Genomic DNA, 63,009 nt, shown 5'->3' with positions numbered 1-63,009 from the left:
AGATTGGGAATAGTTTACCTCTCTGAGTTCTAGGTGCAGCCCAACACTTTAACAGGTCAGGAGGGACCTTGTACCTTACGTGGGGCAATTGTCCATCCCCTCACAGTGGGGTGCTTGCTTACAGCTGTGATGTCCTATGAAACAAAGTCTTGGTCAGGACCAGTGAGGAGATGTCACTGATAAGATGCCAAGGCTAAGTTCTTGGGGGAAGTGTGGGGCAAGCATCTAGGTCCTCTTACCAAAGCCCAGGTGTAAGTAACAGGCCTTTCAGTATCATGCAGGCAGTCGGGTAAAGCTGTATTGTTGACTCTCAAAAGTTAAGTCAAATTGTGGTTGGCTGTCATGAAAAAATTTTAGTGAGTAAAACATGTTAGCCAAGTCTGTGCAGTAACTCCAAACCATTTGCCCATGTTGTTTTGAATGTCATCCATTAAGGTGACAATATTTAGTAGAGATGCTCTAATGAAGAGAATAGCATTGTTTAACTTTCTATAGTCTACAATAATAAGTCCAGTCATCAGTAACAACTCACCTTTAAGCAACTAAAAGGTGAGATGGTAGGAATCAGCACCCCTTCTTAACTAAGTCCCGACAGGCTGGCACCCTTCAGTGCCTTGTCTCAGCCAGAACAGTGGTGTATCTCCCACCTCAACTGGATAGTGTAAGGCTAACTGGTTTCCACAGGGAACCCACCTACCAACAGTGTAAAAGCCTTAGGCTTGTTCCCTGCTGACTGAGAAGGTCTATTCAATAACGGGAACAAGAACAGAAGTATTTCTTAGCAAAATGGGACTGTATTTATTTATTTAGAGATGCAGTCTCCCTCTGTCGCCCAGGCTGAAGTGCAGTGGCGCAATCTCAGCTCACTGCAACCTCTGCCTCCCAGGTTCAAGCAGTTCTCCTGCCTGAGCCTCCCAAGTAGCTGGGATTACAGGCGCACACCACCACACCTGGCTCATTTTTGTATTTTTAGTAGAGATGGGGTTTTGCTATGTTGGGCAAGTTGGTCTTGAACTCCTGATGTCAGGTGATTCACCCGCCTCGGCCTCCCAAAGTGCTGAGCCATTACAGGCATAAGCTACCACACCTGGCCGTAGGGACTAACTTTAATAGTTAAGTGGCTTATTAATCTTCCTTCCAAGCCTGTCATTTCCTTGAGGGGTCCTTTGAAAGCATGAGTGCTTTCTGGGATTAGGGAGACTTGAGCATCCACATCCAACAGAGTCAGCTTGTGGTGTTTATTTTTTGGAGCCCAAACCACAGTTAATGGAAGAGGGCGATGCGATTGTCTTCCAGGGGAACCTGATTCCACAATCACCAGATCCCTGTGTGGGATGGGTACCTGCCACTGGTGAAGATCAGGGGCAGGCACAGAAGGTGGGGATGGCTTGAAGGAGACACCATAATCTGACCCTAGTAAGAACTGTAACTGCCCCATGGGTTTCTGAGAGGTCATCCAATTTGGGATCCCCTTGTCCCTTAGGTTCTAGTGTAACCTCTCTTGTTCATCTTGGCAGGAACATAGTTGCAGGTGGTTTGTTTGGCTTGTGGGAGGGAAGCAGCCTTGTGGTCAATGGTAATTTTAAAAAGTCAGGCCCAGAGAGGGAAAGAATAAGACCCTGAGATGTAGGATTAGGACATTTGAGTGGGCAATCAGATAATTTTGATCTTTCTGCTCCAAATTTCCTTGAGGCCTCCCTGATGGCCTTACACGAAGTATATGAGAACCTTGGCTCTGTCTGGCCCTAGGCCCTACTGCAGCCTTTCCAAGGCGGAGGTAGGTCAGGCAGGTTGGACTGTGTGACCCTCTTCTCCCACCTGCTCCAGGGTGTCTGGTGCTTCTTGCGGACAACTCTGGGTGCCTGAAGAACAAGTGAGTCATATCAACAATTTATTGTCCATGAGGCGAGGGGAGCATCCCTTGTCCCTGGGAGGGAAGCTTTAAATGGTGAACTCAGACTGGGGACTCTGGTCCCCACCTTAGAGCCTCCTTGCTCTGAGTAAGGTCACATTTCCTGAGTTTTGGGGACCGTGGCCTGCCAAGGATGGCAGAAAGAGGGACCCAGCCTCCTGGGCCCAGGCCTGCCCAGCTTCCTCCAGTCCTACCACCTGGAGCAGGAGGGCCCAGCACCACTCTTGGCCTCAGGGATCTGTCTCATGGGTGACCAGCTGACCACTCAGGTCCTGGAGCCTGACCATCCCTGCCTCCTTGTATGAACAAAGGTGGTGGCCAACCTGCCTACTCATCGCCAAGATGACTAGTTGCTATTCGGGCCCCCTAAGGTCACTGACTTGGCCTTCTGGGGTTTGCACAGGTCCCAAGTAGCCATGCACTGCTCTGAGAGGGCTCGCCCTGCTTTGGGCTAGATTCCAGTACTGGTCAGAGCCACAGTTGGCTCAGTCCCTTTAGTGATCACCTTGGCTGCTGGAGGCCCCAGGCTCGGGTTGAGACCAGATCAGACCCCTCTGGGCCTGGGGCTTGTGCCATGTGAGGGGACTCTGTCCCACATCAGGTCAGCATGAGGACACAGGACATTGTGCTGGCTGGCCAGAGCTATGAGAATGCCACACAGACCCTCCCCTCCAGAGGCTTCCAAGTACCCAGCCTCCTTGTGGATGTTGGTCTCAGCTGGCTGAGGGACCATCTGGGGCTTCCAGGCAGCTTGCAGGGTAGGCTGCTGCCCTGGCTCCTTCCAGATCATGCAGGTCAGTGAACCTGACAGGGATAGGACATGGGCCACCACGAACGGGAGGTGACTTGGGCTCTGCCTGTGGGTCTTCAGAGGGCTGGGCAGGGGTTGATGATGGGCCCCAGTGAGGTTGCAGGGCCAGTTCTGTCCATGGTCCTGGGGATAGCCAGGGTGGATGTTGAAGGGATGGGGGCCCAGCATTCCTGCCTGAAGCAGTACTATGGGAGCCATGGGCCCTGAGACCAGGGTCCAAGGGAAGGTTTGGGAGTGAATAACCACCAAACTGGTGGTCTTTCCTGGACTGGGGACAGGCTGGCCAGACCCTGAGCTCCTGGAACCCCCAGAGAAAGGCCTGTGGCCCTAGGCTCTTTGGAGACCCTCATGCCACTGGAAGTCTCAGCCTTGGGAAGAACCTGGCCAGGCAAGGGTCAGGAAGGACCACGATCCTGTTTTGGGGGGACTATCCTTATGGGGAGGCATGGTCTCACTCTGTCATCCAGGCTGAGTGCAGTGGCATGATCATGGGTCACTGTTGCCTTGGCTTCCTAGTCTTGAGCAGTTCTCCCACCTCAGCCTCCCATGTAGCTGACACTACAGGCACATGCTACCATACCTGGCTAATTTTTAATTTTTTGTAGAGATGGGGTCTTGCCATATTGCCCAGGCTGGTCTCAAACTCCTAGACTAAAGTAGTCCTCCCACCTCAGCCTCCCAAAGTGTTGAGATTACAGGTGTGAGCCATCATGTCTAGCTGAGTTTTCCTTTATTTTTGAAAGATAATACAAGAATAATCATGTAATTTTCATTTTTCTAATGTCCTTGTTGAATTTTAGTATCAAAACTACTGCTGGTGTCACAAAATAAGCTGAGTAGGCTTTCTCTTATATTCTCTGAAATCTTGACACTTTCTCTTTATTGAGTGAGTCGTACGATTTAGCAGTGAAGCTATCTGGGCCTGGAGATGACATAATGAAAATATTTTAATTTGGAGGTTCAATTTCTTTGGTAGTTTAAGACACTTCAGGGGTTTGTTTTTGAGTACTGCAAGTTGAATTTTTCTATGAATTTGTCAATTTTACCAAAATTCACATTTATAAAGTTACTTGTGGCCGGGCGCAGTGGCTCATGCCTGTAATCCCAACACTTTGGGAGGCCGAGGTGGGCGGATCACCTGAGGTCAGGAGTTCAAGACCAGCCTGACCAACATGGAGAAACCCCATCTTTACTAAAGATACAAAATTAGCTGGGTGTGGTGGCACATGCCTGTAATCCCAGCTACTCAGGAGGCTGAGGCAGGAGAACTGTGATGAGCCGAGATCACGCCACTGCATTCCAGCCTGGGTAACAAGAGTGAAACTCTGTCTCAAAAAAAAAAAGTTACTTCTGATATCCTTAGTCTTTTGAATCCTATTCATTTATAATATTAATCATGTTTGAGAAGATATATATATATATATATGTGTGTGTACGTATGTATTTTTTTTTGAGATGGAGTCTCGCTCTTGTTGCCCAGGCTAGAGTGCAATGGCACGATCTTGGCTCACAGCAACCTCCGCCTCCCGGGTTCAAGTGATTCTCCTGCCTCAGCCTCCTGAGTAGCTGGGATTACAGGTGCCTGCCACCACGCCGGGCTAATTTTTTGTATTTTTTGTAGAGACGGGGTCTCACTATGTTGGTCAGGCTAGTCTTGAACTCCTGACCTCAGGTAATCCACCCACCTCAGCCTCCCAAAGTGCTAGGATTATAGGCATGAGCCACTGCACCCAGCCAAGACTATATTATTAGGTACATACAAATTTGGAAAATTTTGCCAATAAACTGAATATAATTAGAACTAAATGTGTTTACCCCTAGTAATGATTTTTGCCTTGAAATTGTATCTTATGTTAAATAACTGCTCTTTGCCTTAAAATCTGTTTTTGTTTTTTTTTTGAGACAGACTCTCACTCTGTTGCTCAGGCTGGAATGCAGTGGCACAATCTCTACTCATCACAACCTCTGTCTCCCAGGTTCAAGCGATTCTTCTGCCTCAGCCTCAGATTACAGGCATGCACCACCACAGCTGGCTAATTTTTGTATTTTTAGTAGAAATGGGATTTCACCATGTTGGCCAGGCTAGTCTTGAACTCCTGACCTCAGGTGATCTGCCCAGCTCAGCCTCCCAAAGTGTTGGGACTACAGGCATGAGCCACTGCACCCAGGCTCTATTGTTCGATATCAAATAACTACACCAGATTTTTGGTGTGTGTATGCATGGTAATCATTTTTTATCCTTTTACTTGCAAATGTTATATACATTTTTGAGTTCTCTTTGAAGTTCTCTTAGAAGCTTACAGTCTGTAGATGTGGCTGGAGAAATAAACAGAGGCTTATTTTATTCCTTATTTGTCCCCTAAATAAGGACCATCAGACTTTCCTGAAAGCAAGAATGGGGGTTTAATAGGTTTTATCTTTCCACTAAGTGCTTGGAGGCCAGCATCTGTAACAGTGTTAGTCACTCACCCTCAGTGCTCATAGAAGAGTTTATCTGCATGAAGCATAAAATAAACATTTTAAAAATAAAGGATTGCTAAGAATAAGTTTCTTGGCTGGGCGTGGTGGCTCACGCCTGTAATCCAAGCACTTTGGAGGCCAAGGTCAGCGGATCACCTGAGTTCGGGAGTTCAAGACCAGCCTGACCAACATGGTGAAACCCGTCTTTTTATAAAAAAAAATATAAAAAAAAAAGTAAAAAAAAAATAAGTTTCTCTAGTGTATCTGTCTTTATCCTTGAACCACAATCATGCTGTCTTACTTCTTACATAAACTTTTAAATATTGGTATCTGAGACCACAAGTCCCTCCATCATTTCCTCTTCTGCATGGTTCCACTTCCTTCTTTTGGCCCTTTGCACTTTAATGGATCTTTTACAATCACCTCTTCAGTCAAATTATTATAAGGAAAAAGAGCTGGCTGGTATATTATATTGAGATTTATTAAATTAAAAAATTCCAGGAATGCTTGTTTCCTTATATACACAGCTGCTTCTGGCTCACACTCATCCTGAGGGAGTAGATGTTGGTAAACCAGCCTCAGTGCGGAGGGTCTCCTGCTGGATCCCCAACTGCAGCCATCCCTGGGCCTAGACTTCCGTCTGCCTTACTTCCAAATGAGTGCTCAGTCGTATGAAGCATACAAGAGGCCCTAAGGGCAAAAGTGGCTGTGCCTGGTGCCACCTTCCCCAGGACCCCCCCGAAAAATGAGGGCCATGAGACAATGCCACTTTACTTCCCTTGAGAGAAATGGAGGAGGAACAGACATAACACAGAGACACCTGAGGTTTTTAGAATCTATGACCTCACCATACTGAACTAGTTAAATGTTTAATGTCTCTGAGAATAAAACCAAATCTTCCTTCCACTTGAGTTTCCAACATGAGGACGCCTTACTCTCTGCACTTCTCCTTGACCAGGAGGCAACATCTGGGGAAGCAGCACCAAGGCCGGCATTGCCATTCTGCACAGGCAGGCCTTGACTGGCAGTAGAGCTCACTGTTCTGATGGGTAATCACCAAGGCGGGCATCACCATTCTGCACAGGCAGGCCCTGACTGGCAGCAGAGCTCACTGTTCTGATGGGTAAGTCACAGCACACAGACTCACCAAGCACAGGCCGTGAATCTCCTCTGCGGGGCTGGATGCTGTCATGCTCTTGGCTGGGAGCATAACCTCTGCCTCAAGACCAACCCTGACAAGGGTTAAGGGGAAGGGTGTGGTGTGGAGTGGGCCCAGTGTGGCCATGGGGAGGCCTTGGAGGGTGGAGCCAGGCAGGTGGCAGAGGAACAAGTGGGCTGGGTGGTCCTTAGGCACAGGCAGACAGGACCAGGGCCAGCTTCTCACCCCTCCGGGATGAAGGGCCAAATCAGCTCCGGGTTCAACAGCGACTCCTCAAGAGGCCGGTTCACATGGAAGTCATGAATGTGGGGGGGTCCTGGATGGGCCTTGGGGGCAGGTCCCCCTGGACGCTGAGGAATCGGTAGCTCAGATGGATCGGCAGGCAGAGGAGCTGTGAAGAAGTACTGATGGAGGAGAGCCTGGGGGTGACAAGTAAGGAACAGCAGAAGGAAACCAGTCACCTCCCTGTCCTCAGCCTCAGGCAGATGTTCCTTCATCTATGCATTCAGCGGACTCAGTGTCTGGGTATTTTCTGAGTGTCTACTGTGTCTGAAGCACTATTCCAGAAGCTGGGGACATAGCCGTTAATAAAACAGACAAAAGCTCTGTCTTTCTGACGTAGGTGGGGGTGGGGAGTAATAAACAAGATAAAGTAAAATACACCGTATGTCAGATAATGATGAGTGCAGTGGGAAAGAGACAGCAAGAGAGAGGAATGAGGAATCGTGGAGAGAGGTTGCAGATCTGAAGCGTCACGAGGAAAGGCCATCTGAGAGGTGACATTTTAGCCAAGACTTGAGACATGAGCAAGTGGGACATGAGGTTCTAGGGCAGAGACAAAAGTGTACAGACCCCAGGGGATGCCCTGGTGTGTGGAGGAGGCCCTCGGGCTGGAAAGCAGTGAGCACAGGGCACAACAGCTGGCAGCGTCATGAGGTGATGGCACCCAAACATGTGACACCTGTGGGCCACAGAAAGGACCCTGGCTTTTCCCCTGAGATGGAGCCATAGGAGGGCACTGGCAGAGCAGGAATGTGTCCTGCTGTATTTGGATAAAGTTACTCTCTCTGCCAGGTGGAGAAGAGATTAAATGGGCTGAGGGGAGACCCAGATTCTGCGAGGCAATCAGGAGATAAGGGTCAGATGGCTGGGGTGCACTGTGGATGCAGAGCCCACAGGAGCTGCTGACAGTACAGACCAAGAGGGCGTGTATAAACACATGCTGCTGGTGCTGCGTGCAGAGAGGGGACAGGGACCCCTGGGAGACACACCCTGACACCTGTCAGCCCATGATCCTGTGGTCCTCATCATCCTCCCAGGCCTTCCAGCCATAACCAGCCTTCCTTGGTCCTCTCCTACAGGCCGCTGCCCACCATTTCTCTCTTCAGCAAACACCTCCTCAAACATCTCATGCTTAAACCTGCCCTCCACCAGAAAGCTTTGCTTGACCCCAAAGTCGGCCTCGCCTCTTGTCTGGGGCTCCCACACCAGGACACCACAATCTCTTGTGACCTTTTGGGCCTGGAGCTACCTTACCACTAGGAGTGCCCCATGGAGGCAGGTCTGATTGTTCACCATCTGTGTGGGGCCCAGGACAACCCCTGCCACATGAGGGTGTGCAGAAAATACTTGCTAAAGGAATGAAGGAATGAGTCCCCAGTGCTCCCCCTACAGGATCAGAGGCAGCCCAGAAGTCAGCACCCCCGGACATGTGCTCTCCTGTGAGGTGGGCATGACCCTCTTAGAGGCCACCCTCAGGAGAACTCTAGGGATGTCCAGTGGGGGGGTCTGCTCAGGAGAGACACACCTGCTCCAAGGTCCCTGTCCCCTGGGTTCCAGATGCCTGGTGCTGGTCCCTGCCCATCACAGGTTCTGAGAGCCGCTGACTTGATGGGGTCATGTGGCTACCAAGTACAGAGAACCAGGGTGATGGGGAGGGGAGCTGGAGGAGCAGAGACCCCAGCCTCTCGCCTTACCTTGGAGGCTGCGATGCGCCGGCGAGGAGGGTAGAGGAGGAACTGACCCAGCAAATCCAATGCCTGGGGAGAGGCGTCGGGCAGCACCTCCTCCAGGGGCACGGGTGCCTGTTCCTTAAAGGAGATCTTGTTGTAGTCCGGCAGTTCAACGAGCTCCTGGGCCAGGGAGAAGGAACAGGGTCCATGAGAGTAGTCCCCGACCCTCACCACACCCTCTGCTGTCAGCTCTCAGCCCCTAACACCCTCATGTGGGGGGTGCTCTCCCACCATGTGTCTCCCCAACCCACTCAACCACCCCTACATTCCTTCATCCATCCCCTTGCCCTCTCAGATGGCAGCTCTGTGCCCAGCTTGCTGAGACACTGCACATGTGTATACTGGGGTGAAAGGGGACAAAGGACAAGACCTACCCCCAAACCTGCATGACAGCAGGAAGGAGGAACCCCTGAGTTGGGACAGGACAGTAGTCCCTGTCCATCAAGAGGGGTTGGGGCCAGGAGAGAGAAGGTTCAGGGGAGGGAGTGGTCACTTGCTGTCGGGGAGTGGAGTAAACCTGCCCCACCCCCATCCCACCAAAGGGCCCTACGAACCGGCCAGACTTGAGGGCTGGGGGTGCCCAAGATGCGAAGCACACAGCAAAGCTGTTCAATGTCGTTCTCACCCGGAAAAAGGGGGGACCCATTCAACAGCTCCCCCATGATGCAGCCCACGGCCCTGTGGACAGAGTCCCAAGCAGCTCAGAGATCTCCCACCATGGACCACAGACCCACCCACAGAACAGCTCTAACACCGCACTCCAGGGCAAGGCCCCCACAAGCCAGCCCTGGAGCCTCATGTCCAGGAGCCCAGTTCCTGAACCCTCAAAGCCCTCAACCCTAGAACCCAGAGCAAAGCCCCAGCTGTTCCAAGACTTCTGAGACTCCTACTCTAGGACACACAGCTCCCCTGCACTTTCTGGGGCAGACCTGTAAACCTGCCCCAAATCTCAGACCCATGGACACTGCCAACTATCTTCTTGCAAAACAGCTCAGAGCTTTCATATCCAAGGATACAGGCCACTGACCAGCTCAGAGATACCATATCCTGGGATCTAACTCCAGCACATACCAGCTCAGACCACCTCCCCACTTAGCCCAGAAAGCTTCCCACCTGGGACCACCATTCTCATCCCACCTAGCTCAAAAACATCATAGTTAGGACCCCAACCCCAAAGTGTTCAGAATACCCCAACCAGGGAAGACACCCTTAAGGGAGCCTAAACTCCCACCACGGAAAAGACCACCAAACAGCTCAGAGACCTCAGAGCCTAGCAGAAATCCATGAGCCATGTTACCCTTTGACCACCCATGGGGGTCTTACCACAGATCAACGCCCTGGTCATACTGGCGGGCACCATACAGGAGCTCAGGGGCTCGGTACCACCTGCGAGGAAGAGAGCTGATGGGCATTGAGCTGAGAAAAGGATGCCTGGGGAGGTGACCCCAGCCCCACAAGCAATGTCTGAAGAAAAGGCCCTGAAGCATCTCTCCCCATGACGAGGGCTGGAAGGGATCTGGCCCTTCCTACCTGGTGGCCACCTGGTGTGTGTAGAGGCGGCTGCCATCTGGGGAAAAGACTCGGGCCAGGCCAAAGTCTGCTATCTTGAGCTGGCCTGAGGCACTGATGAGCAGGTTGGCAGGTTTCAGGTCCTGGGAATGCCAAAGGAAGGATCAGTCCCTCCAAATCCCCCACAGGACCTTGGGAAAAGAGGGCTTGGCAGTCTAACCACCCAGGTCAACCATGATCCCTGCCTCCTCCAGGGCTATGCCCTGGCTGCTCACCTGGAGGCCTTGACCAGCTCTGTCCCCACTTCTGGTCATGCTTTTTACAGGGGCTAGCCCCATCCCCAAGCCAAGTCAGCTCCCCAGATCCCACCCCCGGCCTATGCTGAGACTGACCCGATGCACAATGTTGTTGGCATGGCAGAAGGCGACACCCTTGAGCAGCATCTGCAGGTAGCTCTTGACCTGTGCCTGGGCTAGTGGCCTCTGGGCATGGCGCACCACCTCAGCCAGATTCGACAACATGAACTCGAAGGCCAGCACAAAGCCTGCACCATGTGGGAACACAGCCTTCAGCTGCACCACCTGTGGGCAGGACATCCTGTTAGCCCCTAGATTCCAATCACCAGACCCTCTCTGTGACTGAGACCCCAGCCTAGGCCCTGACAGAGAACCAGGTAGACAGAGAAGGTGACATGGGACCTGAGCTGAGAATCACAAAGCTCCGTGCTCGTGACTTGCTCTGCTCTCCTGAGATAAGGTGGGCTCCCACTCTAATTCTCCATGAACACTCAGGGAAAAGGTCTAAAGAAGGTCATTTAGTGGCAGCATCTGGTCCACCCACCCAGCCCACCTGCCTGAAAATCATCTAGATGGTCACACATGAGATGGACACACAGGTCTCCTCCTTTTTCCTCTAGAGCCATCAAATCCTAGCACCAAGGAAAGGACACCAGAAATCCCACCTTTCCCAGTGCTAGGACAGCTACAGACACATTACAAATACCGAGGCCACCACCGTCAGAGGGGTCAGGCTACACAGAGCTGAGACAGGACTCTTAAGGAACTCACAGCACAGAGGACTAACAAATAAATGAACAAATGGGATATATTCAAATTCTGTAAGCACAGGAACAGAAATAGAAGACCAGGCATGGCATCTCATGCCTGTAATCCCAACCCTCTGGGAGGCCAAGGTGGGTGGATGGCTTGAATCCAGGAGTTTGAGACGAGCCTGGGCAACATAGTGAAACCTTGTCTCTACAAAAAATTAGCCAGGCATGGTGGCACATGCCTGTAGTCCTAGCTACTTGAGAGACTGAGGTGGGAGGATCGCCTGAGCCCAGGAGATTGAGACCACACACAGCCAAGATCACAATACTACACTCCAGCTGGGTGAGAGTGAGACTCTGTATTTAAAAAAAAAAAAAAAAAAAAAAAAAAAACAGAAATAGAAGAGAGGATAGTGTGATTCTGTGTGAGTGGAGAAAAGGATACTTCTTTATTTAGATGGGGTGGGGCTAGATGAGGACCCAGTTTGTGGGGATCTGGGATGAAGCTCTGGGCAGGGGGAGAAGCAAGTGCAGGGAGACTAGAGGGATGTGAGAACATGAGGTTGTTTAAGGAAAGGATATGTCTGCCCTGTTCTGTGCTCCTAGATCCTAGATAGGTGCTGGTCCCCAAGAGATGCCTAAGAAGCATCCTCCTCTCTAGGGAGAGGCCAGCTGGAGGTGCCTAAGAAGTTAGGGAGAGGCCAGCTGGAGGTGGGCACATGGTGATCGTGCTCTAAGTGTAAAGAGAAGCCACCAGGGCTCTTTAAGCAGGGGAGCAGATGACTTGACTTACACTTTTGACAAAGCTCTCTAGACTGTGGCTATGGAGAGCAGTGGGGAGGCTGCTGCTGTTGTTCTGATGAGTGGTGGTGATGACTCGGGCAGGGAGCAAATCTGGAGTATGTTTTAAAGTTAGAACCTTCAGAATTACTGACCAACTGGATGCAGGGACCATATCACCATATCACCAGCTTCCTTATGTATCTCTTTCCACCTATCCCACACATGGCTGTCTGGAAGCCCTTTTATCTTCCTCAAAAAATCAAAATAAGGCCGGGCACAGTGGCTCACGCCTGTAATCCCAGCACTCTGGGAGGCCAAGGAGGGCGGATCACAAGGTCAGGAGTTCGAGACCAGCCTGGCCAACATGGTGAAATCCCATCTCTACTAAAAATACAAAAATTAGCCGGGTTTGGTGGCAGGTGCCTGTAATCCCAGCTACTCTGGAGGCTGAGGCAGGAGAATTGCTTGAACCCAGGAGGCAGAGGTTGTGGTGAGCAGAGATCATGCCATTGCACTCCAGCCTGGGCAACAGAGCAAGACTCTATCTCAAAAAAAAAAAAAAAAAGGCCGGGTGCGGTGGCTCAAGCCTGTAATCCCAGCACTTTGGGAGGCCGAGGCGGGTGGATCATGAGGTCAAGAGATCGAGACCATCCTGGTCAACATGATGAAACCCCGTCTCTACTAACACAAAAAATTAGCTGGGCATGGTGGCGCATGCCTGTAATCCCAGCTACTCAGGAGGCTGAGGCAGGAGAATTGCCTGAACCCAGGAGGTGGAGGTTGCGGTGAGCCAAGACCGCGCCATTGCACTCCAGCCTGGGTAACGAGCAAAACTCCGTCTCAAAAAAAAAAAAAAAAAAAAAAAGTTAAAAAAAAAAAAAAAAAACAAAAAACAAGAAAAGAAAAAAAAAATCAAGATCGCCTGATTGTGTTTTCTGATTTTTCAGGTAGTACACAACCATTTAACAGATCAAAACACATCCACACATTCAGGTAAGACACAAAATTAGAAAGAAAAAAAAAGAACAAAAGAGAAATCCTACAGTCAATCTTACAGTGCACTCTACCAGACTTTACAACAGATACGGCACATACAAATACACATTCACATATATAATATTTCCAAACAAAACCCAGATGACACAAAGTGTTGTAACATGCTTTTTTGTCATCCAATATATCACGAATATCTCCAGGGAACAGCAAAGATAAGTCAGATGATCACAGAGACCCAACTCTGTTACTCTCCAGGGAGTCAAATACATTCCCTGTTTCAACACAGATGAGAGAGAGCACCAAAAGAGTAATGACACTGGAGATGAAAGATGCCCCTGCTCGTGTTCCAGTAGCCCCTCCTCATACCCCATCACAGCACGAACCACACTAGGGGAGCCCTGCTGCCTCTGTCTGTCTCTTGCTAGCACACTTATATCCTCAGGAGCTGGCTTGGAGCTACTTTCTCTGTGTCACCACTGCCCAACACAGGGTAGGGCCTACAGGAGGCCCCAAGGAAAGAATGTCTGGACTGTCAATCAAACCTGGGCCAAACTCTCTACTGACCAACTGAGGGCCCACAAGCTGGTGACTTAACCTCCTCCCCTCACCTGAGAAACAAGAGGACCTGAAACCTGCCTTGTAGAGTAGTAAAGAGGTATCAAAATGACAATGTCTACAATGCCCACAGAACGCATTGGGAGCTCAACAGGTGCCAGTTATATTATAAATCACTAAATGTCTTGAGAAAAAAAGTAAGTCGGTGAATGAATGAATGCATTAAGAAGTGGATAAATGAGAGTGAATGTGTGAGAAATCAAAGAATGAGGTAAATGAGATGAACAAGTGAACAAAAAAGGGCAAAAAGGGGTAAGGAGGCAGATGAATGAGCAGTATGTGTGACTGACAGGGGGAGGAAATCCCTGAAAGCTGGTGAAGACGTAGCTGTGGGGAAAATGAAGGCACAAGGAAGTGAGAACAAGCGAAGGAGGGCGAGAATGCGATGCCCCCCATCCCCTACTCACATACTGATTGTCCTCCATCTCCTGCAGAGCCTTAATCTCCCGCAGGGCCTGGTTAGGGATACCGTCCTCCAACCGCCGTAGGGCTACCTTCTTGAGGGCAACTATCTCGCCAGTCTGCAGGATAGAAGGCAGACAATGCCAGCCCACCCTCGGCTGGGAAAGAGAGATGAAGGTGGGTTGGGGGAGGGTGGTTGAGAGAGACACGCGCTCCTGGGTAGGCCAGAGGCCCTTCTCAGGGGTCTAGGACTAGCCTGGCACCCAGCCGCTGGGGTAGGGGACCAAGACAGCTGTCGGGAGGGAAGCGCAACGGCCCAAAGGAGGTTTAGAATATGAGTAGGTTTTAAAAACTACTGGATGTAAAAAGGGAACCGAAGCGGCTTAGAGCATTAGCCGGAGGGAGGCGGGAGCACTACCCCCGCCAGGCTGCCAGCCGCGGTCCGGCCTCACCTCCACGTGCTTGGCCTTGAAGACGATGCCGTGGGCGCCCTCCCCGATGCGGCCCAGGATGCAGTACTGGTCCATCCCGGTGCAGTCGCTGGGCTTGTACCCCTAAGCTTCCAAATCCCACTTCTTCTCCGCCGAGCGCGCACGCTGTTGCCTAGCAATAGGGCTGCAGCCGACCACTGGGGCGGGTCCTGTGGGCCACGTCACCATGAGAACGGAAGCTGCGTCGAGTCGGGGATGACCGCTCCAGGCTCCACTGCGCCTTTTCCTAGCCCTCCGCTGTCACGCAGCAGCAAGCTTAATCCGGTATAAAAAAACAAAACAAAACAAAAACACACGCTGAGAGCACGCCGGCGACAGGGTCCACAGAACAATGGCGGCCGGCACCGCCCATCTGCCCCGCCCCGGCGTCACGTAACTAACTGCGCCTGAGCACGCAGCCGGGAGCGTGGCCGGGGCAGGGCTCCTATAGGAGGCAGAGCTAGGGCAGGCGAGGCAGGACCCCGACGTGCGCCACCTGCCTCTGTGACGGGCCGTGTGGGCAGCAACCGGAGCAAGGCTGCGTCTGAGCCCAGCGCGGCGTTTCCAGCAGCGGAGCCTCGTCCAGCGGCCTCAGCGTGTCTCACCTTCCTCCTGCCGGCTGGAGAGGCGAGTGGACTGACGCCTCGGGGCGTGGCTGCTGCGATGCGCTGTGCCTGGCGCCGGCGCGTACGTTCGTGCGTGCCGTCACCGCGTCCGGCGCCGGCGCGTACGTTCGTGCGTGCCGTCCCCGCGTCCGGCGCCGGCGCGTTCGTGCGTGCGTGCCGTCCCCCCGGCGCCGGCGCGTTCGTGCGTGCGTGCCGTCCCCGCGTCCGGCGCCGGCGCGTTCGTGCGTGCGTGCCGTCCCCCCGTCCGGCGCCGGCGCGTACGTGCGTCATACGTGCGTGCATGCCGTCACCGCGTGCACCTGTCTGCGATGATCTCGTGTGGGGCTTCTGTGATCCCCTAGGCCTGCGGGGAAGCATGCAGTTACTTAGCACAGTGCTGTGTGCGGCCCCTCACCAACGCCACAGCTGCGCATAGAATGGGGGGTCTTCCTGGAGGCGGCGATTACTGAGCTCACTCTTGAGGGGCAGATGTGTTTCAAGCCTGGATGGGAATAGGAAGGAGGGACCAGCACTGTGATCTTTAAACCTTGTGCTGGCTGGTAGCGTCACATCATCAAACACTGCCACCCCCACTCGTATCCAAGGACGTCCCAGAGGGGCGGGCTCCTTTCCCCCGCAGGCCGGAAGCTCCACACCTGTAAGTAAAGGTTCGGTCACGCGCAGGTGCTGTTCTCTAGCTCTGAGACACAGACACAATGGTGAAGACAGACAGGCTCGGGGCTGCGTTGTGGAGACAGGGTCTGTTAGGCCTCCTGTCTTAAAATGTCAGTTGGCTGCGTGTCCCCACAGCTTCTTAAAAGAGCATACTCTGACCCATACTGGACAAAGTAGGCCTTAAACTTCTGAAAGGATGCTCAACTTCACACACAATAAACAAATACAAACTAAAGCTACAGTTTTCCACATATTGGATGGCTAAAGATTTCAGGTCTAATAGTTCATTGACCAAGCTACGGGAAAACAAGCACTTTCATACATTGCTGGTGGCATTATAATTTGACGATGTTGATCAGATCACAAATGTATAGACTCAGAGTCAGCAAAGCCACTTCTAGTAATTTCCCCATAGACATGTTATACACATGTGAAATGACAGGTACAAAGTTATCCCATTGCAACATTGTTTCAATGGCAAACTATTGGAAACAACACAGCTGTTCATCAATAGATGACTAAATCGTGGTACAGCCTTCATATGAAATATTATGTCTTTTTATGTACAGCAATGGGAAGATTTCTAAAATAGGTTGTTAAATGAAAAAGGCGGCCGGGCGTGGTGGCTCACGCCTGTAATCCAAGCACTTTGAAGGCCAAGGCGGGCGGATCACCTGAGGTCGGGAGTTCAAGACCAGCCTGACTAACATGGTGAAACCCCGTCTTTATTTAAAAAATAAAGAAAAAGGCAAGATGCAGGACAGAGTGTATAGAGTACCACTGGCTGTGTAAACAAAAGGAGAAAATAATGTAAACAATGCTTGTTATCCTTACAAGATAGCTGGAAAGATACGCAAGATTTCCTGAGTGAGGTGACCTGGTGGAAGAGGAACTGGAAAGATAGGGGGACAGGATAGAAGGCAGTCTTTTCACTGGGCCTCTTTATATTCTTTGAGTTTTCAACTGTATAATTTATTGATTTTCCAAAAAAGCAAATATTTTTTAGCTTAGAAATTCTACTTCTGGGTTAATAATTGCAGAAGAATGACTTGATGTCCATACAAAGTATTCCTCCTGTTTGATGATAGCAGAGACTGAAAAGCAACCCAAATACCCAGATGGAAGAATGGCAAAGTTAAGGGAGTGCCATAGAATGGAGTAGTTTTAGCATTAAAAATAACGAAGATAGGCCAGGCTCTGTGACTCAGGCCTGTAATCCCAGCACCTTGAGAGGCCAAGGCCCATCGATCACTTGAGGTCAGGAGTTCGAGACCAGCCTGGCCAATATGGCAAAACCCTGTCTCTACTAGAAATACAAAAATTAGGTGGGCATGGTGGCGCTTACCTGTAGTCCCAGCTACTCAGGAGGCTGAGGCAGGAGAATCATTTGAACCAAGGAGTGGAGGTTGCAATAAGTCAAGGTTGCACCACTGCACCCCAAACTGGGTGACAGAGTGAGACTCTGACTCAAAAAAAGAAAAAAAGTGGTGAGGGTAGATACAGTAGTGCAGTAGGGAAAGATTGGTCTTCACAATATAGTGCTGGGTCATTTGAGAAGTCATAAGAAGAAAAAAATGTATATTGACCCCAGTCTCACGCCATTTACAAAATTGATTCCAGGTAGACTGCAATCTAAATATAAAAGGTAAATAATGAAGCTTTTAGAAGAAAACAATATCTTAATGACTTTGGATTAATTCAAGATCCTTAAGTTACAGAATATACTAAAAGAAAAACAAAAATGAGAAATTGGCCTTCATAAGTATGAATAACTGTTCCTCAAAAGATACTATTAGAGGCCAGGCATGGTGGCTCACACCTGTAACCCTATCACTTTGGGAAACCTAGGTGGGAGGATCACTTGAGGTCAGGAGTTCGAGACCAGCCTGGCCAACATGGCGAAACTCTGTCTCTGCTAAAAATACAAAAATTAGCCAGTCATGGTGGCATGCGCCTATAATCCCAGCTACTCATGCCACTGTACTCCAGCATGGGTGACAGAGTGAGACTCCATCTCAAAAAAAAAAAAAGAAAAAATAAAAGATACCATTAGAGAGTGAACAACAAAGCCACAGAAAGGCAAAAGAGGACTGTAATACATATATCTGACAAAGAACTCACATCTAGAATTGATAGAGAACTTTTATTATAACAGTAAAGAAGAAGCAGACAATCGCGAAAAAATTAGAAAGAAACTGACACAGATGCTTCGCAAAAGGGGATTCCTAAATGGTCAATAAACTTTTGCAAGATCTGTGTTTAACTTCCCTGACTAGAAGGGAATTTCAAATTAGAACCACAATACAGTATTATTGTTACCATCAGAATAGTTTAAATAAAAATGATCAATAGAGCAACTGGAACTCTCAGACGCTGCTGCTAAGACTGCAAGTCCATACAACCCCTTTGAAAAACTGGCACTTTTTTCCACAGGCACACACCACCATGCCCATAGAGGCGGGGTCTCTCTCTGTTGCCCACACTGGTCCTGGGCTCGAGGGATCCTCCCACCTTGGCCTCCCAAAGTGTTGTGGTCCGTGAGATCGGCACGTCTGCCGGGGGTCTCTTGACCAGCAAGAGGGTCCCAATACCTGGAAGAGAGAGTGCGCAGAAGAAAAGAACGACAGGAAAGTTTTGGGGTCTGGAGGGCTGACGAGGATTGCCCAAGTCAGCGATTTATTTTGTGCACAGGGTCTCATTATATACCCTTTAGCCTGTAGTGGCTGACATCAGGTTACTTAGTGAGGTAACTACAACAAAGGAGAAGAGAAAATCACAACATTACAAGCCTAGGGTTCAAGTTAAAACTAGCAAAAGGAGAAGCATACAATCAACTGTCATAAAGATTGATCAAGAAGTCATAAAACAAACAGGTGACCTTTTCTACTTATCCGATAATCAGAAACACAGAAACAAGATCAATTTTACAATGGTCAAACCAAGGTATAAATCTTAGAGGTAACAATTTCAAATGTCATATGAATAGTCACAAGCTTCAGTGAGTACCTGGTAACGGAGTCATAAAACAAGCCCAGAGCAGAAACTTCAAGAAATAGCATGTGCAGTGAAACCACACAGCCTTCACCCAGCCAAACTGTTAGATCAGTGAACCAGAAAACTTCTGCAAAATCAAACTTCTTGCACTTCCTTCTTTCCCTTAGCTCGACTGCATCCAGGAAGGGAGAAATGTGTCTGGGCTCAAACTCCATTATGGCGGAGACACTTAGGGGTCTCTACGCTGGAGTGATCCCCACACCAAAGTACTGAACATAGAGGCACGAGCACCACACCCAGCTCCACTTTTTCAAGTTTGACTAGCTAGTTTGAGGTTCAAGAAAAGTTTCAAAGAAAATGTCTTTTTATTGGACTAGTGACATTTTTCTTTTTTTTTCCAAATCAATAGCTGCATAATGACTTTTACATGACCACGTTTTACTTCTCTTCCCATACATAAGACTGTTGTACAATTATCAAATGCTTTATGAAGCACCATTTTGTGCATAACATCACAACACAAAGACTAGTATGATTACGGTAATATGGGAGTTATTTCACTCTTCAAGAAGTGCTAAAAGGAGATGATAATTTTCAATTGATGCAGAAAAGCATTTAACAAAATTAACACTCTTTAATGAAGAAGGCACTCAACAAACTATAAGAAAACCACCTCAACATAATGCATGCCATGTAGAAAAAGTCCACAGTTTTCAATAGTGAAAGATTGAAAGCTTTCCCTCTAAGAACAAGAACAAGTCAAGGATGCTTGTTTGCCACTTTTATTTGACTTAGTACCGGTGAGGAAGGAGACCCAAGCATCTAAGATCACCTCCCTCTTGACTTCCACGCTGCATTTCAATAGAAGAAAAGGCTGGCCAACTGGCGCCTCCTAAAATGGCCTTCCTATAGGCTGGGCGTGGTGGCTCACACCTGTAATCCAAGCACTTTGGAGGCCAAGGTGGGTGGATCACCTGAGGTCAGGAGTTCAAGACCAGCCTGACCAACATGGTGAAACCCCGTCTTAAAATAAATAAATAAATAAATAAATAAAATAAAGTAAAATAAAAATTGCCTTCCTATAGATAGCAGGCATGGTGTGGGGGAATCTCTCTGGAAGGCATTGTTTTTACTTAAAAGATCAAACCCCCGCCCCACTCCTCCTCCATCAACCAAGACCCTTTCACTTGTTATTTCTAGAGTTGTAAACCCAAGACCCTTTCACATGTAATTTCTAAAACTGTAAACCGAAGACCCTTTCACGTGTAATATCTAGAGTTGTAAGCCTATATAAAGGCAGAGCTTCTCTTTGTAAGATGAGCTTCGCTGTTAGACAAACATGTCGCCTCACTCCCAGCCAAAATAAACCACCTCTTCTTTTCTAGTTCAGTGTCTGAGAGGTCTGTTTCTCAGGGCTGCTCCTGCTTCACTGGAAGTCCTAGCCAAAGCAATTAGAAAAATAAGTAAGTAAGTAAATAAATAAAAGTAGTTAAATAAATAGCATCCAGATTGGAAAGAAATATAAAACTATCTCTGTCTAGAGACAACATGATTATATATGTAGAAAATCTTAAAGACTCCACAAAAAAACTGTTAAAACTAATAAACAAGATAAAGTAGCAAGATTCAAAATCAACATGCAAAAATCAGTAGTTTCTATATACTAACAATGACTAGTCTGAAACATAAATTAAGAAAATAATTCCATTTACAATAATATCAAAAAGAATAAAACAGGAGTAAATAAGGAGGCAAAAGACTCATAGGTTGAAAACTAAAAACTGTTGCTAAAAGAAATTAAAGACACAAATAGACATTTTGTGTTCATGGACTGAAAAACTTAATATTTTGAATATCTCAGTACTACTAAAAACAATCGAAAGATTTAATGGAATCTCTGTGGCATTTCTTTTTTGCATAATTAGAAAAAAAATTATTCAGAAACTTATGTGGATTCTCAAGAGGCCCTAAATAGCCAAAACCAATCTTGAAAAACGAGGAGGTCTTACTCTTCTAGATTTTGAAGCTTACTACAAACTACAGTAATCAAAAAAGTGTTGTACTGTCATAAAGACAGACAGATAGCCCAATGGAATAGAACAGAGAGCCTAGAAATCTTCACATACCTGATCAAATGATTTTTAATAAAAGTGCAAAGACCGTTCAATGCGGAAAGGACAGTTTCTTCAACTAATGGTGATGAAAAACCTGGAGCTCTACATGCAAGAAAATGAAAAAATTGACCCCTTCTATCATATGCAGAAACTAAATCAAAATGGATTAAAGACCCAAATTTATGCCAGGTGCACTGGCTAACACCTGTAATCTCAGCACTTTGGGAAGCCGAGGCGAGAGGATCACTTGAGGTCAGGAGTTCGAGACCAGCCTGGCCAACATGGTGAAACCTTGTCTCTACTAAAAACACAAAAATTAGCTAGGCGTTGGGGCACATGCCTTTAATCCCAGCTACTCAGGAGGCTGAGGCAGGAGAATCACTTGAACCCAGGAAGTGGAGATCACTCCACTGCACTCCAGCCTGGGCAGCGGAGGGAGTAAATGAAAGAGCTAAAACTGTAAAACTCTTAGAGGAGAACATAATGGAGAAGTTTCATGATATTGGGTTTGGCAGAGACTTCTTGATGTAACACTAAAAACATAGGCAACAAATGTAGTAATAGAGTAATTAAGCAAGAGAAAGAAATACAGGGTATCAAAATTGGAAAGCAAAAAGTCAAATTGTCCCTATTTACAGATGAGATGATCTTATATATGGAAAAACCTAAAGATTCTACCAAAAACTCTTAGAACTGATAAATTTAGTAAAGTTTTAGGATACAAACTTTACAACATACAAGTATCAGTAGTGTTCCTATATTTGAACAATAAACTAGCTGAAAAACAAAGGCAATCACATTTACAATAGCTACAAATAATAATAATAATAATAAAATACCTAGGTATAAATTCAACCAGGGATGTGAAAGACCTCCACAAGGAAACTACAAAACACTGATAAATGAAAGAGCCGGGTGCGGTGGCTCACACCTATAATCCCAGCACTTTGGGAGGCCAAGGCGGGTGGATCACAAGGTCTAGAGATTGAGATCATCCTGGTCAACGTGGTGGAACCCCGTCTCTACTAAAAATACAAAAATTAGCTGGGCATGGTGGCGCATGCCTGTAGTCCCAGCTACTCGGGAGGCTGAGGTAGGAGAATTGATGAACCCAGGAGGCGGAGGTTGCGGTGAGCCGAGATTGCGCCATTGCATTCCAGCCTGGGTAACAAGAGTGAAACTCTGTCTCAAAAAAAAAAAAAAAAAAGACATAAAAGAGTATACAGACAAATGGAAAAACAGCCCATGCTCATGGATTGTAAGAATTAATATTGTTAAAATGGCCATACTACCCAAAGCAATCTACAGATTCAGTGCAATCCCTATCAAAATACCAATGACATTCTTCACAGAAATAGAAAAAAAAAAGTCTTAAAAAACAATGTGGAGATGCAAAAGATTCTGAATAGCCAAAGCAATCCTGAGCAAAAAGAACAAAACTGAGAGCATCACACTACCTGACTTCAAAATTTACTACAAAGTTGTGGTAACACAAATCGCATAGTACTGACATTAAAACAGACACATGGGCCAATGGAACAGAATAGAGAACTCAGAAATTAATCCATATGTGTATAGCTAACTGATTTTTGATAAAAGCACCAAGAACACATATTGAGGAAAAGACAGTCTCTTGAACAAATAGTGCTGGGAAAATTGGATCTCCACATGCAGAAAAATGAAACTAGACCTCCACCTCTCACCTTATACAAAAATTAACCCCAAATGGATCAAAGACCTAAATGTAACACACAAAACTATAAAACTACTAGTAGAAAACATAGAGGAAATGCTTCAGGATATTGGTCTGGAAAGACTTCATGAGTAAGACCTTAAAGACACAGGCAACAAAGGCAAAAATAAAAACATGGGATTATATCAAACTAAAAAGCTTATGCACAGCAAAATAAATAACACAGTGAACAGACAACCTGCAGAATCTGAGAAAATATTTGCAAGCCATTCATCCAACAGGGGATTAATATCCAGAATACACAAGGAACTCAAACATCTCAACAGTGAAAATAAAACAAAACAAAAATGACAATTAAATTTAAGAATGGGCAAATTGGCCAGACAGGGTGGCTCATGCCTGTAATCCCAGCACATTGGGAGGCCGAAGCAGGTGGATCACAAAGTCGGGAGTTTGAGACCAGCCTGGCCAACATGATGAAACCCTGTCTCTACTAAAAATGCAAAAATTAGCTGGGCACAGTGGTGCATGACTGTAATCCTAGCTACTCAGGATGCTGAGGCAGGTAGGAATTGCTTGAACCTGGGAGGCAAAGGTTGCATTGAACTGAGATTGTGCCACTGCACACTCCAGCCTGGGTAACAGAGCAAGACTCCCTCTCAGAAAAAAAAAAAAAAAAAAAAAGAATGGGCAAATGATATGTTTAAGACATTTCTCAAAAGATGACATACAAATGGCCATGAACCATATGAAAAAATGCTCAATGACACTAATCGTCAGAGAAATGCAAATCAAAACCACAATGAAGTATCATCTCATCCCAGTTAGGATGGCTAAAATAACAAATCCTGGCAAGCATGCAGATAAAAGTAAACTCTAATATGCTGTTGCCCGGAGCCGGAGTGGATGACGCTGGGACGCGCGCTCGGGCCCTGAGGCCGCAGGAGCTCGCGGAGCGGCGATTAGCAGGCGGCCTGGCGGCCCTTGGGGCTCAGAGCGCGTGACAGCCTGGGCCGGGTGGGCGCCGCGATGGAGGCAGAGGGACTGGACTGGCTCCTGGTGCCGCTGCAGCAGCTGGTGTCCTGGGGCGCGGCCGCGGCCATGGTCTTCGGAGGGGTGGTGCCCTACATCCCGCAGTACCGGGACATCCGCAGGACGCAGAACGCTGATGGCTTCTCCACCTACGTGTGCCTGGTGCTGCTACTGGTCAAACATTTTGCGGATACTATTCTGGTTTGGAAGGCGCTTTGAGTCCCCGCTGCTGTGGCAGAGCGCCATCATGATCCTGACCATGCTGCTGCTGTGCACGGAGGTCCGAGTGGCCAACGAGCTCAACGCCAGGCGCCGCTGCTTTGCAGCATCAAGATGGTTCTCATGTGGACGAGAGGCGACGCTTTCAAGACGGCCTACTTCCTGCTGAAGGGTGAGCCCCTGCAGTTCTCCGTGGGCGGCCTGCTGCAGGTGCTGGTGGACCTGGCCATCCTGGGGCAGGCCTACGCCTTTGCCCGCCACCCTCAGAAGCCGGTGCCTCACACCGTGCACCCCGCCAGCACCAAGGCCCTCTGAGGGTGGAGAGGACGAGGATGTGGGACCGCCAGCCTTGGGCACTGGTGGGCCCTGACCTCCCCACGGGGAGGGTGGGTGCTGTGGCCCCTGCAGGTGTAGGGGAGATGGGGTCCTGGTGTCAGGGTCTCTGTCAGCCTCTGCGGGGTCTCTCTGGGTGGGCAGTGGGGGTGGGGCTGGGATGCTGTTTGTGCTCAACGGGGTCGGCCAGGGTGGATCTGACCCCGAGGTCTGGGTTTCGGGTGTTTTTAGGGTGATATAGAAAGCAAATGTTTCTTCTGTTTCTTCTCACGAAACTCCACCTGAGCCCGAGGTACACGTGGGGAGGGGGAAGGCAGCCCACAGGACCCTGCTCCAGGTGGACATACGGGCCAGCAGCCTCGAGCCATGAAGCTGAGGGACGCCTCGGGAGACCCACAAGTCCTGTGAGCAGAGCCCTCAACCTCGAAAGACCCTGGCCAGACCCCCTGCTTGGACTGGGGTGGCCTCTGCTGCTAGGGGCCGGCACAGGGGCAGGCCGGGGTTTTCTCTGCCTGGCACGAGTGGAAAGGCAGCTTGGGGACGCAGGGTCACCTGCTCCTGCTTTTCTGGCGGTTGGTGTTTCCTGGGCGGTCAGAGCGGCTGCTCCCTGAGGCGCAGCCAGGCCCAGGCGCCCTGAGGCTCCTCTGTGTCCAGCCCGGCAGGGCATCGCCAGAGCAAGCTCAGGCTGCTCTTGTCAGAGCATCTGCCTCTCCTCGAGTCCTTGGGGACGTGACAGATGTCAGCGACCGTCAGACAACGTGGAGGCCCTGGTGGGCGAAGGCTGAGGGGTCCGGGCTGAGGCTGTGCAGACGCAGCCCGCACGCCACCCCTAGGCTCCTCTGGCAGAGATCCCTTCCTTCTGGGCGCCGACTGCTCCGCCAGATGCAGCTTAGCTGTCTGTCTTCCAGGAGAGAGATGGCCTCGGTCCAGGAAGTGGAGGGGGCTGGTCCTGGCTGATGGCCCCTCGCCCTGCCGTCCTGGGATTTTGGCCTGAAGCAAATTCCTGAGTGGGGGTGCGGGGCCCTGCCGGGTCCTGTCCCCTGTCCACTGCCCGCCCCCGTGTGCCGCCTCCTGCAGTTCTGGCTGCAGTGGGAGCCACTGGTCTGACCCTTGTCACCCCACGTTCTGCCCCCATCCCATTTTCGGTTTAACTCGAAGTCACACCGTGTCAGCAGCACTGCGCTGACTGTGGCCGGCCCCCAGGCCTCAGAGCTCTGGATGCTTCCGTGCGGCCCCAAAAGGCATCGTCTTCCCTTCCGCGGGCGGAGGGGCCGCTTCTCACAGCCATCTGAACTCTATGCCGGGCGGTGGCTGTGGCCGTGGGGAGATGCTCCAGGCTGCCTCCTCCTCCTGAGTTTCCTCAGAAAAACTTGAATATCTGAGTGAGGGTCCTGCTTAGCTCTCTGGCCTGTGAGATGCTTCGAAAATTTTTATTTTTTTAAGATGAAGCAAGATGTCTGTAGCGGTAATTGCCTCACATTAGAACGTCACCGATTGCAGGCGCGGTGACTGCTGAATGTACCCCCTGTGGCGACTTGGAATCAATAAACCGTTTGTGGAAAAAAAATATGCTGTTGGCGAAAATATAAATTAATAACAGCCACTATGGAGAACAGTATGGATGTTCCTCACAAAACTACAAATAGAACTACCGTATGATCCAGTGCTCCCACTACTGGCCATTTATCCAAAGGAAAGGAAATCAGTATGTTGAGGAGACATCCTCATCCCTATGTTTATTGCAGCACTATTCATAACAGCTAAGATGTGGAATCAACCTAGGTGTCCAACAATAGACGAATGAGTTTTTAAATGTGATACACACACACACACACACACACACACACACACAATGGAATATTATTCAGCCACAAAAAGAATGAAATCCTGTCATTCACTGTGACATAGATGGAACTGGAGGACAGTATATTAAGTGAAATAAGGCCGGAACAGAAAGTGAAACACTGCATGTTCTCACATGTGGAAGCCAAGAAAAGTTAATGTCATAGAAGTAAAAAGTAGCACAGAACATATTTGGGGTAGAGAAGTGGGTATAGATAGAGAGAGATTTGTGAAAGGACACAAAATTACAACTAGCTAAATAAATGGAATAAGTTCTAGTGTTCTATAGCACTGTGGGATGACTATATTATAGTTAACAATAATATATAGTTTCAAATAGGTGGAGGATATTGAATATTCCTTTCAGAAGCTTATTTGTCATTTGTGTATCTTCTTCGCTGAGGTATCTGTTTAGATATTTTGCCAATTTTTTTTTCTTTTCAAGTCCTCACATCTCAGATATTTTGCCAATTTATTTTTATTTATTTTCATTTTTTAATTTTTTTTGAGATGGAGTCTTGCTCTGTTGCCCAGGTGGGAGTGCAGCGGCGCAATCTTGGCTCACTGCAAGATTCAAGCAATTCTGCGTTAGCCTCTCTAGTAGCTGGGACTACAGGTATGCACTACCTTGCCTGGTTAATCTTTGTATTTTTAGTAGAGATGGGGTTTCACTGTGTTGGCCAGGCTGGTTTCAAACTCAAATGATCTGACCTCAAATGATCCAACCACCTCGGCCTCCCAAAGTGCTGAGATTACAGGCGTGAGCCACTTCGCCAGGACGTGTTGTCAATTTTTAAATTGGGTTAAATAACAGTCCTTTGTAAGATATGTCTTTTGCAAATATTTTCTCCCAGTCTGAATTGTCTTAACATTCTTTTGATGTAATCTTTATATGTTGCTAGATTTGGTGTGTTAGTATTGTGTTGAGAATTTTTTCTTCCATTTTCATAAAAGATAATGGTTTGTAGTTTTCTTACAATGTCATTATCTGGTTTTTGTATTAGTGTAATACAGGCATCATAGAATATGTTGAAAAGTATTTCCTTCTCTTTTATCTTTTGAAAGAGTTTGGTGTTAATTCCTTTTTAGACATTTGGCAGAACACATCGGTGAAGTGATCTGGTCCTGTGCTTTTCTTTAGTCTTGGTTTTAGTGCTACAAGTCTTCCCTCTTATTTCCTGGTCAGTCTAGCTAGAATAAAGGTTTGCCAGTTTTATCAATCATTTCAAATAACTAGCTTTTGGGTTTGTTAATTCTTTTTTTTTTTTTTTTTAAAGAAATGGGCTTCACTAAGTTGCCCAGGCTAGAGTAAAGTAACTATTCACAGGGGCAATCATAGCACACTGCAGCCTCAAATTCCTAGCCTCAAGTGATCCTCCCATCTCAGCCTCCTGAGTAGCTGGGACTGCAGGCACATACCACCATGCCTGGCCCCTCGTGTCTTAAAATGAAAGTTAGATTATTGTTTGAAATCTTTCTTCTTTTAAAATATAGGCATTTATAGTTATGCATTTCACTCTAAGCATTACTTTTGCTGCATCCATAAGTTTTGGTATTCTGCATTTTCATTAATATCAAAGCATTTTCTCATTTTTCTTGCGTTTCTTTTCCTGACACGTTGGTTATTCAAGAGTGTGTTGTTTCATTTCCACGTATTTGCCAAATTTATTGTTGATTTCTAATTTCATCCCATTGTGAATTCTGGCACTCATAAAACCATACCCCAGAATGAGGGCATCAGAAACAGCTTCAGTAGAAAAAGTTTCTCTCTGATCTTCTCCTGCCCTCCTGTTTCTCAGTCCCATTCTCCACCAAGGCTAGCCAGAGACACCTAGCATCCCTCTTCCACAAGGCAGGTCATAGAAACCAGAAGCCCTTTTCCCCAAAGCTAGCTATAAAACCTAAAAATATGAATGCAGCCTTTCCTCTACCTTTCTGTGTAAAAACTAGTCATAAAGGATTATCTGACCTACCTTGTTTGATTGTAGGTCATAAGACTCCCATCCCTGAGAGGGCCCTGCTCCATATCCAGAAGGAAGGAATGCAGTACAGATCCCTACCACCATGCCCAGCTAATTTTTGTATTTTTAGTAGAGACAGGGTTTCACCATGTTGGTGAGGCTGGTCTTGAACTCCTGACCACAGGTGATCCACCTGCCTCTGCTTCCCAAAATGCTGGTATTACAGGCGTGAGCTACCACACCTGGCCCATTTCCCCACTCTTAGCATTAGGTCACACCCTAACATATGGTGGAGAATGTTTCATGTATACTTGAGAAGAATGGGCCTGTAAGCCCAGCTACTTGGGAGGCTGAGGCAGGAGAATTGCTTGAGCCCAGAGGTGGAGGTTACAGTGAGTGGAGATCATGCCACTGCACTTCAGCCTGGGCAACAGAGCAAGACTCCATCTCAAAAAAAGAAAAAAAAAAAGAGAGAGAGAGAGAGAAAAGAATGTGTATTCAGACTTTGGCTGGTGAACTCTTCTATAGATGTGTGTTAGGTTTAATTATGTTTTAGTGTTATCCTACTCTTTTATTTCCTTGTTTATCTTCTGCCTAATTGTTCTGCCCATTACTGAAAGCGAGGTATTAAAGTCTTTAACTTTTATTGTTGAAATGTGTATTTCTCCATTTAATTCTGACTATTTTTGCTTTATGGATTTTAGGACGCTGTTGTAAGGTGCATATGTGTATATAACTGTGTATAGAATTGTTATTCATTTTGTTGGATTTACCTGTCTATCTCTATAAAATGTCCTTCTTTGTCTCTGGAAACAACTTTTGTTTTAAAGTCTATTTTGACTAATAGGATAACTATTCTGATTCTCTTTTGGTTATTATTTGTATCTTTTCTCATCTTTTTACTTTCAGCCTATTTGTGACTTTGAATCTAAGCTAAATCTCCTTTGTGAGCTGTGTTTTACCTGAACAATAAAATAAAAAATTAAAAAATAAGGCCGGGCATGATGGCTAAGACCTGTAATCCCAACACTTCAGGAGGCCAAGGAAGGCGGATTGCATGAGCTCAGGAGTTCAAGACCAGCCTGACCAACATGGCAAAACTTTGTCTCTACTAAAAATACAAAATTAGCTGGGTGTGGTGGTGCATGCTTGTAATCCCAGCTACTCGGAAAGCTGAGGCAAGAGAATCGCTTGAACCCAGGAGGTGATGTTGCATTGAGCCAAGATCACGCCATTGCACTCCAGCCTGGGCAATGAGCAAAACTCCGTCTCACAAAATAAATATAAATAAAAATAAGAAGGCTAGGCTCAGTGGCTCATGCCACTCAGCATTTTGGGAGGCCAAATTGGGTGGATCACTTGAGGCCAGGTTTTCAAGAACCACCTGGCCAACATAGTAAAACCCTGTCTCTACTAAAAATACAAATAGCCAGGCATGGTGGCACAAGCCTGTGGTCTCAGCTACCCGAGATGCTGAGGCACAAAAATCACTTGAACCCGGGAGGCAAAGGTTGCAGTATACTGAGATCACCCCACTGCACTCCAGCCTGGTGACAGAGCAAGACTCTGTCTCAAATAAAATAAAATGAAATAATAATAATAATAATAACAAAGGATAGAGTAAATCTCCTGTAGACAGCATATTGGAGTTTTTTTTTTTCATTCTGCCAATCCATTCAGTCAATCTCTCTCTTTTGATTGGAGTGTTTAATCCATGTACATTTATTGTAATTATTTATAAGGTTGAATTTACACCTGACAATTTGCTATTTGTTTTCTATATGTCTTTATTTCTCTATCCCTCATTATTGCCTTCATTCGTGTCAAATAAATTTTTTCTAATGTGTTCCATTTTAATTCTCTTGTCGTTTATTTTACTACACTTATTTAAGCATTCATTTTTTTTGTAGACAGAGCCTTGCTCTGTTGCCCAGGTTCGAGTGCAGTGGTGCAATCTTGGCTCATTGCAACCTCCACCTCCCAGGTCCCAGTGATTCTTGTGCCTCAGCCACCCGGGTAGCTGGGATTACAGGTGTGCATCACCATGCTGAGCTAATTTTGGTATTTTAGCAGAGATGGATTTTTGCCATGTTGGCTAGGCTAGTCTTGAACTTCTGGCCTCAAGTGATCCACCTGTCTCAGCCTCCCAAAGTGCTGGGATTACAGGCATGAGCCACTGTGCCTGGTCTACTATATTTAAAAACATTATCTTCTTAATGTTGCTTTTAGGATTAAAATTAATAACTTATAACAATCTAGTTTTGATTAATACCAACTTTATTTTAATGGCATTTAAAAACTTTGGTCCAATAGCTCTGTTCTTTCCTTTATCTTTTGTGCTGTTATTGTCATACAAACTAATTTTTATACATAGAGTATGCATCAACACAGATTTATAATTATTGAATTATTGCTCTATGTGGCTGCCTTTTACATCAAATAAAAGAAAAAAACAGTTACAAACAAAAATACATTTATACTGTCTTTTACGTTTGCTTATGTAATTATCTTTACTGGTACTCTTTATTTATAGGTGTGGATTCTTATTACTATCTAGAGCCCTTCCATCCAGCACAAAGGTCTCCTTTTAGCATTTCTCATAGGGCAGGTGTATTAGTCCATTCTCAGGATGCTATAAAGAACTGCCCAAGGCTGGGCTCGGTGGCTTACACCTGTAATCTCAGAACTTTGGGAGGCCGAGGAGGTCAGAGTTCGAGACCAGCCTGACCAACATGGAGAAACCCCATCTCTACTAAAAATACAAAATTAAGCAGATGTGGTAGCACATGCCTGTAATCCCAGTTACACGGGAGGCTGAGGCAGGAGAATCGGTTGAACGGGAGGCGGAGGTTGTAGTGAGCTGAGATTGAGCCATTGCACTCCAGCCTGGGCAACAAAAGCAAAACTCTGACTCAAAAAAAAAAAAAAAAAAAAAAAAAAACTGCTCAGGACTGGGTAATTTGTAAAGGAAAGAGGTTTAATTGACTCAGAGTTCCACATGGCCAGGGAGGCCTGTAATCTCAGCACTTTGGGAGGCCAAGGCGGCAGATCACTTGAGGTCAGGAGTTCAGACCAGCCTGCCCAACATGGTAAAACCCTATCTCTACTAAAAATACAAAAATTAGCTAGGTATGGTGGCATGTGCCCATAATTCCAGCTACCTTGGAGACTGAGGCATGAGAATTGTTTGAACATGGGAGGCAGAGGTTGCAGTGAACCCAAGTTGCACCATTGCACTCCATTCTGGGTGACAGAGTGAGATGCCATTTCAAAAAAATTTTTTTAAATAAAGATGAATATCTTCAAGTTTATAATATTTGTCCTAGGTTGAGCTTCTCAGAAGTTTGAATTAATGCTTTTCCTCAAAATCAGGATACTGGCCAAGTGTGGTGGCTCATACCTGCAATCCCCCAGCACTTTGAGAGGCCAAGGCAGGTGGATCACCTGTGATTAGGAGTTTGAGACCAGCCTGGCCAACATGGTGAAACCCCATCTCTACTAAAAATACAAAAATTAGCTGGACGTGGTGGTGGGTGCCTATAATCCCAGCTTCTTGGGAGGCTGAGGCCGGAGAATCACTTGAACTCAGGAGGTGGAGGTTGCAGTGAGCCGAGATTGCACCAGTGCACTCCAGCCTGGGCAACAGAGTGAGACTCTGTCTCGAAAAAAAAGTCAGGACACTTTAGACCATTATTTGTTAATATATTATATCTGCTCTTTCTCTTCTCTCCTTTCGAGACTCCCAATGTGTATATATTGGCACAGTTGATGCTGTCCCACTGGTTCCTTAGTCTGTATTCAATTTCCTTCATTTTTTTTTCATTTGTTCCTCAGGGTGGATAATGTTAATTGATGTATTTTCAAGTTTGCTTATGCTTGCTTCTGAATGTTTAAATCTGCTGATAAGCCTCCCTGCTGACCTTTTCATTATAGTTATCGTAATTTTGAACTACGGAATTTCTACTTTGTTCTTTTTATTATTTCCTCTCTTTTTCATTAATATTTTCTATTTGGTAAGATATCATTCTCACACTTTTCTTTATTCCTTACACATAGTTTAGCTTAGTTTTTGAACACATTTAAAACAGATGATTTAAGGTCTGTCTAGTAAATCAAACATCTGTGCTTTTCAGGGACAATTTTCATTTTCTGCTTATTTTCCGGCGTGTGGACCATACTCTTTAAATTCTCTGCAAGTCTCATAACTTTTTGTTGAAAACTGAACTTTTAAAATAACATATTTTGGCAACCCTGGAAATCAGATTTTCTTTCTCAAGGTTTACTGTTGTCGCTTTTGGTTGTTGTTTGCCTGTTTAGTGTATTTTCCGGCTTGGTTGAATAATGTCTGTTTTCTTTATCATGGTGGCCTCTGAAATCTCTGCACAGTTAGCTTAGTGGGAGCTGCCCTGATCCCTGCAATTTCAAAATACTGAAAAAAAAACTTAAATGTCTATCAGCAGATGAAGGATGAGTTAAAATAGAGAGAATCGGCCGGGCGTGGTAGCTCACACCTGAAATCCTAGCACTTTGGGAGTCCGAGGTGGGTGGATCACCTGATGTCAGGAGTTATTCTGTGTACCCACTAAATATTGCTGATGTGCTGGCTGGAAAGGATGTCCAAGAGATGAGGAAACACATTTTGCAGTCTAATAGATTTAGCATGCTTACCTTTTTGTAAAATAAATAATATACTATCTGTAATAATATGAGAAAATTCTGGTCCAGGTGCGGTGGCTCACACCTGTAATCCCAGCACTTTAGGAGGCCAAGGCTGGCAGATCACCTGAGGTCAGGAGTTTGAGACCAGCCTGGTCAACATGGTGAAACCCTGTCTTACTAAAAATACAAAACTTAGCAGGGCATGGTGGCAGGTGCCTGTAATCCTAGCTACTTGGGAGGCCGAGGCAGAAAAAATGCTTAAACCCGGGAGGTGGAGGTTGCTGTGAGCTGAGACCGTGCCATTGCATTCCAGCCTCGGCAACAAGAGCGAAACCTCATCTCAAAGAAAAAGAAAAAAGAAAAAAAGAAAATTCTGGAAGGACAATATGAATAGTTACCTGGTTAAAGGGGTGGGGTTTGCACTTGGAAGGGCAGGCACTGAGGGCTGTGGTGAGCCAAGGAGGGGATGCTTCACTTTAATTTTGTATCTTTTTTAAAAAAATGTGGGATTATTGTTGGTTTTAACCTTGTTTGTGTGGTTTTTTCTTCCTCTGCAATTTTCCTAGTGAAACTAATAGTGACACATGCCTATAGTCCCAGCTACTCAGGTGGCTGAGGTGAAAGGATTGCTTGGGCTCGGGAGCTGGAGGTTGTAATGAGATGAGATCGTGTCACTGCACTCCAGCCTGGGCCAGAGTGAGACCCCATCTAAAACAAACAAACAAACAAAAACACTAATAAAGCAAAATTAAGACAGGAAGGAGAGAGATTTTCTCTCAGATGTCTGCGTCCTTACCTTCAGGCCCAGTCTCTGACTTTGTTTTCTAGTGAGATAAAAATGAATAGGCCCCCATGTGTCAGAGTTGGATGATTTCTTGGAAATCACCATCCAGTGACCTCCTTTTTCAGGTGATGCAGGCTTTCACCTCGAACCTGAACTTCAGGTTGAAATGTTGGCTTTGCCACTTGTGGGTAAGGTCCCTTTGGGGAAGTGATTTTCCATCTCCTAGTCTTCACCCCTGCAAACCCAGCTCCATGGTAATTGTTGTAACAGTTTTCTGACTGTTACAACCTACAGAAAAGAAGCTGGAGAAAAGTGACAACAAACAGGAGACAAGGGCGGTCCTCCTGTCTGGAGGTGTGGGGCTCAAAGGACACCAGTGACATTTGTTTGCATCTCAATGGCATTTAAGGATAATCTATGCTGAGCAGCTTATTTCATCAAGCAGGAAGTGAGACCCAGAAAACAAAGTCTTTTGCCAAAGAGTTCCTTAGGCAGGGGCAGGTTCTAGAGCAAAGGAGAGGTGAAAGATGCTGAGAGCTTGTCTTTCTCTCCGCTAAGGAGACAATTCACAATCTCCAAAATGCATCTCCTTTCTGGGAACTCTTTATCTCTGCACTTTGAAAGCTATCATCTCCCAAGGTGTTCTGGGCTCCCGTTGCCTTTTCTAATAGGTGGGGAGAGGTAGAGAACTCGGGTTAAGACTTGTCTGGGAATCAGCAAGTTGGATGTCCACTCAGAGACCTAATTTGAAAGTAGGCAATTACAAAGACGACAGGTTAGGCCGGGCGTGGTGGCTCACGCCTGTAATCCCAGCACTTTGGGAGGCCGAGGCGGGTGGATCATGAGGTCAAGAGATCGAGAGCATCCCGGTCAACATGGTGAAACCCCGTCTCTACTAAAAATACAAAAAATTAGCTGGGCACGGTGGTGCGTGCCTGTAATCCCAGCTACTCAGGAGGCTGAGGCAGGAGAATTGCCTGAACCCAGGAGGCAGAGGTTGCGGTGAGCCGAGATCGTGCTATTGCACTCCAGCCTGGGTAACAATAGTGAAACTCCGTCTCAAAAAAAAAAAAAAAACAAGGACGACAGGTGGATGAACTCACAATGATGGGAAGAAACCAGCGTAAAAAGGCTGAGAATACCCAAAATCAGAATGCCTCTCCTTCTACAGGGGATCACAGTTCCTCATCAGCAACGGAACAAGGCCTGATGGAGAATGAGTGCGTTCCATTAACAGAAGTAGGCTTCAGAAGGTGGATAATAAGGAACTTTAGTGAGCTAAAAGAACATGTTCTAGCCCAATGTAAAGAAACTAAGAACCTTGAAAAAAGGTTTGAAGAAATCCTAACGAGAATAGACAATTTAGAGAGGAATATAAGTGAATTAATGGAACTGAAGAACACAATACGAGAACTTCGAGAAGTATGCACAGGTTTTAACAGTCGAATTGATCAAGCAGAAGAAAGGATATCAGAGGTCCAAGACCAACTTAATGAAATGAAACGAGAAGACAAGATTAGAGAAGAAAGAGTAAAAAGGAAATGAACAGTCTCCAAGAAATATGGGACTATGTGAAAAGACCTAATTTATGATTGATAGGTGTACCTGAATGTCATGAAGAGAATGAATCCAAGCTGGAAAATATTCTTCGGGATATTATTCAGGAAAACTTTCCTAATCTAGTAAGGCAGGACAATACTCAACTCCACCTAATCCAGAGAACACCACAAAGATATTCCTCAAGTAGAGCAACTCCAAGACACATAACTGCTAGATTCACTAGGGTTGAAATAAAGGAGAAAATTCTAAGGGCAGCTAGAGAGAAAGGTCACATTACCCATAAAGGGAAGCCTATCAGACTCACAGCAGACCTCTCACTAGAAACCCTACAAACTAGAAGAGAGTGGGGGTCAATATTCAATATCCTCAAAGAAAAGAATTTCAACCCAGAATCTCATATCCCACCAAACTAAGCTTCATAAGCGAAGGAAAAATAAAATTTTTCACAAACAAGCAAGCACTCAGAGATTTCATCACCACCAGTCCTGCTTTACAAGAGCTTCTGAAAGAAGCACTGCAGACAGAAAGGAACAACCAGTATCAGTCATCCCAAAAACTTAACAAAACGTAAAGAGTATCTCTATAACGAAGAATCTATATCAACTAATGGGCAAAATAGCCAGCTAGCATTAAATGACAATATTGAACTCACAAATATTAATATTAATTCCAAATTTAAATGGATTAAATGCCCCAATCAAAGACACAGATAGGTAAATTGAATAAAAAGTCAAAACGCATCGGTATGCTGTATCCAGATCTATTTCACAAGCAACGACATACAAAGATTCAAAACAAAGGGATGGAGGAAGATTCATCAATTAAATGGAGAGCGGAAAAAACAAAACAAAACAGGAGTTGTAACTTTCGTCTCTCACAAAATAGACTTTAATAGTGACAAAGACTAAAAGAAACAAAGAAGGACATTACATAATGGTAAAAGGATCAATGCAACGACAGGAGTCAATGATCATAAATATATATGCACCCAATATAGGAGCACCCAGATACGTAAGACAAGTTCTTAATGACTTATAAAGAGACTTGGACTCCCACACAATAATAGCAGGAGATTTTGACACCACATTGTTAATATTCGATGGATCAACGACATAGAAAATTAATAGGGACATCTATGATTTAAACTTAGACCTGGAATAAGTAAACTTAGTGAATATTTATAGAATTCTCCACCCCAGGTCCACAGAACATACATTTTTCTCAGTATCACATTACACCTATTTTGAAAGTGACTACATAATTGGAAGTAAATCACTCTTCAGCATTTGCATAGCATTTCACAGACTTAAATGAAATATTGGTTGTTTGTTTGTTATTTTCTTCCCTTATTCCTTCCTGTCTCCATTGTTAAGCACAATTATCGGCATAAAAGAGGTTTTTAATACCTATTTTTAGATTGCATTCCAGCCTGGGCAATAGAGCAAGAATCCTGTTCTCTCTCCCTCTTTTTCTTTCTCTCATTTAAAAAAAAAAAAAAAGACTTGTCAAGAGTTTCCAAGGGAGATTTGGAAAAAAGATGAGAGGAAGACATAAATATCTGTTCCCAGCTGGCTCATTGACTCACCCCTGTAACCTTAGCACTTTGGGAAGCCAAGGTGGGAGGTTTGCCTTGCAGTGAGGAGTTCGATACCAGCCTGGGCAACATAGCGAGACATGCCCCCACCCCCACCACCCCATCTCTACTAAAGAATAAAAAAGAAAAATAAAATAAACATCTGTCCCTAAGTGGAGGAGACTTGGTGTTTCTCTTAGGAACACCTGTTTCCATGGAAACAGAGGGATGACACCAGTCCCCAGGCCTGAGTTGGCAGCACAGCTCCACTGCACAACCACGCAGGCTCAGAGCAGTTTCAGCGTCCACCCTCCTGAAGCCATGCTGCCCAGGAGAAATATAATGTGAGCCATATATGTAACCTTAAATTTTACAGTGACAACATTCAACTAAAAATAACCAGGTGAAATTGATTTTAATAATACATTTCATTTTACCCAATATGTCAAAATGTTATTGTTTCAACAGGTAATGCATATAAAAATCATGGAGATCGTTCACATTCTGTTTTCCACTGTAAGCTTCCAAAATCTGGTGTGTTTCGTGTTGTATGCTCACAGCACAACTCAATTCGGACTTGCCATGTTCAGGTGCACAATTATCGTGTGAGGCCCAGGGCTGGTGTCCTGGACAGCAGAGGACAAGTGAACACAGACTCCCTCCCTGCCCTTCTCCTCCCACACCTGCTAGCCTGTAAGAAGAGGAAGTACCCCTTCTCCAGTCCATGTGATAGTTCATGGTGGCTGAGACAGGCTAGAATCTCAGGGCTGCTCTGAGGAAAGGAGCTCAGTCTGGGCTCTGGCTTCCTCTCTCGAAGAAATGGAGATAGGCTGAGCACTTTGGGAGGCCAAGGCAAGGCAGGAGGATCGCCTGAGCCCAGGAGTTCAAAACCAGCCTGGGGAACACAGTGAGACTTTGTCTCTGCAAAACAACAGCAACAAAAATTAGCCAAGTATGGTGGCACACGCCTGTAGTCCCAGCTGCTCGGAAGGCTGAGGTGGGAGGATTGCTTTGTGATACCCTGCTTTTTGCCAGCTAAAACTAACTCTCCTTTCCCTGACTAAAAGCTATTCAGGCTTTATGTTAGCCTTTTTTGAGCCGGACAGACTGTGTCTTGGCTTCTTCATTTTAGTAACCTTCTCCCCACTCAGTATGTAACTATAGTGTAAAGCAAGGTCAGACTGACTCTGGGCACCCAGAAATGCCTTTGTTGATAAGAGGCCGAGTAAAGTGGTATCAGCAGAGCCTGGAAATGCAGCTGCAGTGAGCACCCAGAGCCCGCCTTATCTGTAAGTTATATGTCTTTCATGACAGCTGTACTCCTCATACCTGGCACTGTTTTATTCCTTTTTTTTTTTTTAAAGACTAGGTTTCACCATGTTGGCCAGGCTGGTCTTGAACTCCTAACCTCAGGTGATCTACCTGCCTGGGCCTCCCAAAGTGCTGAGATTGCAGGCATGAGCCACCACGCCTGGCCGGCACTGCTTTATTTCTTATGTATCAGTTTTTCTTTTTAACTTTTTTTGCTTACTCTGCCTTTGTGAAAACTTTGTTTCAGCAAGGTTCCCCCCTTCCTGTTAAAACTAGGGTATAAAAGACCACCTAATTTTTTCTTCGGGGTGGAGAGAATTTTGGGCGTTAGGCACTCTCGGTCGCCGGCTTAATAAAGGACTCATAATTCATTCTCAGAGTGTGGCGCATTCCTTGACTCACTTGGGTACAACGGCTTGAGCCCCAGAGGTCGAGACTGCAGTGAGCTGTAATCCTGCCACTGTACTCCAGCCTGGGCCACAGAGGAGACCCTGTCTCAAACTAAAAAAAAAAAAAAAAAAAGAAGAAGAAGAAGAAAAAGGCAAAGAAAAGAAAAGAGACTAGGGGAGATTGTGAGGACTATTTAATACACATGTGGACCTAGAGGAGAACTTGGCCCAGAAGAAAGAGCAAAATACACCAGCCCTTGTGCTCCACACGGTCTTGTTTTGTCCTGCCAAGCCCACGGCTAGAGTTGCCCAGAATGCTGGCAGGGGAATTCCCAGAAGGGAGTGCCCCAAACCATCCCAAGATGGGGTCGGTTGGGATTCCAAAGAAAGAAGCACTAACGGCAGGGTGATGAGTCCAGAGCATTTATTAGGGGAACCCATGCACAGAAGCTGCAGCAACCCACTCGAGGGACACCAAGAGACAAGGGGTCTCTCCCTAGGTACATCTGCAGCAAGGGGCCCTGGGTTTACAGATGTCAGGGTTGAAGGAGTTTAGCTCAGGGCCGAGGCCAGTTTCTTTCTGCGTTGTGGGCAAACAACCTAGATAGATAAATACTGAGGCCCAGCTTTGGGTTCAAGCCTGCAGGGAAAAACCTGTAGCTGGCTGCCTCACAGAGCAGTGAAGACATTCTGTGATTTTTGTTCAAGACTGTTAGGGGAGCCAGAGATCACCTCCAGCCCCCATTTTAGCTCTCAGTAGCTCTTCAACTGGATCTAGAAACCAAATGATACCAGGCAGATTTCTTTTATTTATTTATTTTTATTTTTATTTTTTAATTTTTTTTTTGAGACGGAGTTTCGCTCTTGTTACCCAGGCTGGAGTGCAATGGCGTGATCTCGGCTCACCGCAACCTCCGCTTCCTGAGTTCAGGCAATTCTCCTGCCTCAGCCTCCTGAGTAGCTGGGATTACAGGCATGCGCCACTATGTCCAGCTAATTTTTTGTATTTTTAGTAGAGACGGGGTTTTACCATGTTGACCAGGATGGTCTCAATCTCTTGACCTGGTGATCCACCCTCCTCAGCCTCCCAAAGTGCTGGGATTACAGGCTTGAGCCACCGCGCCCGGCAATTTTTTTTTTTTTTTTTTTTTTTTTTTGAGACAGAGTCTTGCTCCGTCACCAGGCTGGAGTCCAGTGGCATGATGTTGGCCCACTGCAACCTCCAACTCCCAGGATCAAGTGATTCTCCTGTTTCAGCCTCCCGAGCAGCTGGGATTACAGGCACACACCACCACGCCCAGCTAATTATTGTAATTTTAGTAGAAACAGGGTTGCACCATGTTGGCCAGGCTGGTCTCGAACTCCTGACCTCAAGTGATCCGCCTGCCTCAGCCTCCCAAAGTGCTGGGATTACAGGCATGAGCCACTGCACTTGGCCAGCAGATTTTTTTTTAAAACAAATAATTTTTTAAATTATTTTTTTCATTTAATTGCTATTTATTTTCATAAACATGAGATATTTCAAAGTGCTATAAGATGCAGCACTAAATATATACATTTTGAAGAAATTAAACACAGAACTTTGCATTTACCCAGTTCTATGAACCAAACATGAACAAATACATTAACAGGAAGAAACAGGCTAGGAAAAAAGGCATATATATATAGTAAATTTCTTTACAAAAGTTTCTTAGTTCAAAAAGTGATAAAGTAATATCTACTCAAAACTTTCACAAGTCATTTTCATACAAAAATATAAGTATCAAATTTAGTTATGTATCAGTGTCATACTCAAGTATACAGGCAGTGTAAGAATTAGTACAGTACATAACAGAGATTAACAATATATTTGTATACAAAACATGCTCCTGAAACATTGAGGTATTATTACAGTACTTAGGTATGAACTTCCAGTCTAATACTGGCCACAAAAGCCACCTCTCATTATCCAGGAAGTATACAAAAGGCGGATGGGTCAATGGTATTTACAGAAATGTTCCCCAGGGCTATCAAATGGCAAACTCCTTACGTGGCATCTGCCACGTAAGCACCATTTTAAAAGGAAGGAATGACTTTCTGTTGTTTGAAAACTTGGAACACAGAAGGTGACTTCGACAGCCGCAGAGGCTCCCATCTGTCACCAACTCTTACCACTGTCATGGAGGTGAGGTGGAGGAGGCCGCAGGGCCAGCCAGCATCCAGAGATGCAGGCTTTCCGAGGTCCCAGAAGAACCCCACACTGGTGGTCCTGCTCCCCACCCAGAGCCAAACTCAACAGGGGACCGATTTGAAAGTAAACCAACATTCTTAATGTCAACACGATGTTTGTTTTTTTTTTAAAAAAAATCAAAATGTGCAAAGTGGCAGTGACTGTCCAGTTTTGAGAAGCGTCTAGCAAGTCCGAGTGTGTTCAATTTTCTTTAGCAACCGCTGCTGTCTTGCCTGCAATTTTTCCTTTTCCAGCAAGAGCTGGTGCTCCTCGGCCTGGAGGGAGTGGACATACTCGGTGGCCTTTTTCAAAATGACCACCTTGGCAGCCTTCTCATTCTTTACCAGCTCCTGCACGTGGTCCCTGAGCGTGAGAAAGCTGGACCGGAGGTCGTTGCGGCGCTGGCGCTCCAGGATGTTGTGGTTCCTGCGACGCTCACTGTCCTCCGAGTCAGAGTTTCGGGGGCTCAAGCTCTTAGCCTTTGGGGGTATGACACTCTTGAGTGGACGTGGGGACACCTCACTCTTTATCTTCTTCTGGGGCGGTGCATCCTCACTCTCCACGTAGGGTGACGGGGCGGCATAGTTGTGCTGCTGGTGGATGGGAAGGCATCGTTTGAGGATCAGCTCGCTGGACTGAGCCCTCCCGGGACCCAGCGCTGCGTTCTTGGGACGCACGGTGATAGTGAATGTGGTGACAGCCTTGCTGTTGTTGGAGGAGGAACGCCGTTTCTCCACAGTGACCACGTCGATTTCCTCCTCTTCGTCTTCCTCTTCATCATCTTCATCATCTGAATCGCTCAGGGTGTCCTCTCCGGAGGTGCTGAGGGCCTTGTGGTCACCGCCGCTGGTCTGGCGGCCGCCTGGGCGCAGAGAGGCGACCCCCGGGACCCCTGCTGGGGCGGCGACACCCGCCCCCGAGGCGACCGTAGCGCCAGCCGCCGGGGCACCGGCCGGGGCTGCGGGCACGGGCGCCGGCTCGCGCTTGTTCACGGGGAAGGGGAAGACCACGGCGGGATCCACGCACTCGGCGCCCGGGTGGGCGAGCTCGGCGGGCAGGGCGGCCCCGGCGCGCCCGGCTCCCGCAGCCCCGCCGTGCCCGCGACCTGCAGGGCTGGCGGCGCCCGCTCCCGGGGACTGCGCGGTGGAGCCCGTGGCCGTGCTGCAGCTTCTCGCTCACGGCGCGCTCCAGCTTCTCGCGGGCAAAGAAGCCGCTCCACATGCAGTCCTGGAGGATGACCGGGTTGGGTGGGGGTGAGGCCGCCCAGACCCCCCAGGCCGAACGCGTCCTCCTCGGCCGGGCTGCCCCACAGCTCGTTCTCGAGCAGCATCTCCGTGACCCAGCTCGGGGGCTCGGGGCTGTGCTCCGCGAAGCCACGGCTGGGCGACAGCGGGGGCGTGGGCAGCAGCTCAAACTTCTTCCAGATGTCCTCCCCCGGGGGGTCGAGTCGAGGCCGCCGAAGTAGAAGTCATCTTCGTCCGGGTAGAAGCAGGGCTGCAGCGAGTCAAACTCGAGGTCTGGGTTCTTGCAGATCATGCCCGGTATAGTGGACGCGGAGCAGCTCGGCATCGGCTCGCCTCCCGGCCGGCGACTCCATTTTTATTTTTTAAAATGTATTTATTCATTTATTTTAAGACAGTGTATCACTCTGTTTTGTGGGTTGACGTGCAGTGGTGCAATCAGAGTTCTCTGCAGCTTTGACTTCCTGGGCTCAAGCGATTCTCCCACCCCAACCTCCTGAACAGCTGGGACTACAGGCACTCACCATGACCATCCCTTTTTTTTTTTTTTTTTTTTTTTTTTGACATGGAGTTTCACTCCTGTTGCCCAGGCTAGAGTGCAATGGCATAATCTCGGCTCACTGCAACCTCTGCCTCCCGAATTCAAGCGATTCTCCTGCCTCAGCCTCCATAATAGCTGGGATTACAGGTGCCCGCCACCACACCTGGCTAATTTTTGTATTTTTAGTAGAGATGGGGTTTCACCATGTTGGCCAGGCTGGTCTCAAACTTTTAATCTCAGGTGATCCGCTCGCCTCGGCCTCCCAAAGTGCTGGGATTACAGGCGTGAGCCACCGCACCTGGCTGATTTTTGTTTTTTAATTACGTTAAGTGATTTTTTTTTATTTTGTACTTTTTCAGTAGAGACGCCATGTTGGACAGGCTGGTTTTGAACTCCTGACCTCAAGTGATCCATCCACCTCAGCCTCCTAAAATGCTGGGATTACTGGCATGAGCCACTGCGCCCAGCTTGGTTTTTTTTTTTTTTTGAAACAGTGTCTTGCTCTGTTGCCCAGGCTGGAGTGCAGTGGCGTGATCTCGGCTCACTGCAACCTCTGCCTCCCAGGTTCAAGTGATTCTTCTGCCTCAGCCTCCGGAGTAGCTGGAACTACAGGTGTGTGCCACCACACCCGGCTAATTTTTTTTTGTTTTTTCGTACAGACTTTTGTTTTTAATAGAGATAGAGTCTCCATATTTTGCCCAGACTGATCTTGAACTCCTGGTCTCAAGGAATCCTCCCACCTTGGCCTCCCAAAATACTGGGGTTTCAGGCATCAGCCTCTGTGCCTGACTGGTTAAGGAAATTTTTAAGGCTAGCCGTAATACTTTTTTGAGCTTTTTTGCTATCTGATTTTTAAGTAAATACCAATGGACCAATATTTTAGAATAAGAGCTCTCTAAAATTGTTTTAAAATGAAGAAGTCTTTTAAATGTAAAGAGTCTATCTTTTGGCCATTCACAATTAGGATCTTAGTGTTTTTGTTTTGTTTTGTTTTGTTTTAAGACAGAGTTTTGCTCTGTCACCCGGGCTGGAATGCAGTAGCACAATCTCAGTTCACTGCAACCTCTGCCCCCCAGGTTCAAACAGTTCTCATGCCTCAGCCTCCAGGTATCTGGGATTACAGGCACGCGCCATCACGCCTGGCTAATTTTTGTGTTTTCACATGTTTCACCGTGTTGGTCAGGCTGGTCACAAACTCCTGGCCTCAAATTATCCACCCACCTCGGCCTCCCAAAGTGCTGGGATCATAGGCACAAGCCACCACACCTGGCCTATTGGTGAATATTTTTAAATAGCGACTTAATCCAGTAAGTCTTTTTATGGAAAGACTAGGAGGTATCTTTTTATACTTAGAATAAATCTTTACCAGGGACACAAGGGGCACTCCTGGAGTGGGTGCAGAGGATACAGCCCCCGTGATCCAATAATTCACTCTCAGCAGGGCACAGTGGCTCACACCTGTAATCCCAACATTTGGGGAGGCCGAGTAGGGAGGATTGCTCGAAGCCAGAAGTTTGAGACCAGCCTGGACAACACGGCAAGACTCTATCTCTACAGAAAAATTTAAAAATTAGCTGGGCATGGTGGTGCATGCCTGTAATCTCAGCTACTTGGGAGGCTGGGGCAAGAGGATCACTGGAGCCCAAAAGGTCAAGGCCGCAGTGAGCCATGATTAAACCACCGCACTCCAGCCTGGGTGACAGAGTGAAACCCTATCTCTTTAAAAAAAAAAAAAATTTTGCCGGGCGTGGTGGCACATGCCTGCAGTCCCAGCTACTCAGGACGCTGAGGCTGGAGGATCGCTTGAGTCCAAGAGTTCTGGGCTATAATGCGCTATGCCAATCAGGTGTCTGCACTGAGTTCAACATCAATATGGTGACCTCCCGGGATTGGGGGACCACCAGGTTGCCTACAGAGGGGTGAACCAGCCCAGGTCAGAAACAGAGCAGGTAAAAACTCCTGTGCTGGTCAGAAGTGGGATCGTGCCTGTGAATAGCCAGTGCACTCCAGCCTAGGCAACATAGCGAAATGGAAGATACCTCCAATCAGACTGGATATTCCATAACTCTGGGCAGGCAATGCTGGCATGGGAGTTTCCCAGCACAAATCCAGGCAAGAAGGATCCGCTAACAAACCCTCATGAATCGGCTTCTTATGACAAAACGCCCTGAGAGCTTGACCCTTTGGGACAAAGTGAGTGCTGTTTAATGTCTCACAAGTCTCGAGTCCCCAGTGTTTTGAGACTGGCTGGCTGACATGAATCAAACACCTTTTGTCCCTTGGATGGCAGAGACTAGACAGGGTGACCTTTTTGGTTATAAAGCCAAGCTCTCCAGACATAAAGCAAGACAAGAGGAGAACCTCATTCAGTTTTTTTGTTTCAGGGACCCACGGCACAGTTCATTTAGATAGACGCAGGTTTGATGAGTGCCATAAATTCACCAGTCTGTGGAGAGTGGTTGGAACAGTAGGCTTATAAGGACCTGTGCCTGTGTTCTCTACCCTGTGGTTGCTCTCCTTATGACAAACAACACAAAAGGCATGGACAAAGGAAGACAAAAACTATCTCTGAGATCAAAGTATCAGATAGAAATCTAGAGTACCCACAAAAACACCAAAGGTCACTTTTACCCAAATAACTAGTTCACAAATACTTTCTCCTGTGAATCCCAAAATAGTGGGAAAAAGACAGTCTTACCACTGTCACCTTGGCCAGCTTCCACGGCGGAGATCCACGAAGCCGATGGTAAGAAATCTGACCTTTGCTGGTCTTTTTGTCAGAGCTCCAGGATCTCAGCTGCAGCAGCTCCCGGCGAGTAGTGTTCCCACCAGCAAAGGATGGCCCCACGCGGGCCGCCAGTGTCTGTAGGGGACCTGGAGATCACTTCCTACCCCGTGTTTGCTCTTACTGGGCTCTTTAGCTGGACCTAGAAACCAAATTGACACCAGACAGATTAACAAGACAAAAGTATATAAATGTTAGTTTTACGTGTATGTGAAGATCTTCACAAGAGAAGGAAGTCTGAAGAAGAGGCCAAAGCAAGATACCTTTTATTTTCTAGACAATGAGTGATAGCTTTAAGAACAAAGGATTGGCCAGGTGCAGGTGGCTCACGCCTGTAATCACAGCACTTTGGGAGGCTGAGGTGGGCGGATCACCTGAAGTCAGGAGTTTAAGACCAGCCTGATCAACCTGATGAAACCCCGTCTTTAAAACAAAACCAAAAAAACAAAAAAAGGATGGCTGGGTGTGGTGGCTCACACCTGTAATCCCAGCACTTTGAGAGACTGAGGCGGGCAGATCACTTTAGATCAGGAGTTTGAGACCAAACTCTCTCTCTACTAAAAATACAAAAATTAGCTGGGCATGGTGGCACATAGCTGTAATCCCAGCTACTCAGGAGGCTGAGGCAGGAGAATTGCTTGAACCTGGGAGGTGGAGGCCACAGTGAACCGAGATTGTGCCACTGCACTCCAGCCTGGGTGACAGAGTGAGACTCCATCTAAAAAAAAAAAAGAAAGAAAAGAAAAGAAAAGAAATGAAGAGCCGGGCATGGTGGTGCATGCCTGTAGTTCCAGCTACTCAGAGGCTGAGACTGGAGAATCGCTTGAGTCCAGGAGTTCTGGGCTGCAGTGCGCTATGCCGAGCGGGTGTCCGCACTAAGTTTGGCATCAATATGGTGACCTCCCAGGAGCGGGGGACGACCAGGTTACCTAAGGAGGGGTGAACCGGCCCAGGTCAGAAACAGAGCAGGTCAAAACTCCTGTGCTGATCAGTAGTGGGATCGTGCCTGTGAATAGCCACTGCACTCCAACCTGGGCAACATGGCGAGACCCTGTCTCTTAGGAAAAAAAAAAAAAATTGGCCAGTCGCAGTGGTTCATGCCTATAATCCCAGCACTTTGGGAGGCCGAGGCAGTTGGATCACCAGGTCAAGAGATCGAGACCATCCTGGTCAACATGGTGAAACCCCGTCTCTATAAAAAAAAAAAAAAAAAAAAAAAATTTAAATTAAAAAAAGAAGAAGGAAATGAGAGGACAAAGAACAGCTGGCTAGGGGCAGTAAATTTCCTAGGGAAGTCACTGGGAGATATGGGGTGGGGGCCAGTGTAAAACTAGCAAAGCGTAAGAGTGACTTCGTTAAGCATATTCATGCAGGTCCACTGCAGCCTCCAAATCCCAGTCTCTGATGAAAAGGGCTATTTTCTTACTCTGCTATGGTTTGTGTCTCCCTCCCATAGGAATCTTTTTGGCTTGCTGCATGCTAGAAGAGACCAGTCAGCTAGCTCTTTCTGAAACTACAATGTCTCCAATATTTTCAACTCAAAATAATCACTATAGCAATCTAGCATATTTTGGGATGGCAGATACTTCACTCCTTCAAAATACAGAAAGAAAGCAGGACAACCAGGGAAACCTACAGACCTACAACAATATTTGAGTTCCCCTCATTCTAAAACAAGTTTCCTCTAAAACCTACCTCCAGGTTGGGAGGTGGCTCACACTTATAATCCCAGCACTTTGGGAGGCTGAGGTGGGTGGATCATGAGGTCAGGAGTTTGAGACCATCCTGGCCAACATGGTGAAAGCCCATCTCTACTAAGAAGAAAAAGATTAGCCGAATGTGGTGGCATGCACCTGTAATCCCAGCTACTTGGGAGGCTGAGGCAGGAGAATCACTTGAACCTGGAAGGCGGAGGTTGCAGTGAGCCGAGATCGATCCATTGCACCCCAGCCTGAGTGACAGAGTGAGATTCCTTCTCAAAAAAAAAAAAAAAAAAGGAAATGTGAAAGCTCTTGACTTTATAAGTAAAAAACAAACAAACAAAAAGATATGTTAAGGTTACTAAGATCTGTGGTAAGAACAAATATTCTTTTTTCTTTTTTTTGGAGATGGAGTCATGCTCTATCGCCAGGCTGGAGTGGTGCAGTGGTGTGATCTCGGCTCACTGCAACCTCTGCCTCCTGAGTTCAAGAGATTCTCTTGCCTCAGTAGCTGGGACTACAGGCATGCGCCACCATGTCCAGCTAATTTTTGTACTTTTAGTAGAGATGGGGTTTCACCATGTTGGCCAAGATGGTCTCGATCTCTTGACCTTGTGATCCGCCTGCCTTGGCTTCCCAAAGTGCTTGAATTAGAGGCATAAGCCACCGCACCCAGCAAGAAAGAATAGTCTATCCTTAAAATTGTGAAGAAGAAAAAATAAATTCGTGCAGAATATATAAAGGTTCAATATCATCTGTGATTTCAGGCATCCACTGGGGTTCTTGGAATGTGTCCCCATGGATAAGAGGAGACTACAGTAACTATAAGGTAGTTACTTCTGGCCGGGTGCAGTGGCCCATGCCTGTAATCCCAGCACATTGGGAGGCTGAGGCGGGCGGATCACCTGAGGTCAGAGTTCGAGACCAGCCTGGCCAACATGGCAAAACCCCATCTCTACTAAAAATACAAAAAGAAGGCCGGGTGCAGTGGCTCACGCCTGTAATCCCAGCTCTTTGGGAGGCCGAGGCGGGTGGATCACGAGGTCAAGAGATCGAGACCATCCTGGTTAACACGGTGAAACCCCGTCTCTACTAAAAATACAGAAAATTAGCTGGGCGTGGTGGTGCGTGCCTGTAATCCCAGCTACTCAGGAGGCTGAGGCAGGAGAATTGCCTGAACCCAGGAGGCGGAGATTGCGGTGAGCCGAGATTGTGCCATTGCACTCCAGCCTGGGTAACAAGAGCGAAACTCCATCTCAAAAATAAATAAATAAATAAAATACAAAAAGAAAAAATATTAGCAGAGCATGGTGGTGGGCACCTATAATCCCAGCTACTCAAGAGGCTAAGGCAGGAGAAAGACTTGAACCCAGGAGGCAGAAATTGCAGTGAGCTGAGATTGTGCCACTGCACTCCAGCCTGAGCGAGAGAGGGAAACACTGTTTCAAAAAAATAAAGGTTAGGCCCCAGGCCGGCTCCCTGATGCTGACAGGATTCAGGCACATCTTTCCATAAGTGGTTAGCTTTGCAGACCATTTCCAACCAGATCTGGTGTGGATGGAAAGCCTGTTAGAACTAGCGGTCTTCTATATGTTTGCGGGCTGCTTCTACCTTGCAGCAGAGGGAATGGGCAGTCAGGTTAGCAAAACTGGCCAGGCATGGTGGCGCATGCCTGTAGCCCCAGCTACTCGGGAGGCTAAGGTGAGAGGATCCCTTGAGCCCATCTGGGCTATAGTGCACTATGCTGATCAGGTGTCCGCACTAAGTTCAGCATCAATATGGTGACGTCCCGGGAGTGGGGTGGGGGACCACCAGGTTGCCTAAGGAGGGGTGAACCGGCTCAGGTGGGAAACGGAGCAGGTCAAAACTCCTGTGCTAATCAGCAGTGGGATCGTGCCTGTGAATAGCCACTGCACTCCAGCCTGGGCAATATAGCAAGACCCCGTCTCTTAAAAACAATACAACAACAACAACAACAAAAACCTGATCCTCAGAGCAGGCAAGGAGGGCAGCGGCGTGAGTCTGACTCAGGACCTGTGATGAAGCTGCTTCTCTGAGATTCCAGGACAACAAAGGAAGAAGAAAGGGACGACATTTCCCCTCAGTCCATTGAAATGGAACTCTCCACAGCTGACTGAGGAGGCATTGCATTTGTTTCTCAGTATCTGAAGGGGATTGATTCCAGGACCCCTCATGGTTACCAAAATTCAAGGATGCTGAAGTCCCTGATACGAAATGGTGTGGTATTTGCATATAACATATTGTCCTGCATACTCTATTAGTATTATTATTTTTTGTTTTTCTTTTTTCTTTTTAAAAATAAAGACAGGGTTTCCCCATCTTAGCCAGGCTAGTCTTGAACTCCTGACCTCGTGATCCACCTGCCTTGGCCTCCCAAAGTGCTGGGATTACAGGCGTGAGCCACTGTGCCCAGCCTCATCTCCTTTTCTTATGGGACCCAGCCAGATTGGATTAGGGCCCACACATCTATAAGACCTCATTTTAAATTGATTATCTCTGTAAAGGCCCTTCCTCCACACAGAGTCAGCTTCTGAGGTTCTTGGGGTTAGTGCTTCAACATATGACATTTGAGAGGCACCATGCAGCCTCTCAGTGTCTGTTCTGTTAGGACCCACACTCCCAAAGAATTGCTTTTAGACCTAGGTCCCAAATGATTTTTCCTTTAAAAAGCTGGTCTTCTTTTGTAACTTTCTTTATATATTGGCTGCAGCCGTGGTCATTGTGCCTCAACCTACATTTCCAGCTCATATTTAGAATAGCACAGTGGTTCTCAAATTGGAACGTGCATTGGTGTTAGAGACAGGGCTTTGCTATATGACCCAGGCTGGTCTCAAACTCCTGGGCTCAAGCGATTCTCCCGCCTCAGCCTTCCAAAACGTTGGGATTACAGGCATGAGCCGTCGCATCTGGCCAGAATTTGCATTCCTGATAGGCTGCCAGGTGATGCGTATGCTGCTGGTCTAGGGACCAGCGTTCCAGAACTACTGAGAGCAGCTCATCCGTCTACTCCAGAGGCAGACCATCAGAGGGCGCTGTGGGAGCGCCTCCGGCCTGGGCGATACCGCTCCCGCTGCGTTTCAGCCGTCTGGTCCTAGCTTTCGCCTGTATGTGGGCACCAAGGCGCGTGGCACTCTCCTCACCTCCCATTGACATCCTTCTCCTTGCAGGAGGGCTCCGACCTTAAATTGTTATTACCCAACCTCGGCGGCGACATTCAGATTTCAAAAGTAATAAAATTTTAAATGATCATTCTTACCTGGCAGGGGAGATACCATGATCACGAAGGTGGTTTTCCCAGGGCGAGGCTTATCCATTGCACTCCGGACGTGCTGACCCCTGCGATTTCCCCAAATGTGGGAAACTCGACTGCATAATTTGAGGTAGTGGGGGACTGCGTTCGCGCTCTCCCCTGGTATAAAAAAAAAATTTTTTTTTTAAATGAAATAAACCTGTAATGAATAAAGCAGTCGTGAACTATCCATGTCTTTATTGAATAAGAGACCTTTTGGTACCAAAGTGATCCGTACATGCAAAAAAAAAAAAAAAAAATCTAGGAATATAGACGGGTCTTACTTTTGGATTCTTGTTCCTACATTTTGTCTGTCAGAGTCAATAGAGGATCCATTTACTTGTGAAATTAATTTCCTAACCATCTGTCATCCTTCCTCTTAACTCTGTAATTTTTGCATGGTACAATGTGAGCTATTTCTGCCTAAAACTAAAATATTCGTGTAATTGACAGCAAGATAAGCATAAGGTTTTGCATGACTCAGCTAGGTTAATCAAAGATGATGGCTGGTATTTTGGGAGAAGGGAAGTTAATTAAATACATAACTAATTACATATATATTAGAGAAAACTAATATAATTAAACTGCAGTTTTGAGTGGTATGAGTCAGAATGATGATTAAAAGTGACAGTCATGAAAAAATACAATATTTATTAACTATGGGGGAACTGACAAATGAAGTCTTCAAAAAGTTTGGGATGGGCTTGGTTATGTGTAATCCTCTTGAAATTTTTGTTCAAGGATTTTAAATGTTCAGTGAAAGCAATATAACTACATTACAAACTTTATTTGTGATTTCTAGCAATCTTCCAAGTGAGGTGGAGAAATTAATGATTAAGAATGCACCTCTGTGGAGGAAAAAAATTCTATTAGAGGAAATAAAAGGCACAGGGAGGAATGTCATATTATTTTGGTATAAGCAGATTTCTAAATACTAAATTAGCAAAGAATGCTTGTCAGAAACCTTTTCTGTATGTTTCATCACACTTCAGATTAGCAAAGAATATCACCTTTTATCAACATCAAGATGAGGAGAGATAAATTCTGCCTGTTGCAAGGAAGAAGAAAAATAACAAGTAAGGAAGGCGCTCACTGTAAGGACAATTCTTGGAAGAAGCAAGTGGTAGCTCACAGAGGGTGGCGGTGGTGAAAAGATAGTTCCTGTCCTCCACCCCAAGGCTCAACCCTCAGATTTGTGTTTATGTCTGGTCTCTGGTCAAGGGCAGAGAAGAACTGAAGAATAAAACAGGAAAATCTGTTGAGGGGGCAACTGAGATCCTCAATCATAGGTTACTGTAAGGTGAAAATTGCCTGCTCTTTTTTTTCTTTTTTGTTTTCCTTCGAGATGGAGTCTTGCTTTGTCTCCCAGGCTGGAGTGCATTGGTGCCACCTTGGCTCACTGCAACCTCCGCCTCCTGGCTTCAAGCAATTCTCCTGCCTCAGCCTCCTGATTAACTGGGATTACAGGTGCCAGCCACCATGCCTGGCTAATTTTTGTATTTTTAGTAGAGATAGAGTTTTACCATGTTGAGCAGGCTGGTCTTGAACTCCTGACCTCATGATTCACCCACCTTGGCCTCTGAAAGTGCTGGGATTACAGGATAAGCCATCGTGCCCAGCTTGCCTGCTCTTTCTTTCTTTCTTTCTTTCTTTTTTGAGATGGAGGTCTCGCTTCCATTTGCACAGGCTGGAGTACAGTGGTGCGATCTCTGCTCACTGCAACCTCTATCTCCCGGGTTCAAGCTATTCTCCTTCCTCAGTCTCCCAAGTAGCTGGCATTATAGGCATGTGCCTACCACACCCGGCTAATTTTTGTATTTTTAGTAGAGACGGCGTTTCACCATGTTGGCCAGGCTGGTCTCGAACTCCTGACCTCAGGTGATCCACCCACCTCGGTCTCCCAAAGTGCTGGAATTACAGGCAGAAGCCACTGCACCTAGTCTGCCTGCTCTTTCAAATGGAATCCTACGGTTGTCACATCTGGGGTACGTGTGCCACTGTCTTCATTGTAAAGGAAAACTGGCATTCACATGGTGACTCAGTTTGCTTGGGATATTGTAACAAAGTAGCAGATCCTAGAATAAAGTCATTTTGTTTTTACTTGTTTATTGTTCTGGCACAGGGTCTTGCTCTGTTGCCCAGACTGAAGTGCAGTGGCTCAATCATGGCTCACTGCAGCCTTGACCTCCCAGGCTCCAGTGATCCTCCTTCATCTCAGCCTCCCAAGTAGCTGGGACAACAGGCCTGTGCCACCATTCCTGGCTAATTTTTTTTTAATTATTTTTTTGTAGAGACTGGAGACTGGAGTCTTCCTATGTTGCCCAGTCTGGTCTCAAACTCCTGGGCTCAAGTGATCCTACTGCCTCAGCCTCCCAAAGTGCTAGGATTACATCCATGAGCCACCACCCGTGGCCTCAACATGGTTTTGTTATAAGGCTGATGAGAAAAGAATGATCCTCATCTGGGGCTGCTACCTGTGTTGGAGTCTACCTGCATGTTCTCCCCATGTCTGTGTGCGTTTTTTTCTGGGTGTTCCTGTTTCCTCCTCAATCCCAAGGTCATGCCCATTAGGTGAAGCGGTGTGTCTACACGGTCCCAGTGTGAGTGAGTATGAGCGTGCGTGGGAGGCGCCCTGCAAAGGGAGAAGTGTGCTGTAGGAACTTAACTCTTGTTTATATCAATTAGCCTATTGATTAGAAAATTGATTTTGTTATACATCATTTCACTTAAAGTCACAGTTTCCAAGAACTTATTGACAATGTTAAGTGAGGGCTTTCTGTATCACACACTGGGCAGCTTAAACAATAGAAATTTGTTTTCCCACAACTCTGGAGGCTGGAAGTCTGAGATCAAGGTGTCCGCAGTGTTGTTCTCTCCTGAGTCCTCTCACCTTAGCTTTGCAGGTGGGCATCCTCGCCATGTGTCCTCATCTGCTCTTCTGATAAAGAACACCAGTCATATTGGATGAGGTTCCACTCTAAAGACCTCAGTTAACATTAATTACCTCTTTATTTATTTATTTTGAGACAGAGTCTCACTCTGTCGCCCAGACTGAAGTGCAACGGCATGATCTTGGCTTGTTGCAACCTCCACCTCCCCGGTTCAGGCAACCCTCCTGCTTCAGCCTCCCAAGTAGCTGGGATTACAGGCATGTGCCACCACACCCCGCTAATTTTTCTATTTTTAGTAAAGGAAGGGTTCTGCCATGTTGGCCAGGCTGGTCTCGAACTCCTGACCTCAGGTGATCTGCACACCTCGGCCTCCCAAAGTGCTGGAATTACAGGCATGAGCCACCGCATCTAGCCAGTTACCTCTTTAAAGACTCTGTCTCCACATACAGTCACATTCTGAGACAGTGGTGGTTGGGACTTCAACACACAAATTTTGGGTGTCCAGAGGACAGAGTGTTATCTGCCACAGCAAACTGACACACATGGCTTCCTTTGTCAGAAAGTGAGTCCATGACTTGGCAACTGTATATGTGTCCCCTCTGAAGGGGACAAAGTCCAACCAGTTATTAACCACTCATGTGGGGTGCCTTTGGTTAATTAAAAAGAGTCCAGTGCTAGATGTTCTACTTCCAAGGAACAAGACACTGATACATTTAAAATGTTTACCGGCTGGGTGCGGTGGCTCATGCCTGTAATCCCAGCACTTTGGAAGGCTGAGGTGGGCAGATCACCTGAGGTCAGGAGTTTGAGACCAGCCTGGCCAACATGGTGAAACCCCATCTCTACTTAAAAATACAAAAATTAGCTGGGCATGGTGGTGTGCACCTGAAGTCTCAGCTACTTGGGAGGCTGAGGCAGGAGAATTGCTTGAACCTGGGAGGCAGAGGTTGCAGTGAGCGGATATTGCGCCACTGTACTGCAGCCTGGTGACAAAACGAGACTCTGTCTCAAAAAAAAAAATGGTTGAAAAACATACACTTGCATTGATTCTGGGTTGGATACTCAGCTCCATGGAACTATTGATGCTTAAATAACCTTAAACATGGGAGGCAGAGAAAATGGTGTATTTTTATTGTTTTTGATGGTAATAACAAACCACCAAGGTTAGTTGGATGATTGACTGAAGATATTAATTGGCCAAGGGCCTAGGAGCATTATATAGAATTTTGCTAGCATATTATACAGAGAAATGGAGATTAAGTATTCTCTATTCTTGGCTGGGTACGGTGGTTCATGCCTGTAATCCCAAAGCAAGTGGATAGATCAAGCCCAGCAGTTTGAGACCAGCTTGGTCAACATGGTGAAATGCCTTCTCTACAAAAAATACAAAAATTAGCCAGGCATGGTGGTATACAACTACCACCAGCTAGTCTCAGCTGCTCAGGAGGCTAAGGTGGGAGGATGGCTTGACCCCAGGAGGTTGAGCCTGCAGTGAGCCAAGATCACGTGACTACACTTCAGCCTGGGCAACAGAATGAGACCCCCTGTCTCAAAAAGAATTTTTTTTCCAAGTATTCTCTATTCTTGTTAATGGCATATTTGATTAAAAACAGAAAACCTTAGCCCCTAAAGTCTGATGAAAGCTTTTTTTTTTACTCTTTATAAGCTCTGTTGGACTTGAGAAAGCTTTTTAAATTTTCTTTTTTTAAAGCAGAATCCGATCAAATATTCCATATAGCAGGAAACAGCGCATTTTATGCTTAAGGAGGAGAAAATGTAGCACATCATGATTCAGGTTTTTAACATATTTCTATTTGGCAGATTGGGATGAGATAATTATGTTTAAACAGTTTGGACGACGACCCTAGGGTGATGATTATCTGCGTGGCCTTAATGTTGATTAGGGTTGTTCTCATGAAAGATTATTTCAAGATCCATACAACCAAGATTTCAGGACTGTTGGGAAAACAGTGGAAACTAAGTCACTATGGTTATGCAGACACTCAAAACCGTCTGCATTGAGAAACTACTTCACTTGGGTTTATAACAACCACTTTTTTTTTTTTTTAGACAGAGTTTCACTCTTTCACCGAAGCTGGAGTGCAATGGCGAGATCTCAGCTCACTGCAAACTCCACCTTCCAGGTTCAAGCAATTCTCCTGCCTTAGCCTCCCAAGTAGCTGGGATTAAAGGTGCCCAGCTAATTTTTGTATTTTTAGTAGAGACAGGGTTTCACCATGTTAGCCGGGCTGGTCTCGAACTCCTGACCTCAAGTGATCCACCTGCCTTGGCCTCCCAAAGTGCTAGGATTACAGGCATGAGCCACTGCACCTGGCTATAATGACCACTTTTTACATAATAGTCAACATAACGCATTTGATGCATATTGATTTTTATCTTGTAGAAGCAGCAGTTAGACAAAAACATGGACAACCCCAATATAGTTGCAGAATAGAATGCAAGTGGGCATGCCTCAGTGCTGTCAAAATGGAGTGCTGCCGGCCAGAGCCAGGAGGGGCCGCTGTGCTGGTGACCGAGCAGCAGGTGCCAACACTCTCACACAGTGCGGGGGCAAGTTAAGCTGACAAAACAAGAAATGGAGTTTTGAGGTTATTATTTGAAAGTGCAAAGATAAGCAATAAAGAATCAGAATGAACTGAGGATGTATAAAATAGTAATTAAAGGGAAATTGTAAGATTTTAAAGAAAAGTAATAGAATTAACCACCAGAAAAGTATTAACATAAGTGTTCCCAGCTTTGACAGCAGGTTTTTCTTTACCAATAGATCTGAGTGGTGGGGCAGAGGGGAGGACTGCAAATTGATTGACAGTAGAAAGAGTAACAGCAGAAAAGTTTGCTTCCACTGTATTTAGGAGCACCCCAAATGGAGTGGCTCCAGGAGCAGCTGGGGTGAGAGTTCATACATCAGCAGAGTAAAACAGGGGTGGTTAGGACTTTGGAGGGAAGTATGGAAGGTTTGCAGAGGGCTTGTTTACACAGGGTTTAATCTTGGTGTTAACAGGCATCTTCCTGGCTGCAAACTCTCCCAGACAGGGGATGTATGGCAGCTTCATGATCATAAATCTCTGCCTTTACTCAGATACAGGAAGCTCAACAAAAGCCTCTAGGCCAGGAGCGGTGGCCTGAAAGTGCTGGGATTACAATGTGAACCACCGTGCCGGCTAGAACGGCTATAATTTGCAGTCCTCCCCACCTCCCCAACACGCCTGTAATTCCAGCACTTTGGGAGACTGAGGCAGGTAAATCACTAAAGGTCAGGAGTTTGAGACCAGCCTGGCCAACATGGTGAAACCCTGTCTCTACTAAAAATACAAAAATTAGCCAGGCATGGTGATGCGCACCTGTAATCCCAGCTACTCAGGAGGCTGAGGCAGGAGAATCACCTGAACCCAGGAGGTGGAGGTTGCAGTGAGCTGAGATTGCACTCCAGCCTGGGTGACAGGTAGAGAACTCTGACTCAAACAAACAAACAAACAAAGACCCCTAGTTGCATCTGCTGCACTCAGATGTCTTTAGTCTAATGCAGGGGTCCCCAGCTTCCCGGGCAATGGACTGAATCTCGTCTGTGGTCTGTTAGGAATGAGGCCACACAGCAGGAGATGAATAGTGGGTGTGTGAGCCAGCATTACCTGCAGATCCGAAGCAGCACTAGATTGTCATAGAAGCTTCAATGCTATTGTGAACTGCGAGTGTGAGGGATCTAGGCTGCCCGCTCCTTACAAGAATCTAACGAATGCCTGGTATTGGAGGTAGAACAGTTTCATCCCGAACCATCCCCCATGCCCAACCCTGGGTTAAAAACTGTCTTCCACAAACCCATCCCTGGTGCCAAAATGTTGGGGACTGCTGGTCTAAAGCAATCCTGATTCCCTTCTGGTGGGTTGTGGGTCCTTTCACTGGGTAGCTGCACTCCAGGTGGGGGGGATAAGCAGGGCAAAGGAGATTTTCATTGTAAACTTTTCTGTGTAAAAGTTTACAATGTGCAATTTGATTTCCTTCCATGCCCATAAGCTACACTGATCAAAGTGAAAAGCGGGGAAGAGCCCTGGCCCAGCTTGATCCAGTGAGATGTGGCTGGAGTGGAAGTGCTGGGGAGGGGGAGGTGGTGTTGGTGGTATTGGTGTTGGGTCCTGTTGGGGAAGGGCCAGGGAAGCTATGGGACAGATGATGGATGTGATGGGATGGGCCAGCAGAGGCTGGCGGGGCCAGTACAACCCTCCTTACCTTCCTTCCTTCTGTGGACACTTGGGGGAAGTCATAGGTGACTAGAGAGTTAATAAATGAGTTCCCAATGAGTAATGAGTTACTTATGAGGTTTTAATGTTGTAATTATTAATGAATTCATGAGTTACTAGAGGAGTATTAGCTATCAATGAGATGCTCTCTAACTCCAGTTCCTATGGTTTTGTATTCAAGTTTCTAAAAAGAATGAACTCAGAATTAACTTCCAGATATTGTTATGCTTTAAACTGTATTTGTCAAACCTCATAGTTATCTCAAAGAAGAATTTTTTTTTTTTTTTTTTTTTTTTTTGAGACGGAGTCTTGCTCTGTTGTCCAGGCTGGAGTGCAGTGGCACTATCTTGGCTCACTGCAGCCTCTCCCTCCCAGGCTCCAGGGATTCTCCTGCCTCAGCCTCCTCAGTAGCTGGGATTACAGGCTCGTGCCATCACTACTGGCTAATTTTTGTATTTTTAGCAGAGATAAGGTTTTACCATGTTGGCCAGACTGTTCTTGAACTCCTGACCTGAAATGATCCACCCGCCTCAGCCTCCCAAAGTGCTGGGATTACAGGCGTGAGCCACCATGGCTGGTCACCGATTTTTAAGTAGTCACCAGGTAACACTCGAAAGCAGAGAGAGGGAAATGGACTCTCAGTGATCACAAAAGGCAGGCGGCTCAGGACCAAGGCCAGAGCAGAAATGTTTATCAGGAGTCCCCTCTGAGGACTGTAAAGTGACCCTTGGAGAGTTCTTGAGAAAAAGAAGCCCCAGGAAGGGGGGCTGAGTGTTAAGAGGCCCTCCCTATCCCGTCTGTGGCTGTGTGGGCAGAGGTGGGGTTTAGGGGTGGGTCTGTGGCCCCTGCCGGGAAAAGCTTCCAGAGGAGCCTCCTTTCTTCCTTTTCTGGAACCCAGCAGGGTTTCCAGGAGGTTTCTATTCCTGGCTCTCATTACTATCTGCATCTTGAGCCAGCTTGATAAGCGCAGAAGTACTTGAGAAAACAAAAGCAAACAGTTCGGTAAGAGGCTGCAGGCTCTGGCAGGGGTGGGTGCCCTGCAGCACAGTCTTTCCATCCTGCTGCCCAGGTGTGTGGGTGGTGCTGTGGGAAGTGAGGCGTGGCCAAGGGTCCAGCTGGTCTGTGCTGGTCCCCCAACCCCACCCCGCAAGAACTATCTTCCCAAAACGTCTGCTCCATCCTGCTCTTTCTTCTCTAGATACAGCAATGGCTTTCAACTCTAGGACACTCAAGCTAAAAAAACCCAAACTGAGTAGTACACCTAACCTGTTGTTCCCCAGATGGTTTTGTGTGTGTGTGTGTGAGAGACAGAGTCTGGCTCTGTCGCCCAGGCTGGAGTGCAGTGGCACGATCTCGGCTCACTGCAACCTCTGCCTCCCGAGTTTAAGTGATTCTCCTGCCTCAGCCTCTCAAGTAGCTGGGCTCATAGGTGCCCGCCAACACACCTGCTAATTTTGTATTTTTTTAGTAGACATGGTGTTTCACCAGATTGGCCAGGCTGGTCTTGAACTCCTGACCTCAAGCGATCCACCAGCCTTGGCCTCCCAAAGTGCTGGGATTACAGGCATGAGCCACTGTGGTTTTGATGGCAGTGCCACCTTCTTCTCTTCCATTCCCTTCCTCGCCATGGTGGCAGCCTCTTGCCCACAGAAGCCCACTCCCACCACGTGTCCTGATGACCCTGTCCTCCAAAAAAATTGGGAAGCTCACCCCAGGCTCTGTGTCACACCTTCCCTAGGGGCTTGGCATGTTGAAAAAAGGTAACTCCTCACAGAGACGGGGCTAACATTAGGCTCTGGTCACACTGGTGGCCTCTAAGTTTTCTGCAAAAGGTCAAGGATCATTTTTCAGGGATCTTCTTAAAATTCAGGAGTTTTTCTCTCTATGAGCAGGCATTTTCTAGCAGAAGCTAAGTGTGTAGATAGAAAATTGAGGTACATATCAGAAATTTCTTTTTTTTAAGGACATAAAGATAGTTCAACTAAAAAAAAAGGAAGATAAATGAACCCACATCCTTTGCCCAGCTGTAATCTCATCGACCAAATGGAAATCAATAACTGCTTTCATTTCCTGCAGATTTACTTTCTATAGAAATGTGCTTTTGTAAAGCAGGGGGCAGCAGGGCAGCCCTGGGGCCGTGGTGAGCACTGACAGTGGCTAGCCGGCCTTGTTGGCCCCGAGCTCCCCTCGCTGTGCCGTGGTGAGCACTGACAGTGGCTAGGTGGCCTTGTTGACCCCGAGCTCCCCTCGCTGTGCCGCTGGCCGGTGGTTGCTGTGTTCCTGCAGTTAGTGCCTCAGAGTAGGAGGGCAGGTGAGGAAGCCAACCAGAGACCTGCACAGGAGGCCCTGGGTGCTGTCGAAACAAAAACTGGGCCGGGAGCAGTGGCTCATGTCTGTAATCCCAGCACTTTGGGAGGCTGAGGTGGGCAAATCATCTGAGGTCAGGAGTTTGAGAGCAGCCTGGCAAACATGGCAAAACCCTATCTCTACTAAAAATACAAAAATTAGCTGGGCGTGGTGGTGCACACCTGTAATCCCAGCTGCTTGGGGGCTGAGGTGGGAGGATTGCTTGAATCCAAGAGGTGGAGATTACAGTGAGCCAAGATCACGCCACTGCACTCCAGCCTGGGCAACAGATTAAGACTCAGTCTCAAAGCAAAACAGAACAAAAACTGTAACAGACAGTTAGGTATAGGTAAGCTCTGACTGTGCCGAGGATGGCATGGCAACCCCTGAGACCCCCACGTACACCTCGGGAGTGCCTTCTGGAATTAGAAACCTGAAGTAGCTGGAAGGAAGAACGATTAACCTTTGTAGTGCCTAAGAGGTTAACCTGAGACATTCTTCTACTGTTTTTCATTCTGGCCTCAACTGACAAGGCCATTGGATTTTGTAACCATCCCTGGCCAACCTAGTGACTCCACACCCTATGACCCCCTCCCAGCTTGCAAAAAACTGCCCTAAACTGTAACTTATGTAACTTTCCACTGCCTACCCCACAACCTATAAAACCAACTCCTATCCCCCCACCCTCCGCTGACTCCATTTTCGGACTCAGCCCACCCGCACCCAGGTGAATAAACAGCCATGTTGCTCACCCAAAGCCTGTTTGGGGTGTCTTCACTCAGAGCACACGTTTTACTATTTGGTGCCAAAAACTGGGACGGGTACTCCTCTGGGGAGACCAGTCCCCTGTCCCTGCTCCCACTCTGGGAAGAGACCCATCTGAGACCTCATCAGACCAGCCCAGCAAGCTCACGCTTCGCATGCAGAACAGCTCTCTGACCACCTTCAAATTGCATAGGCAGTCTCTCCCTCTTTCTCTTTTCCTTTAGAGAAAAGGAGACAAGTCTCTCTCTCTCTCTCTGTCTTTTCTTTTAAATCTTTCTCCTTCTAGTAGAGACAAAGGAGACAGTCTTTATCCGTGTAGAGACGGAGGAGACAAGTCTTTCCCTCTCCCTCAAAAACTCCAACGTTGGTCACGGACTTGGGAAGTCAGTCTTCCCTTGGTGTCTGGTCAACTGCAGGGACACCTGCCTTGATCACTCAGCCACATTACAGCCCAGGAATCAGTCAGGGATGCCTACTGAAAACCCTGGGGGCTGCTCACTCCTTCTCCTCGTTTCTACTCTACTCCTTTCCTTAAAACTTACCTCCTTTGCGAGGGGCAGTATTCCGCCCTCTATTCCTCAGTCTTCGTCTCTAGCCTGTGTCCTAAAAAACCTAAAACCTCTTCAACTGTCTCCCGATCTGAAACCTAAATGTCTCGTTTTCTGTAACACGGCCTGGCTGCAGTACAAATTAGACAACGGTTCCAAATGGCCAGAAAACAGCGCTTTCCATTTTTCTATTCTGTGAGGCCTAAACAATTTTTGTCAACAAATGGGCAAATGGTCTAAGGTGACTGATGTCCAGGCATTTTTTTTCAACACTCCAATCCTTCCCTAATCTCTGCTCTCAATGCAACCTGTCCCAAATTTTCCTTCTCTCCCTTCTGTCTGCCCCTCCTGCCTCTGCTGGCAACCCAGAATCCTTCTTGTCCATCGACCCTTCCGACCATTCTCCCCGCCTGTCCAAACCAAACCCTAATCCAGGACCTAACCCCTCTCCCACCCAGAGCCTTCTTACTCTTCCTCTGCCCACAACCCACCTCCTTATGCTCCTCCTGTCACCTCCCCACCTCATACACAGTCCACCTCATACACTGTCCACCTCATACACTGTCCGCCTCATACACTGTCCGCCTCATACACTGTCCACCTCATACACTGTCCGCCTCATACAGTCTGCCTCATACAAAGTCGGCCTCAGACACAGTCTGCCTCAGACACAGTGTGCCTCATACACTGTCCCTCATACACAGTCTGCCTCATACACTGTCTGCCTCATACACAGTGTGCCTCATACACTGTCCCTCATACACAGTCCGCCTCATACACAGTCCGCCTCATACACTGTCCACCTCATACACAGTGTGCCTCATACACTGTCCCTCATACACTGTCTGCCTCATACACAGTCCGCTTCATACACAGTCCACCTCATACACTGTCCGCCTCATACACAGTGTGCCTCATACACTGTCCCTCATACACAGTCCGCCTCATACACAGTCCGCCTCATACACAGTCCGCCTCATACACTGTCCGCCTCATACACAGTCCGCCTCATACACTGTCCGCCTCATACACAGTCTGCCTCATACACAGTCCGCCTCATACACTGTCCGCCTCATACACTGTCCGCCTCATACACAGTCCGCCTCATACACTGTCCGCATCATACACTGTCCCTCATACACTGTCCCTCATACACAGTCCGCCTCATACACAGTGTGCCTCACACACAGTCCGCCTCATACACAGTCCGCCTCATACACAGTCCGCCTCATACACTGTCCGCCTCATACACAGTGTGCCTCATACACTGTCCCTCATACACAGTCCGCCTCATACACAGTGTGCCTCATACACAGTCCGCCTCATACACTGTCCGCCTCATACACAGTCCGCCTCATACACAGTCCGCCTCATACACTGTCCGCCTCATACACAGTCCGCCTCATACACAGTCCGCCTCATACACTGTCCGCCTCATACACTGTCCACCTCATACACAGTGTGCCTCATACACTGTCCCTCATACACAGTCCGCCTCATACACTGTCCCTCATACACAGTCCGCCTCATACACTGTCCGCCTCATACACTGTCCACCTCATACACAGTGTGCCTCATACACTGTCCCTCATACACAGTCCGCCTCATACACTGTCCGCCTCATACACTGTCCACCTCATACACAGTGTGCCTCATACACTGTCCCTCATACACAGTCCGCCTCATACACAGTGTGCCTCACACACAGTCCGCCTCATACACAGTCCGCCTCATACACAGTCCGCCTCATACACTGTCCGCCTCATACACAGTGTGCCTCATACACTGTCCCTCACACACAGTCCGCCTCATACACAGTGTGCCTCATACACAGTCCGCCTCATACACTGTCCGCCTCATACACAGTCCGCCTCATACACAGTCCGCCTCATACACTGTCCGCCTCATACACAGTCCGCCTCATACACAGTCCGCCTCATACACTGTCCGCCTCATACACTGTCCACCTCATACACAGTGTGCCTCATACACTGTCCCTCATACACAGTCCGCCTCATACACTGTCCGCCTCATACACAGTCCGCCTCATACACAGTGTGCCTCATACACAGTCCGCCTCATACACTGTCCCTCATACACAGTCCGCCTCATACACTGTCCGCCTCATACACTGTCCACCTCATACACAGTGTGCCTCATACACTGTCCCTCATACACAGTCCGCCTCATACACAGTCCGCCTCATACACTGTCCGCCTCATACACTGTCCGCCTCATACACAGTCCGCCTCATACACTGTCCGCCACATACACAGTCCGCCTCATACACTGTCCGCCTCATACACAGTCTGCCTCATACACTGTCCCTCATACACAGTCCGCCTCATACACAGTGTGCCTCATACACAGTCCGCCTCATACACTGTCCGCCTCATACACTGTCCGCCTCATACACAGTCCGCCTCATACACTGTCCGCCACATACACAGTCCGCCTCATACACTGTCCGCCTCATACACAGTGTGCCTCATACAC

The 63,009-nt window shown here is 47.1% G+C and overlaps 2 protein-coding genes, 1 non-coding gene and 1 pseudogene across 7 annotated transcripts; 2 read left to right on the top strand and 2 right to left on the bottom strand.

The window, feature by feature from the left end:
• Positions 1 to 5,643: 5,643 nt before the first annotated feature.
• On the bottom strand, positions 5,644 to 14,652 carry CDK20 (cyclin dependent kinase 20). Of its 5 annotated transcripts, none has more exons than XM_012463456.3 (8): positions 14,160 to 14,652; positions 13,713 to 13,865; positions 10,256 to 10,444; positions 9,885 to 10,006; positions 9,678 to 9,740; positions 8,909 to 9,032; positions 8,319 to 8,474; positions 5,644 to 6,761 (listed from the first exon to the last, which is right to left on the bottom strand). In XM_012463456.3, the coding sequence occupies exons 1-8, from the start codon at positions 14,232 to 14,234 to the stop codon at positions 6,564 to 6,566; spliced, it is 1,080 nt and encodes a 359-aa protein (XP_012318879.1). In that variant the 5' UTR covers positions 14,235 to 14,652; the 3' UTR covers positions 5,644 to 6,563. The 5 variants fall into 5 exon arrangements, with proteins under 5 accessions (XP_012318879.1, XP_012318887.1, XP_064217673.1 ...); XM_012463464.3 differs by having other exon boundaries at positions 13,713 to 13,826; positions 14,160 to 14,648; XM_064361603.1 differs by lacking the exon at positions 9,678 to 9,740 and having other exon boundaries at positions 14,160 to 14,651.
• An 8,635-nt stretch (positions 14,653 to 23,287) lies between these two features.
• On the top strand, positions 23,288 to 23,728 carry LOC105724712 (solute carrier family 66 member 2-like; annotated as a pseudogene).
• Positions 23,729 to 40,292: 16,564 nt separating this feature from the next.
• Positions 40,293 to 41,699, bottom strand: LOC110567001 (N-myc proto-oncogene protein). The gene is given in 4 exon segments (XM_021671881.2): positions 40,293 to 41,285; positions 41,287 to 41,381; positions 41,383 to 41,573; positions 41,576 to 41,699. Coding segments are annotated over 4 exon segments (1,383 nt in total). The 3' UTR covers positions 40,293 to 40,312.
• Positions 41,700 to 49,666: 7,967 nt separating this feature from the next.
• LOC135268735 (U1 spliceosomal RNA) lies at positions 49,667 to 49,830 on the top strand. Its single transcript, XR_010337092.1, has one exon. It is a non-coding gene; the product is annotated as a U1 spliceosomal RNA (small nuclear RNA).
• The last annotated feature ends 13,179 nt before the right edge of the window (positions 49,831 to 63,009 follow it).

Source organism: Aotus nancymaae, unplaced genomic scaffold, assembly GCF_030222135.1.
Source record: "Aotus nancymaae isolate 86718 unplaced genomic scaffold, 86718_ANA_hifiasm-v0.15.2.pri h1tg000041l, whole genome shotgun sequence".
NCBI lineage: Eukaryota > Metazoa > Chordata > Mammalia > Primates > Aotidae > Aotus > Aotus nancymaae.
Note: the sequence above shows the minus strand (reverse complement) of the source record. Positions and strands in the feature narration are given on the sequence as shown.

What these genes read in the sequence shown, in the direction of transcription:
- CDK20 (XM_012463456.3), bottom strand. Translation starts at nt 14,234, where the DNA reads ATGGACCAGTACTGCATCCTGGGCCGCATCGGGGAGGGCGCCCACGGC. An exon ending in AGATGGAGGACAATCAGTAT is followed by an intron (nt 10,445 to 13,712) that starts GTGAGTAGGGGA and finishes TCCTGCCCACAG; the next exon opens with GTGGTGCAGCTGAAGGCTGT. An exon ending in CCAGCCCTCAAGTCTGGCCG is followed by an intron (nt 8,475 to 8,908) that starts GTTCGTAGGGCC and finishes TCCCTGGCCCAG; the next exon opens with GAGCTCGTTGAACTGCCGGA.